Source organism: Pristiophorus japonicus, chromosome 8 (assembly GCF_044704955.1).
Source record: "Pristiophorus japonicus isolate sPriJap1 chromosome 8, sPriJap1.hap1, whole genome shotgun sequence".
In the NCBI taxonomy this organism is placed as follows: domain Eukaryota; kingdom Metazoa; phylum Chordata; class Chondrichthyes; family Pristiophoridae; genus Pristiophorus; species Pristiophorus japonicus.
The window spans coordinates 236,717,737-236,789,825 of NC_091984.1; the positions used below are offsets into that span (position 1 = coordinate 236,717,737).

Genomic DNA, 72,089 nt, shown 5'->3' on the forward strand with positions numbered 1-72,089 from the left:
GGGCGATTTATGTTGTGGCGTGGGCTGTGTATTGGGAATGTTTTAGTTGGGTTTTTTCAGGTTTTTTTTCTCCCCGAGGCCTCTCTCAGGGCGCTCCGAGACTGGCTGTCTAGCTCGGGGGATTTTCGCTTGCTCAGCCGGGCCTAGCGCCCCGAGAGAGGTGTGTGACGCCTCCCTTAGCGCCCCGCCCCACACTCAGGGCCCAGCTGACCAAGTTTGCTGACTGTGACGCAAACTGTTCCCGGGGACAAACTTTACCGCCCCGAAATGAGCAGAGACGAAAATCCCGCCCGTTAACGTGTCTAATCTGTTGAGGGAACTGTTTCGTGCTCCTACACTGATATTGTATGACTTAAACTTAAAAGTAAAGCGTGTTGTGAGAACAAGCGAATTTGTTTGCGACTCGGTACTCCACTAAATATACCGAAATATATGGAAGTGAATATTCCTACAATTCCTAGGCTCCTGAATCCATTCATCTCATCCATAACTCCGACTCGATGGTAAATATGACAAAGATTTGTTTCTCCTTGAGAGCAAACTGAAACGATAAAGATAAACCCTATCGAGTAACAACAGCAGAAGAATAAATCTGTAACAATATATGACGCCACTTCCTAGAAATATGCCTTATTAAATATTTAAGTGTAATCTAACCAGACAAACAATTGAATAATTTAATTGCTTTGTCCACAAGTAGTAATTCTATAAAAACATAAACCTTTTCAAGTACAACTTATTTGCAAGAAGCACCCCGAGAAGATCTGGATGAGATATTTCACAGTCTCAGGATAAGGGGTCGGCCATTTGAGACTGAGCTGAGGAGAAACCTCTTCACTCAGAGGGTGGTGAATCTTTGGAATTCTCCACCCAAGAGGGCTGTGCAGGCTCAGTCGTTGAGTATATTCAACATAAGAAACAGAAGAACATAAGAAATAGGAGCAGGAGTCGGCCATTCGGCCCTTCGAGCCTGCACCGCCATTCAATAAGATCATGGCTGATCTGATCATGGACTCAGCTCCACTTCCCCGCCCACTCCCCATAATCCTTTACTCCCTTATCGCTCAAAAATCTGTCTATCTCCGCCTTAAATATATTCAATGACCCAGCCTCCACAGCTCTCTGGGGCAGAGAATTCCACAGATTTACAACCCTCTGAGAGAAGAAATTCCTCCTCATCTCAGTTTTAAATGGGTGGCCCCTTATTCTGAGACTATGTCCCCTAGTTTTAGTTTCCCCTATGAGTGGAAATATCCTCTCTGCATCCACCTTGTCGAGCCCCCTCATTATCTTAGAAGTTTCAATAAGATCACCTCTCATTGTTCTGAACACCAATGTGTATAGGCCCAACCTACTCAACCTATCTTCATAAGTCAACCCCCTCATCTCCGGAATCAACCTAGTGAACCTTCTCTGAACAGCCTCCAATGCAAGTATATCCTTCCTTAAATACGGAGATCAAGACAGAGATCGCTAGATTTTTGGCTATTAAGGGAACCAAGGGATGTGGGGATTGGGCGGGAAAGTGGAGCTGAGTCCATGATCAGATCAGCCATGATCTCATTGGATGGCGGAGCAGGTTCGAGGGCCCTAATGGATGACTCCTGCTCCTATTTCTTATGTTCTTATGTTCTACATGCTCACACCAGTAGTTTGCAGATTAGATTTCAAGCAACTTGAGTCACTGCCCCTCCCCCACCCCATATCCCTAACCTCACATATTATATATTAAACACAAAAAACACCACGACTTTTCAAGAATTGTAATGACAGGATACGTGTTTTTTCTTTAGGAATCATTGCGTTGGAGACTGATCAAGGTTAGCTTTGGTGTTTTTTTGGCATCTTGCTGTGAGCACCTCATCAGAAAATCTGAAACAGAAACGGAATATTCTGCAAACACTCAGCAGGTTGAACAATATCTGTGGAGAGAGTGGATACATTAACATCAAAGCTCCCCCTAATTTTCTGGGGGGAGCGCGATCGCTCTGACTGGCCGAAATGACTGACCTGCGCGAAATCCCAACATAACGCATCACCAACAGGAGTAATAGCGAGTGGGCTCCCTCACTGTGTGGTGAATCTTTGGAATTCTCCCCCCAGAGAGCTGTGGAGGCTGGGTCGTTGAGTATCAAGGCTGAGATAGACAGATTCTTGAACTACAGGGAAGTCAAGGGTTATGAAACATAGAAACATAGAAAATAGGTGCAGGAGTAGGCCATTCGGCCCTTCGAGCCTGCACCACCATTCAATATGATCATGGCTGATCATTCACCTCAGTACCCCATTCCTGCTTTCTCTCCATACCCCTTGATCCCTTTAGCTGTAAGGGCCATATCTAACTCCCTTTTGAATATATCGAATGAACTGGCTTCAACAATTCTCTGCAGTCGGGAATTCCACAGGTTAACAACTCGCTGAGTGAAGAAGTTTCTCCTCATCTCTGTCCTAAATGGCTTACCCCTTATCCTTAGACTGTGACCCCTGGTTCTGGACTTCCCCAACATTGGGAACATTCTTCCTGCCTCTAACCTGTCCAGTCCCGTCAGAATTTTATATGTTTCTATGAGATCCTCTCTCATCCTTCTAAAGAATGAGGAGTGGAGGGAGCCTGGAAAGTGGAGCTGAGGCCAAGATCAGGTCAGCCATGATCTTATTGATTGGCGGAGCAGGCTCGAGGGGCCAAATGGCCGACTCCTGCTCCTATTTCTTATGTTTTTATTTCATTAGGTTACGTTCAAACTCTGAGTAATATCAGAACATAACATCATTAAAGAATCTGAGACAATGAAAGGCTGGGGTCAAATTGTGGTCAGTAACCAGTCACTTTGAATGCATTCATTGGCGTGTGTTAGAAATGATGTACTAATGCTTCCCTAAGTGGAGGAAGCGCATCCGGGAGGGCGCTGAGCACCTCGAGTCTCGTCGCCGAGAGCATGCAGAAACCAAGCGCAGGCAGCGGAAGGAGCGTGCGGCAAACCAGACTCCCCACCCACCCTTTCCCTCAACCACTGTCTGTCCCACCTGTGACAGAGACTGTAATTCCTGTATTGGACTGTTCAGTCACCTGAGAACTCACTTTTAGAGTGGAAGCAAGTCTTCCTCGATTTCGAGGGACTGCCTATGATGATGAATAATGCTGCATCTTACACACACGATAATCTTCAATCGTCCTTTCACAGCTCTAGTGTTGCACGGATAAGCAGAGCAATAATTGTTCATTGTGAATGCGTTTGATGCCTTTTAAATCGCGACTGAAATGAAAGGCAAGCAGACCCCTTATCTGGTAAGTCAGCGAGTAGAATATTTTAGGCTCGACTCGGAAATAAATGCAGCAAATTCTGGAGGGAGCTGTCAGTCAGCATGAATTAATGTTCGGGTGTAGACTTGCCATTGGAGGGAATCAGGGAGTTTAATGTCGGAAAATGTGAGGTCATCCACCTTGGAAAAAAAAACAATAAAAGGGAATATTATTTGAATGGGGAGAAATTACAACATGCTGAGGTGCAGAGGGACCTGGGGGTCCTTGTGCATGAATCCCAAAAAGTTAGTTTGCAGTGCAGCAGGTAATCAGGAAGGCGAATGGAATGTTGGCCTTCATTGCGAGAGGGATGGAGTACAAAAGCAGGGAGGTCCTGCTGCAACTGTACAGGGTATTGGTGAGGCCGCACCTGGAGTACTGCGTGCAATTTTGGTCACCTTACTTAAGGAAGGATATACTAGCCTTGGAGGGGGTACAGAGACGATTCACTAGGCTGATTCCGGAGATGAGGGGGTTACCTTATGATGATCGATTGAGTAGACTGGGTCTTTACTCGTGGAGTTCAGAAGGATGAGGGGTGATCTTATAGAAACATTTAAAATAATGAAAGGGATAGACAAGATAGAGGCAGAGAGGTTGTTTCCACTGGTTGGGGAGACTAGAACTAGGGGGCACAGCCTCAAAATACGGGGGAGCCAATTTAAAACCGAGTTGAGAAGGAATTTCTTCTCCCAGAGGGTTGTGACTCTGTGGAATTCTCTGCCCAAGGAAGCAGTTGAGGCTAGCTCATTGAATGTATTCAAGTCACAGATAGATAGATTTTTAACCAATAAGGGAATTAAGGGTTACGGGGAGCGGGCGGGTAAGTGGAGCTGAGTCCACGGCAGATCAGCCATGATCTTGTTGAATGGCGGAGCAGGCTCAAGGGGCTAGATGGCCTACTCCTGTTCCTAATTCTTATGTTCTTATGTGCCTGACACGTTAACCAACGTTCCCACTAAGCTGTGTGGCTGCCCAGCTGTCTGGGGGCCCGCCCAGCCCGGTACCAGCTCATCAAATCGGTGATTTCCCGCTTGTGCGAAATATTGAATGGGACGTACAGCCAGTCAAAGCGATCACGCACCCCGCCAAAAAATTTAGGGGGAACTTTGACGTTAACGTATCCACTCTCTCCACAGATATTGTTCGACCTGCTGAGTGTTTCCAACATATTCCGTTTCTGTTTCGGATTTTCTGATGAGGCGATCACAGACCACCCTGCCAGAAGGCCGAATGAGTGGCTGCCTCCTCCCTCCCTCCTTGTCCTCCTCATTCATCCTCCTTGACTTCCTCGTCCTCCTCCTCCCCCTCCTCCCCCTCCTGACATGGTCCCACAATCCCTGGTGGCCGGCCAGCGCTGGGCCCTCAGGATGGGCCAAGTTGTGCAGTATGCCGCAGACCACCAGGGAATGGGACACTCGCGGTGAGTACTGGAGGATTCCTCCCAAGCGGTCAAGTCTGTGGAGCCATTGCTTCAGCCCCCCGATGGTCTGCTCGATGGTGATCCTGCTGGCGGCGTGGCTCTCATTGTAGGAGTGCTGGGCAGGAGTGTCAGGGTTGCTGGGTGGAGTCATGAGCCCTTGTCTCCGAGCAGCCAGCTGCGTACTTGATGGCTGAAGGGGTGCTGGCACACCGGCCTGGCACAGGATGAAGGCATCGTGGCTGCTGCCAGGATAGCGAGCATTGACGGTGAGGATTCGCTGTGTGTGGTCGCACACCAACTGCACATTCAGTCAGTGGTAGTCTTTGCGGCTCGGAAGGTCTCAGGATTGTTATGAGGTGCAAAACCATGTGGGTGCAGTCAATGGTGCCTTGCACCATGGGTAATCCTGCTCTCTGTGTCTTCTGTTGCCTGGGCTCCAAGCTCTGGAACTCCCTGCCTAAACCTCTCCGCCTCTCTATCTATAAGAAACATAAGAAACATAAGAAATAGGAACAAGAGTCGGCCATTTGGCCCTTCGAGCCTGCTCCGCCATTCAATAAGATCATGGCTGATCCAATCATGGACTCAGCTCCACTTCCCTGCCCACTCCCCATAACCCCTCATCCCCTTATTGTTTAAGAAACTGTTTATTTCTGTCTTAAATTTATTCAATGTCCCAGCTTCCACAGCTCTCTGAGGCAGTGAATTCCACAGATTTACAACCCTCTCATCTTAGTCTCCTGGAGGTCGACTGACAGTACAGCCCCCATTAATGTAACCAAGTGCAGCAGTTTAACTTTTTAAAGAATAAATGTAGTTACTTTTTAGTTGCTGCAAAACTCCTGATACTAAATAACCCTGAAATCATGGAATGAGACTGCAGCACAATATGAAACTGCCCAGGGAGCATTGAAACTCCGCCAACCCACAGCTGTGACTCCTGACTGATGGTCCTTTTAAATAACGCCGCTGCAGCCGGCTTCCTGTTGCTGCACGCCAGCTCCCCCTGTCACCCTTTACTCCAGGCGCTAAGGGAGGTAGGCGACAGTCAATTTTATAGGTCGGGCAGCCAGTGAGCGTTACACATTCACTAACGTCACAATCCACCTGGCGTTGAGGATCCCGGCGATATCTATTATCGGCAGCGCAGTAGGGGGGTGGGGGGTATTTGGAGAATGATGTGCCTCGCCCCAGCGATAACGCTCTAGTGCCCCTTTAGCGCCATCTGCTGGCACTAATGGGAGGCGCTAAGGTACTGAATTTTCCCCCTGTGTGTGTAGAAGTGCTTTCTAATTTCACTTCTTAAAGGTCCAGCTCCAATTTTTAGACTGCGCCCCACAATCCTAGACTCCCCAACCAGCATAAATAGAGTCACTCTCTCTACACTATCCGTTCCCCTTAATATCTTGAAAAGTTTGATCAGATCAGCCCTGAACCGTCTAAATTCTAGGGAACAAAACCCTAATTTGTATAATCTCTCCTTGTAACTTAGAATCAGAGAATGGTTACAGCACAGAAGGAGGCCACTGAAGTCCGGGTATCATTCTGGTAAACCTACGCTCCACTCCCTCCAAGGCCAATATATAAAAATTTGACAGATGGAGTATAATGTTGGAAAGTGTGAGGTCATGCACTTTGGCAGAAAAAAAATTAAAGAGCAAGTTATTATTTACATGGAGAAAGATTGCAAAGTGCTGCAGTACAGCGGGACCTGGGGGTACTTGTGCATGAAACACAAAAGGATAGTATGCAGGTACAGCAAGTGATCAGGAAGGCCAATGGTATCTTGGCCTTTATTGCAAAGGGGATGGAGTATAAAGGCAGGGAAGTCTTGCTAAAGTTATATAGGGTATTGATGAGGCCACACCTGGAATACTGCGTGCAGTTTTGGTTTCCATATTTACGAAAGGATATACTTGCTTTGGAGGCAGTTCAGAGAAGGTTCACTCGGTTGATTCTGGGAATGAGGGGGTTGACTTATGAGGAAAGGTTGAGTAGGTTGGGCCTCTACTAATTGGAATTCAGAAGAATGAGAGGTGATCTTATCGAAACGTATAAGATTATGAGGAGGCTTGACAAGTTGGATGCAGAGAGGATGTTTCCATTGATGGGGGAGACTAGAACTAGAGGGCATGATCTTAGAATAAAGGGCTGTCCATTTAAAACTGAGATGAGGAGAAATTTATTTCTCAGAGGGTTGTAAATCTGTGGAATTCGCTGCCTCAGAGAGCTGTGGAAGCTGGGACATTGAATAAATTTAAGACAGGAATAGACAGTTTCTTAAATGATAAGGGGCTAAGGAGTTATGAGGAGCGGGCGGGGAAGTGGAGCTGAGTCCATGATCGGATCAGCCATGATCTTATTGAATGGTGGAGCAGGCTCGAGGGGCCGTATGGCCTACTCCTGCTCCTATTTCTTGTTCTTATGTCCTTCCCAAGGTGTCGGGCCCAGAACTGCTCACAGTGCTCCAGGTGTGGTCTAAACAGGGTTTGTACAGCTGTAGCATAACTTCTACCCCTTGTAGTCTGGTCCTCTAGATATAAAGGCCAGCATTCTGTTACCTCTTTTGATTACTCTGCTGAAAGGAAAGAACAATCTAAACACTAATGAGATTCCATTGATGAATAAAGCCATAAGGGAACAATTGAGGGTAAGGAAAAAGGCAGACATTAAATATATAGACTGCAGGGGAGTGCATGATAAGGGACCAACGTCAGTGTTCTCGATCAGGCCAACATCCCCAGCATCGAAGCACTGACCACACTCGACCAGCTCCATTGGGCGAGCCACATTGTCCACATGTCGGACACGAGACTCCCAAAGCAAGCGGTCTACTCAGAACTCCGACACGGCAAGCGAGCCCCAGGTGGGCAGAGGAAATGTTTCAAGGACACCCTCAAAGCCTCCCTGATAAAGTGCAACATCCCCACCGACACCTGGGAGTCCCTGGCCAAAGACCACCCTAAATGGAGAAAGAGCATCCGGGAGGGCACTGAGCACCTCGAGTCTCGTTGCCGAGAGCATGCAGAAACCAAGCGCAGGCAGCGGAAGGAGCGTGCGGCAAACCAGTCCCACCCTTCCCTTCCCTCAACCACTGTCTGTCCCACCTGTGACAGAGACTGTAATTCCCGTATTGGACTGTTCAGTCACCTGAGAACTCACTTTTAGAGTGGAAGCAAGTCTTCCTCGATTCCGAGGGACTGTCTATGATGATGATGATGCATGATAAGTGAGAATACGAAAAGATTAGGATAGAAGTTAAGAAAAATAATTATGAAGACAAAGAGGAACTCGGAAATTAAATGATCGAGGAACATAAATCAAAATAGTAAAATATTTTACAGGCAGATCAATAAGAAAGGAAGGTTGGGATGGGAATAGGGCCATTAAGGGACAGTCAGGATAATAGCACAGGTAATGATAGAGAGATGGTCGAAATATTAAATCATTATTTTGCTTCTGTATTTACCAGGAAGATAGAACAGGTGGACATGACATTGGATGATGAGATTAGTAAAAGAAAGAAAACAAAGACATGCATTTATATAGCGCCTTTCACGATCACCAGACCTCCCAAAGCGCTTTACAGCAATTAAGTACTTTTTGGAGTGTAGTCACTGTTGTAATGTGGGAAACGCGGCAGCCAACTTGTGCACAGCAAGCTCCCACAAACAGCAATGTGATAATGACCCAGATAATCTGTTTCTTTTGTTATGTTGGTTGAGGGATAAATATTGGCCCCAGGACACCGGGGATAACTCCCCTGCTCTTCTTCGACATAGTGCCATGGGATCTTTTACATCCACCTGAGAGGGCAGACGGGGCCTCGGTTTAACATCTCATCCAAAAAATGGTACCTCCGACAGTGCAGCACTCCCTCAGTACTGCCCCTCCGACAGTGTGGTGCTCCCTCAGTACTGCCCCTCCGACAGTGCGGCGCTCCCTCAGTACTGCCCCTCCAACAGTGCGGCGCTCCCTCAGTACTGCCCCTCCGACAGTGCGGCGCTCCCTCAGTACTGCCCCTCCAACAGCGCAGCGCTCCCTCAGTATTAGTATTAGTATTAGGCAGTCCCTCCTATCGAGGATCACTTGCTTCCACACCAAAAAGGGATGAGTTCACCGGTGTTTCAACGAGGGACCTGACATTCCAGGGTGGCCGTTGCACACCAGCCACCACACGGGCTTGACAGAGCTAGGTCTTGCTCCAGAGGCATGGGTTAACCAAAACAACTGGGTACTACCCCTCCGACAGCGCAGTGCTCCCTCAGTACGTGCACCTCCTTTCGGATTGTAGTTTATATTGCCAATCCTCGTTCGTCCTACCAAAATGTATCACTTCACACTTTACTGCGTTAAATTTCATCTGCCCTGTGTCCACCCATCCCACCAGCCTGTCTATGTTCTCTTGAAGCCTATCACTAGCCTCCTCGCTGCTCACTATATTTCCAAGTTTTGTGTCATCTGCAAATGTTGAAATTGTGCCCTGTTTCCCAAGTCCAAGACATTAATATATATCAAGAAAAGCAGTATTCCTTTCAAGACATTGATGAAAGCATGCTTTGATGTCCACAACCAGCTGCCCAAGATGCCCTATGGCACTCCGTGACCAGGAGAGTCAATGTTAATGGCCAAGTATGGACTAATTCTTATTATAAGGTGTACACAGTACCTCTTTTCAATACTTGGTAAACCTCTATATTTTCTCTATTAGGGTGACAACAACAATAATTTGCATTTATTCAGTGCCTTTAATGTCGAAAAATATCCAATGGGACTTCATAGAGGCGTAATCAAACACAAATGGATGTCAAGCCAGAGAAAAAGATATTAGGAGAGGTGACCAGTAGCTTGGTCAAAGTGGTGGGTTTTAAGGAAGTTCTTTCTTATGTATGTAAACATTGTAACTATGTAAGACTTGCCACCAGAGGGCGCAACTGTTGGAGGCACACCTCGTGCAAAGGAGTATAAAAGGTTGTCTGCCATGCTGCTTAGGCACTCTGGAGTTGTATTAAAGAGACTAAGGTCACATCAGTTTTAGCTCACGGTACGCAGTCTTGTGGAGTTCTTCCATACTTAACATTCTTAAAGGAGGTGAGGGGTGGTGGAGAGGCCGAGGGGTTCTGGGCGGGGATTTCCAGAGCTCAGGGCCTAGGCAGCTGAAGGCACGGCTGCCAATGGGAGAGGGGGAAATGCACAGTGTGTTAGAGTTGGTGGGATGGAGCTTTTCTGCGTTAAATTTTATCTGCCACGTGTCCGTCCATCCCACCAACCTGTCTATGTCCTCTTGAAGTCTATCAATGTCCTCCTCACTGTTCACTGCACTTCCAAGTTTCGTGTCATCTGCAAATGTTGAAATTGTGCCCCATACACCCACATCCAAGTCATTAAGATATATCCAGAAAAGCCGTGGTCCCAGTACCGAGCCCTGGGGAACACCACAGTATACCTTCCTCCAGTCCCAGAAACAACCCTTCACCACTACCCTCTGTTTCCTGTCACTGAGCCAATTCCATATCCAAGCTGCCACTGTCCCTTCTGTTCCACGGGCTTCAACTTTGCCGGTAAGCCGATTATGTGGCACTTTGTCGAACGCCTTTTGGAAATCCATGTACACCACGTCAACCGCATTGCCCTCATCAACCCTCTCTGTTACCTCATCAAAAAACTTGATCAAGTTTTAATATTTGCAAAACCCATTGCATATTGCTTCTTTTTGAATTAGATATTTTGTTCTATTTTTCCTGTACCTTTGCTCTCTGATTTGATGAAACTCCATCCAACAGAAGAAATGAACGGAATTAAGGATTCCATCCCAGCTCCCATGCCTGAGAAACACCATGGGGCCGAGATTACCCCTAATTATAGCCCAGTTAGTGCCTCCGGGGGGGGCGTTAATGGGGCGCAATGGTATTTTTACCCATGGGGGGGGGGGGAGGTGCCACCGCTTGCCGGGAAATTGCCCCGGAGGTTTGGAGAGCGCTGTCCCGGCAGCAGTACGCACCGACCCCTCACCGCCATGTGCCGAAACTTTGACCTCTGCGGGGGAAGTTGCCCCGTGGGTCTTGAAGCGGGCGGACATGCGCTGCCGGGGCACCACTTAAAGCCCCTTTGACGCTCCGGCTGCCATCTTTATTTGCTGGCCGACTCTTGTGTCGGCCCGACAATGGCGGTCCTCGCGTCGACTGAGCCGCCATGGTGCAGCCCGGAACTCCGTTTTGGGTTTGGTCGACCGCCTCCCTGATGGCCCAATGGTGGCCACCGAAAGGCCTGCATTGCGCGCAGTGGCCCTCCCCTGAACTGGATGGGATGGTGCGGTGTATCGCGTCAGCGCAACGCGGACCGTTCGCGTAGCGCCGGCCTCCTCTGCCCGGCGCGGGACTCGGCCCCGGGAGCGCCCCTCGATGGAAGCCAGATGGCAGAGACAGCGCTCTGCTTTCACTGAGAGGCGCACAGCCCAATTCCGTGTTGGGTAGCGGCCCCGGAAAGTTACAGCCCCCGATCAAGACGAAGGGCAGTGTTGAGGCTCAAAGATGTCTAAAGGAGGTGTGGGTGACAGAGATTTCAAGCTTTTACAGGTCAATGGATGCTGCAGACTATCCTCCAGGTTAGAAGTAATCGATCTCAACAACTCCAGGCAGACTCGTAGGCAAACAGCACCAAGTATTTGCTCGGAAATTGCCGGGACAATAGAGACGGGTTCAATGATGCTCACTGTTGTTAGTGCGTAAATCGTGCGGCCATCAACCGGCGAGGAAGAGGTACCCCACGAGTCGCTGGTCGATTAGCATCGCGAAGATGGCAGATCCCCGTGAGTGTCACAAAATGACTACATTTGCACATTAATTAGCGATTAAACCTACCGCAAAGGGAAGCATGGAAAATCTGGCAACGAGAAGGCTCCCGTAGCCCGAGAATGTGGCAGAGAAAGGCGAGGAGACCCCAGGGTTACGGACCACCCCACTGGCCGTGTATCGATAGGGGATCCCCACCTCCACCCAGCACCATCCCCACCCAGCCCCCTCCCCCCCAACCCTCACCCACCCCACCCCCAGCACCAGGCCCCTTGCCCCCACAAACCCCATACCCCTCACTCACAGCATCACCCCCACCCCCCTGTACCCCACCCCTAGCCCACACCCAGTACCATCTCCAGCCCCGCACCCCCAGCCAACAGCCCCCAGCACCACCCCCCAGTTCCCCCAGCACCAGCCCAAACTCCCTCCCCACCCCAGCACCAGTCCCCACCCCCCCCCCCAACTCAGCCCACACCCTCACCCTCACCCACCCAGCCCACACTCGCTACCGCCCCCAGCTCCAGTGCATTGAATGTTTTTTTTGCCACACTTCAGATGCCATGTTTTGAGACGTTAAAGCAAATATAACAACAGTCACTTCAGGTTGGCTCTCCTGACCTTTGGGAGCTGTTAATCGGCACAGAATTAATTGACCTCAGGATGTCGGCAATCACTGAATCTGGAGTTCCTGGCCTTAAAGGAACAGGCCACTCAATCTGCACATCCAGTCCAGTTGCAGAATAATACTTTGCACCTTTCATGTCGCCCGCCTCGATACAAAATCGTGCACATTTCGACATACAATGTGCAATGCCACTTGCCGTTTAAACTAATATTCTGCAAATGTAAATGATCAAAATGATTTTTTTGTTCCATTGAGTATCATCCTCTGAAGTGTTTTGGATAAATTAAATAAATTGCACAATGAGTATGTGTTGCTCTGTGTAGATTCAGGCAAATGAAGCTGTTTGCAAATAAGGATGGGAGTTAAGACTGAACTGTAATTCTATTTTAAATTACTCTATTTCATCCTGCGAATGGGTTCGACAATTTGAATTGAATGGGCTGAGTCCATAATTCGAAATAAAAAGAACGTTTATAATAAAACAATTCTGCAAATAATAATTCAGTTTACTTTCAAATGAATCTCCGAAATTCTCTTGGAAAGGTTAAATGGCAATTTATTTGCCAGTTTTTGAAGCAATTTATTATAGCTCAGTATAAAGGCATCAGCAGATAATATCAGCGAGGTTACACTTGGCTGTGAACCTCAGTTGAATAACTATTCAGCTTCCATTTAGCTCTCTGTGCTGATAAAATGGTGATTTTATGCTGCGTTTCAGAAAACAATATCCACAAATAAATAACTCAATCATTCTGCATTTAATAAATTGGCTTTGGAATAGTCAAATGCTAGCAATCTTTAAGAAAAAATATGATCATCAGCATAAATGGCATTCTTTCATCAAGATCCGGTCTAACGGTTCATGTTCTGTTCTCTGGATGTTGACAATAAGTGGGGTCTGAGCCTAGGAACCGGAATTGGGGCTCCGTTGAGGGTTTATCTGGTGTGACAGTTCGGGGTTGAGCAACCATATTTTCTCCCCAATCGGACCCAAATAAGCTGCTCAAATTTGTGTTTTTCCGCACTATTGATCGCCTGAATGCTTGCCCATACTGGGTTGTCCACCAAGGGTCTAGGTCTGCAGGGTTACGGACCTAGGGCTGGTAATTGGGTTTAAACTGGGTGACCTTTTGTTGGACGGAGCAGATAGGTACTGCAGGGAATAGAATACGGCCAGGGTGATCTCCTGAACTAGTTTCAATTGCCTGGATGGGTCGGAGAGGAATTTTCCCTGATTTTTTTCTTCCTAAATTGGCCTGGGCTGTTATCTGGTTTTTGCTTCTTCCAGGAGATCACATGGCTCCGGTTGGGGTGGAGTGTAGAATGTTTCAGTGTAAGGGGTGTCGCAGTTGTGTGGGGAGGACTGGTTGGGCTGGGTGCTGTTTACTTGTCCGCCATTGTTCATTGTTCATAGGTTTATATGTAGCCTTTAGGGCTGCTGACCGAGGGCCGCGTGGCTCTTTGTCGGCCGGCGCGGACGCGATGGGCTGAAATGGCCCCCTTCCGCGCTGTAAATTTCTATGTTTCTATAGTTTCTATGATGGTCAAGTGTCAGCTGTGGCTCAGTGGGCAACACTCTCGCTTCTGAGTCAGAAGGTCGTGGGTTCAAGTCCCACTCCAGAGACTTGAGCACAAAAATCTAGGCTGATACTTCCAGTGCAGTGCTGAGGGAGCGCCGCACTGTCGGAGGGGCAGTACTGAGGGAGTGCCGCACTATCAGAGGGGCAGTACTGAGGAAGCGCTGCACTGGTGGAGGTGCCATCTTTTGGATGAGACGTTAAACCGAGACCCATCTGCTCTCTCAGGTGGGTGTAAAAGATCCCACGGCACTATTTCGAAGAAGAGCAGGGGGAGTTATCCCCGGTGTCCTGGGGCTCAATATTTATCACTCAATCAACATCACTAAAATAATTTTTCTGGCCATTATCACATTGATGTTTGTGGGAGCTTGCTGTGCGCAAATTGGCTGCCGCGTTTCCTACATTACAACAGTGACTACACTCCAAAAGTACTTCATTGGCTGTAAAGCACTTTGAGACGTCCAGTGGTCGTAAAAGGCGCTATATAAATGCAAGTCTTTCTTTCTATAGACGGAAGAGAGCTGGCCTAAAGGTGGGATGGGCAGTTGCTCTGCACAGACCCCTGACAACGACTCAACTCATTGATACCAGAAAATGCTGAAAACACTCAGCAGGTCAGGCAGCATCTGATGCAGGGAGAGAAAGAGAGTTTGACCTTTCATCAGAACTATTTTTGACTCAATTCATTATCAACCTCTGGTCATTCAGGAGACATCTGCCAATTTGGTTGTGACAAATGTCTTTGATCTCCGCGTGCTTTTGCAGGGAGGCTTTTTAAGAATTAAGGCACGTACCCAAAATGAATCAGTCAGGCAGCTGCTCTACTCTGCACGGGGAAAGTATGCGATTTCACTTTATTTAAAGGGCCCGCCAAAGTGCGCGAGTGTACACGTGTTCTTTATGTTGGCAATGGAACACGAGCAGCTGGATAATTCATTCCACCAAGCGACTCCCAGCATGCTACGCCTTTTGTTTTGCCCACTGTGAAACAAAGCTGCTTACGGACGAATCAACAACTTGCATTTATGTTGGGGTAAAAAGAAGACTTCTCTTCTTCATGGTAGACACCCTGATATAAGTATCGACACCCGCCCGTATCCCCGCCTGTATAGCGACCACGGAATCACTCAGACTAAACCTCAGTTCAACCAGTTTTTAGTCAAGCATGCTAGGGAAGTGTTCACGGATGAACCTTCTAAGAACAAAGGTTTTACATCTACAGTTATACAGTTTCCGAGGTGTGTGACCCTCCTACAGAATCACCGATTGGCCGACTGCTATCAGTGAAGTTGCATCAGACTGGCTCGGAGTAGTTCCCCCACCTGTCCATCTCCCGTCACATGTCATCCTCCCGGAATGTGTTGTTCAGTGGTGTGAACTTTGCCTCAGTTCCGCATAACATGTGAATTAACCTTGCTTCACAGGGTTTGTTATCTTGTTCCCAAACATCCCTTGAGATGTTGCTACAATAGACTGTTGACTCCGTCCTGTCCTTGGTGGATGTGTTGTTCAGTACTGACTCAGTCTGTATTAAGCTTAACACAACGGATGGTTCATTAACCATCAAACTTTGCTGCGTAGCAAGCTTTGCTGCTTCCCCTTCTTAACCCATTGTAAGCGAGTATATAAACGTGCTTTACATACATAAGCAAGTTTTACATCCAATCGGTCAATTTACATAGGTCCTGAAGTTCCGTTCGAGCTCTTGCCGCGGGCAAACGACAGAAAGAGAGAAAAAAGATGTACACTTACCTGTTGCTGCTGCACCCGTTGGAACTTCCGAGCCTGAGGCCTCCTGTGACTTCGCGTCACAGCGCGTGCACGTACGCAGGCCGGAATCTGGAGACAGCAGCCAATCAGATGAAGTATAGATTCTCATTCATAGTAATAGGAGTTCCGTAAGTCCGAACTCCTATTACTATGAATGATAAACCCACCCCCCCCCACAAACACAATAAAAAATAGAAAATAAACTACATATTTAACATTCATTTAAATTAAAGTTGTTAGAAAGAAAAATATTTTCCCGACTTTTTAAAAAGTTTTTTTAATTAAGCCTTAAAATAAACTTACTGTAGTGGGGAGGGTTTTTAACAATAAAATGTGTTTTTATAATTTTATTTTAAAATGTTTCTGTGTATTTTTAAACACTTGCGCCTGTAACAGTACGCTATACGCCGGCTTTTTCAGGCGCAAGATTTTTGAGGACATTTGCTGGGCAAGATATTGGTAAATATCGGAAATCTCGCCCTGCCAGTGTCCTCGCTCCCGATATGCGCGAGATCTGTTGAGCCAGAAACTTGACAGATCGGAAAAGCCGCTTTTCAACGCATGCACATTGCGCGCCCAATCCCGGTTTTTCCAATGCCTTCCCGGGTCCGCGGAAACTTCGTACGGCCCTGGGACATTGGAATTTCAGGGCCAATATATTACAATCCCTACCGTAAGGTAGAGGAACTCCCGATTCCTCAGAACCTCCTAATACTGATAAGCCCTACAATCCGGACCATGTGTCAGATCCATTCACTGCCTTCAATATTCACTTTAGTGACCATCTGCCTGTCTCCACAGAATTTTATCCCCTTACAATTTATATAGCACCTTTAACGTAGTAAAATGTCCCAGTGCGCTTCACAGGAGCGTAATCAGACAAAATTTGAAACCGAGCCACACAAGGAGGTATCAGGACAGGCGACTAAAAGCCAAGTGAAAGAGGTAAGTTTTAAGGAGCATCTTAAAGGAGGAGAGGTAGATAATGCCTGTTCATCAGGGAATATATGAGCACTGTGCTTTCTCCAAACTGCAACAATCCAGGTAACAGAAACCACTTTGTCCTAAATAAGATGGCTTCAACATTCACTCCCTCCACCACCGGCGCACCGTGGCTGCAGTGTGTACCATCTACAAGATGCACTGCAGCAACTCGCCAAGGCTTCTTCGGCAGCACCTCCCAAACCCGCGACCTCTACCACCTAGAAGGACAAGGGCAGCAGGCGCATGGGAACACCACCACCTCCACGTTCCCCTCCCAGTCACACACCATCCTGACTTGGAAATATATCGGCCGTTCCTTCATCGTCGCTGGGTCACAATCCTGGAACTCCCTCCCTAACAGCACTGTGGGAGCACCTTCACCACACGGACTGCAGCGGTTCAAGAAGGCGGCTCACCACCACCTTCTCAAGGGACGATTAGGGATGGGCAATAAATGCCGGCCTTGCCAGCGACGCCCACATCCCAGGAATAGAAAAAAAAGATGGAGGTCCGAGACACGCTAAAAGCCCCAAACTTAACCACCCTTAGGGATGAGTTGTACTTATCCCAAGAATTAAAAGAGCCAATGTATGAAATCTGTGTTGTGTTGATGAAGAAGTTGAGAAGGTTGGAATTAAGTTACTACGGTAACGTTTCAGAGTTGGGCTTTTGTCAGAACAGTTGTACGCAGAGTGACTAAACTTATTTGGCTATAAAGCACTTTGCAAAGTCCTGTGGGCGTGAAAGGCGCTATATAAATGTAACTTTCTTCCTTTCTCTCTATCTTTCTCTCTTTTTCTTTCTATCAGTAATCCACACCCGCACGCCAACCCTGCAGTCTCCCCTTGGTATTATCGTCCCTGACAGCATTGCCTTTTTACATCATTTCTCGTTGCACTCAGAACAGTTACTGAGATCGACCTTGATCTCTCAGCAACCACGAGCCAGCCTCGAACGGTCTACGCAGAACCGACACCACTTCCGGGGAAGCTATTTTTGACGCATTGCTTACAATCCTAAAGAGGCTGCTGTCATACACTGCCATTAGAATAATCAATAAGTAGGAAATGTAGCTTTGGAAAAAAAGAGTATCGGTGTCTCCGATATTGGATCTAATAATCGGAAGCACACCCACTTCCTATTGAATAATCAATCCATCCTCCTTCGAGTCGGTAATTCATCAGACAACTGTCCACGAAACCCCTAAGTAGCTGCATCTGTCATAGGTGAATCATAGTTGTATATCGAATGACTAATTATTCACCTTGGAAGGTACCGGGTGCATTTGAAGGCGATAGCATCGCGTCCCAGTGTGCTCTGCCCATGATCAGCTAAGTGATCTTAAAGTGAATAATAATGGCTTGGATTTATATTTCATTTTGCAAACTGCCATCAAGGTACCCAGAATAATCGATGGCTTCATTCATCTTAATAATGGTCTTATAGGCGGAAGGGCCAGGGAGTTTTGTTTTCTGCTGGTTAGACGCTGTGGCCTGATCAGAATGCTTTATGAACTACATGCTCCATTCCTCTGAGCAGAATTAAGTTAATCGATGGGACAATAGTTAACTGAAGGGAAGGGGTTTAATCGTTGTCACCGATGAACTAACACTGAATTTCTGTCACTAACAATGACCGTTACTTTAAGGAGGTACAGTTCAATTGTGCTGCATTCCCCCGTTTAATTATAATTGCGACCCGATGAATACATAGCTGATTTTGCAAAGAATGTTATGCCTGCATTCGGATTTTTGCACTATGGAGATAAAAATAGCCAATTTGTAACGGTGACGATTAATTTATGCATTCAATTTAGAAGCGAAGATTTCTGCTTTGCATCAACCGGTGGGTGAAATCAGTATATGCTCAGCAATCCTTAAAAGGTCTTAATTGAACTGGTGGAGGATTGTGATGTGGATAGAAACAGGAGGAGGCCATTCAGCCCCTCGAATGTGCTGCCATGGAATGGTGGATCTTTGCCTTTGCACCATATCCCTTGATACCTTTACCTAAAAAAAAATCAGTCGAGCTCAGTCTTGAAGGCTCCAGTTGACCCACAGCCCTGTGGGGGACAGAGTTCCACATTCCCACTATTCTCCGTGTCACAAGGTGCTTCCTAATTTCACTCCTAAACGGTCGAGCTCTAATTTTAAGCTGTTGCCCACTTGTTCTGGATTTCCCCCGCCAGAGAAAATAATTTCTCCGCATCTCTCCCACCAACTCCTTTATACAGCTTAACCACCTCGATCATGGATCACCCTTCAGTCCCTTTACCTAGGGGAATACAACTCGAGTTTATGTAACCTGTCCTCATCATTTAACCCTTTAAACCCCGGCTATCAGTCTGGTGAATCTGCGCCGCTCCCTCTCCAAGGCCAACCTATCGCTCCTGAGGGGCGGGGGGCCAGAACGCAGTTACTTCAGATGGGGGGTGTAACCGAGGCTCTGTACAGCCCAAGATTCACTTCCATACCCCGAAAGCGATTGGGGCAGGTGAAAGAATGACGTAAAGAACAAGCAAGTGTGCGGGGGGGTTTGGTACCGGGGGGAGGGGGGATTGATACCCAGGGGAGGTGGGGGGAGGTATAGATTGGTATCGGGCGGGGGGAGGGGGGTATTGTTCCCCGGGGGGAGGAGGGGTGGTGTGTGTGTGGTTTGGGATAGAGGGGGTGTGGTTTGAGATAGAGGGGGAGTGGTTTGGGATAGAGGGGAGTGGTTTGGGATAGAGGAGAGTGGTTTGGGATAGAGGGGGTGTGGTTTGAGATAGAGGGGAGTGGTTTGGGATAGAGGGGGTGTGGTTTGAGATAGAGGGGAGTGGTTTGGGATAGAGGGGATGTGGTTTGAGATAGAGGGGAGTGGTTTGGGATAGAGGGGATGTGGTTTGAGATAGAGGGGAGTGGTTTGGGATAGAGGGGGTGCGGTTTGGGATAGAGGGGGAGTGGTTTGAGATAGAGGGGAGTGGTTTGCGATAGAGGGGGTGCGGTTTGGGATAGAGGGGGTGTGGTTTAAGATAGAGGGGAGTGGTTTGGGATAGAGGGGGTGCGGTTTGGGATAGAGGGGGTTCAGTTTGGAATAGAGAGGAGTGGTTTTGGATAGAGGGGGTGTGGTTTGAGATAGAGGGGGTGTGGTTTAAGATAGAGGGAAGTGGTTTGGGATAGAGGGGGTGCGGTTTGGGATAGAGGGGGTTCAGTTTGGGATAGAGGGGGTGCGGTTTGGGATAGAGGGGGTTCAGTTTGGGATAGAGGGGGTGAGGTTTGGAATAGAGAGGGTGTGGTTTGGGATAGAGGGGGTGCGATTTGAGATAGAGGGGGTGCGGTTTGGGATAGAGGGGGTGCAGTTTGGGATAGAGGGGAGTGGTTTGGGATAGAGGGGGTGTGGTTTGAGATAGAGGGGGTGCGGTTTGGGATAAAGGGGAGTGGTTTGGGATAGAGGGGGTGTGTATTGAGCTAGAGTGGGTGTGGTTAGGGATAGAGGGGAGTGGTTTGGGATAGAGGGGGTGCGGTTAGGGATAGAGGGGGTGTGGTTAGGGATAGGTCGACAGGATTTAGAATAGAGAGATGTAGTTTGAGGTTTGAAGCGTGGGAAACAGATTTATTTTAGCACCTAAAATAGGACTTGAACGAGAGTGTGACTGAAATGAATGAATATCTCTTTCTTTACAATCATAAAACATGCAGTTGTTATGAAACATAAGTTGGTGTTCGAGGAATGTAAATGGAATATGAAGACCGCGAATGACATTCTTTACTTCATTGGTTGTAAAGCGTCTTGTGACGTCCGGTGGTCGTGAAAGGCGCTATATAAATGCAAGTCTTTCTTTCATTCTTTCCCTCTTCATCGTTGCTTCACTCGCTGTGATTGGTGATAGTTTAATGGTGATCCTGTAACAGATACATGTATTTTTGCATTTGAAATTTTGAGTCATTTTTTCACTCATATTTCAAATCTGCATGTGACTATCATACATTATAGAGATAAAATTTCAATGAATGATTTTAATATGTTCTATCAATTATAGAAGTGATTTGTGAGACACCAGACTGGATTATAATATGTAAATTTAATCATCTGTTTTATGACTAATCTGTGATTTTGGTTTTCCCATTCATTTGATGCCGAGCTCTCTTTTATCACCCATTGTGGGATCTGGGAAATATGCTTTACAACATCTTTAATTATTTTTAACTTAACTTTTGAGGACCTGCAGGATACCTCCTTCGAGCCTGACTATGCAGAATCAAAGGACAACTCCGTGGGTAATAAGCAAAAAATATTCTGATATTCAAAGCAGTCTTTCTGGGAAATCTGCCATCAGTTATGCAATATATGCTGCAGAAACAAACTTATCTTCTGTTGCTTAATCCATGCTGTCACTCGAAGTGCAGTGCTGAGGGAGTGCCGCACTGTCGGAGGGGCAGTACTGAGGGAGTGCTGCACTGTCGGAGGGGTAGTTCTGAGGGAGTGCTGCACTTTCAGAGGGACAGTACTGAGGGAGTGCTGCACTGTCGGAGGGGCAGTACTGAGGGAGTGCTGCACTGTCGGAGGGGTAGTACTGAGGGAGTGCTGCACTTTCGGAGGGACTGTACTGAGGAAGTGCTGCACTGTCAGAGGGGCAGTACTGAGAGAGCGCCGCACTGTCGGAGGGGCAGTACTGAGAGAGCATCGCACTGTCGGAGGGGCAGTACTGAGGGAGCGCTGCACTGTCGGAGGGGCAGTACTGATGGAGCGCCAAACTGTCGGAGGGGCAGTACTGAGGGAGTGCTGCACTGTCGGAGGGGCAGTACTGAGGGAGCGCTGCACTGTCGGAGGTGCCACCTTTTGGATGAGACGTTAAACCGAGGCCCTGTCTGCCCTCTCAGGTGAATGTAAAAGATCCCACTGCACTTTTTCGAAGAAGAGCAGGGGGCATTATCCTCGGTGTCCTGGGGCCAATATTTATCCCTCGACCAACATCAGTAAAAAAAAAGATTATCCGGTCATTTATCACGTTGCTGTTTGTGGGAGCTTGCTGTGCGCAGATTGGCTGCCGCGTTTCCCACATTACAATAGTGACTACACTCTAGAAGTGATTCATTGGCTGTAAAGTGCTTAAGGGCATCCTGGGGTTGTAAAACGCGCTATAGAAATGCAAGTTCTTTCTTTCAGTACAAGTATGCGAGCGATGCACTATTGGTAATTTATCGATTATTTCTTGCCCATAGCTTGCAATTTTTTAATAATTGTGCTGCACCATTTTCTTGTCTCTGGATGTAAGTTTCTGATAAACCTAAGCTCAGCTGCAGTGTCCAGTCACATTCGGACAGAGTTAGGTACCTGGATAATTGCATCTCATTGTGGCTGCGGTGTGTACAATCGGCAGGATGGCCCGGTGCAATGCCGCAAGGTTACATTGACTGCACCGTCCGCTCCTGCACTGAGAAGTTCAGGAGAAGTAATGCTCCAGGCTCCGCTCCACGTCACACACCATCCTGCCTTGGACAATCCGTCGCTGGTCCTGGAACGCTCCCCCTCGCACCATTGCGGAAGTACCGTCACCCCAACAACTGCAGCCATTCACGTAGAAGGTTCAACGCCATCCCAGGGCGATCCAGGCCAGTGTCGCCCACATCCCAAGAACAATAAAGTGCAGTCTTCAATCATTCCGATACTTTCTTTTTCCCATAGCTTCATAGAACCACAGAACGGTTACAGCACGGAAGGCCATTCGGCCCATCGAGCCCATGCCGACTCTCAGCACGTCTCACCCCCCCCCCCCCCGCCCTTTCCCCGTAGCCCTTTTTTTTTCCTTCCGACACTTAACCAACTCCTTTTTGAAACATAGTAACATAGAAAATAGGTGCAGGAGTAGGCCATTCGGCCCTTCGAGCCTGCACCACCATTCAATAAGATCATGGCTGATCATGCAACTTCAGTACCCCATTCCTGCTTTCTCTCCATACCCCTTGATCCCTTTAGCCGTAAGGGCCACATCTAACTCCCTTTTGAATATAGCTAATGAACTGGCCTCAACAACTTTCTGTGGTAGAGAATTCCACAGGTTCACAATTCTCTGAGTGAAGAAGTTTCTCCTCATCTCGGTCCTCAATGGCTTACCCCTTATCCTTAGACTGTGACCCCTGGTTCTGGACTTCCCCAACATCGGGAACATTCTTCCTGCATCTAACCTATCCAATCCCGTCAGAATTGTATATGTTTCTATGAGATCCCCTCTCATTCTTCTAAATCCCAGTGAATATAAGCCTCATCGATCCAGTCTTTCTTCATATGTCAGTCCTGCCATCCCGGGAATCAGTCTGGTGAACCTTCGCTGCACTCAACCATCTGCAATAAATTCCTTCATGGCAAGTCATCACTCGGGACAAGTCCGCATTGTGAAGGGAAAGAACAGGACTGTCCACGATGGCCACTTCCACAACCCAATCTGCACCGGACTGAACGAGACGATGGCTGACACAAAGAAACAAATTGCCAAGAAAGGAGCTGAGAAAACACCACCGAAGAGCAGCAAGAAGCACAGAAAGTCGAGGAAGGAGAGTTATTCCATCTACATCATCATCATCATCACAGGCAGTCCCTCGAAATCGAGAAAGACTTGCTTCCACTCTAAAAGTGAGTTCTCAGGTGACTGAACAGTCCAATACAGGAATTACAGTCTCTGTCACAGGTGGGACAGACAGTGGTTGAAGGAAAGGGTGGGTGGGGCAGGTTTGCCGCACGCTCCTTCCGCTGTCTGCGTTTGGTTTCTGCATGCTCTTGGCGACGAGACTCGAGGTGCTCGGCGCCCTCCCGGATGCTCTTCCTCCACTTAGGGTGGTCTTTGGCCAGGGTCTCCTAGGTGTCGGTGAAAATGTTGCATTTTATCAGGGAGACTTTGAGGGTGTCCTTGAAACGTTTACTCTGCCCACCTGGGGTTCGCTTGCCGTGTAGAAGTCCCAAATAGAGCGCTTGCTTTGGGAGTCTTGTGTCAGGCATGCGAACAATGTGGCCCGCCCAACGGAGCTGGTCGAGTGTGGTCAGTGCTTCGATGCTGGGGATGTTGGCCTGGTCGAGGACGCTAACGTTGGTGCGTCTGTCCTCCCAGGGGATTTGCGGAGGCAGCACTGGTGGTACTTCTCCAGACAACTACAAAGTGATGAAGCAGGTTCACCCCGACACCAGCATCTCCTCCCAAACCATGGGCATCATGAACTCGTTTGTGAACGATATTTTCGAGCGCATCGCGGGTGAGGTTTCCCGCCGGGCCCGTTACAACAAGCGCCGCTCCATCAGCTCCCGGGAGAGCCAGACCGCCGGGCGCCTGCTGCTGCCTGGGGAGTTGGCCAAGCACACCGTGTCTGAAGGGACAAAGGTGGTGACCAAGTTCACCAGCTCCAAGTAAAACCGCACGCTGTCCTGCGAGAACAAACCCAAAGTGTATCCCTTGACAACAGTCTCCATGTGAACTGTTTCTACTCCAAGGAATGCTGGTCTGACAACACGGAGAACAGAACAAAGTGTGCAGGCTGGTCACTGAGCTCCGTACGATGGGGTTTAGATCATGCACTAGTTTAAATAAAGAAAGACTTGCATTTCTAAAGCGCCTTTCACGACCACCGGACGTCCCAAAGTGCTTTACAGCCAATTAAGTACTTTTGAAGTGTAGCCACTGCTGTATAAAACACTAGTTAGGCCACAGCTGGAGTACTGCGTGCAGGTCTGGTCACCACATTACAGGAAAGATGTGATTGCACTGGAGAGGGTACAGAGGAGATTTACGAGGATGTTGCCTGGACTGGAGAATTTTAGCTATGAGGACAGATTGGATAGGCTGGGGTTGTTTTCTTTGGAACAGAGGAGGCTGAGGGGAGACCTTATTGAGGTGTATACAATTATGAGAGGCCTGGATATAGTGGATAGGAAGGACCTATTTTCCTTAGCAGAGGGGTCAACAACCAGGGGGCATAGATTTGAAATAATTGGGGGGGGGATTTAGAGGGGATTTGAGGGGAAATTTCTTCACCCAGAGGGTGGTGGGGGTCTGGAACTCACTGCCTGAAAGGGTGGTAGAGGCAGAAACCCTCACCGCATTTAAAAAGTACCTGGATGTGCACCTGAAGTGCCGTAACCTGCAGGGCTACAGACCGAGAGCTGGAAAGTGGGATTAGGCTGGGTAGCTCTTGGTCGGCCGGCGTGGACACGATGGGCCGAAATGGCCTCCTTCTGTGCTGTAAATGTCTATGATTCTGTGATAATGGACTGTTCGCTGACCGGGCATGGGAGGTGAAGAAATGGTACACGAAGGGTGGATTGCATCAATCATTGTCCCGGGTAGGACCTTTGTACTATAAAAGGGGTGTGTTTAGGGGCAAACCTCAGCGACTTGCAAGGCAACTGCGGGCGGGTTTGATCAAGCGCATATATGGAAACCTGCTCCTCTGGAAGATCGCCGGGGTGAGTGGTGTTTGAAGGTGTTTGTTGTTTGTTATCCGCAGTGTAACAAACAGTTAAAAGAATACTGCGTAGTGAGCCTTGACCATTCTTATTCCACCCAGACGGGTTCAAGTCGGATTGTGGAATTAGAGGAAAAGAGAAAGGTGTAGGGTCACCTACCAACACTGCCAAACATAAGAACATAAGAAATAGGAGCAGGAGTCGGCCATTCGGCCCCTCGAGCCTGCTCCACCATTCAATAAGATCATGGCTGATCATCGACCTCAACTCCACTTTCCCGCCCGATCCCCATATCCCTCGATTCCCCGAGAGTCCAAATATCTATCTATCGCAGCCTTGAATATATTCAGAGACGCAGCCTCCACAGCCCTCTGGGGCAGAGAATTCCACAGATTCATCATCCTCTGAGTGAAGAAATTCCTCCTCATCTCAGTCCTTAATGGCCGACCCCTCTTATCCTGAGACTGTGACCCCTGGTTCTAGACTCTCCAGCCCGGGGGAAACAACCTCTCAGCATCTACCATGTCAATCCCCCTCAGAATCTTGTATGTTTCACTGCGATCACCTCTCATTTGTCTAAACTCCAGAGAATATCGGCCCAACCTACTCAATCAACGAGGTGGCAATCTCAATAAAAGTGCATCAACTGAATGGCAGTTTTTCCCGTGAGTTCATGAAAATAGAGCTCCTAATATTAACACGTGGACCAGGCATAGCCTCAAATCTGCATAAGCAGATTATAAGAACATAAGAAATAGGAACAGGAGTAGGCCATACGGCCCCTCGAGCCTGCTCCGCCATTTAATACGATCATGGCTGGTCTGATCATGGACTCAGCTCCACTTCCCCACCCGCTCCCCATAGCCCCTTATCCCCTTATCATTTAAGAAAGTGTCTATTTCTGTCTTAAATTTATTCAATGTCCCAGCCTCCACAGCTCTCTGAGGCAGCGAATTCCACAGATTTACAACCCTCTGCGAGAGGTTTAAATCTCAGTTTTAAATGGGCGGCCCCTTATTCTAAGTGTCATGTATCCAGACATGTTTACTGCTTGCACTATTACAAATGATGTGCCACCAGAGGGCACTACTATGGGAAACCTGTACACCAGCTGTATGGTCACGAAGGTGTGCCACCAGAGAGCACTGCAGTGGGAGACTTGTAAGTTACCTGTACAGGTATGCCAGGCCTAATATAAAAGTTAGGCTGCCATGTGTGATCCTCAGTTATATTAGAAACATAGAAACATAGAAAATAGGTGCAGGAGCAGGCCATTCAGCCCTTCTAGCCTGCACCGCCATTCAATGAGTTCATGGCTGAACATGAAACTTCAGTACCCCCTTCCTGCTTTCTCGCCATAACCCTTGATCTCCCGAGTAGTAAGGACTTCATCTAACTCCCTTTTGAATATATTTAGTGAATTGGCCTCAACTACTTTCTGTGGTAGAGAATTCCACAGGTTCACCACTCTCTGGGTGAAGAAGTTTCTCCTCATCTCGGTCCTAAATGGCTTACCCCTTATCCTCAGACTGTGACCCCTGGTTCTGGACTTCCCCAACATTGGGAACATTCTTCCTGCATCTAACCTGTCTAAACCCGTCAGAATTTTAAACGTTTCTATGAGGTCCCCTCTCATTCTTCTGAACTCCAGTGAATACAAGCCCAGTTGATCCAGTCTTTCTTGATAGGTCAGTCCCGCCATCCCGGGAATCAGTCTGGTGAATCTTCGCTGCACTCCCTCAATAGCAAGAATGTCCTTCCTCAAGTTAGGAGACCAAAACTGTACACAATACTCCAGGTATGGCCTCACAAAGGCCCTGTACAACTGAACTAAGGTCACTACAGTTCAAGTACAATACATTGTCTCGTGGAGTCATTATCAGAGCATCTAAAGATTATGCCCTCTAGTTCTAGTCTCCCCTATCAGTGGATCCACCTTGTTAAGCCCCCTCATAATCTTACACGTTTCGAAAAGATCACCTCTCAATCTTCTGAATTCCAATGAGTAGAGGCCCAACCTACTCAACCTTTCCTCATTTGTCTTGTTTCACATTGTGTGATTGATATTAGGATCCTTTATTCTATTCCGATCTTGCTTATGAAAGATGAACTTCAGCACCGTATTGGGTAACCCACCCACTGTTCCTCAATATGCGGCTAGGTTCTGACAGTGAGACTTTGATTGTTGAAGGATCTCAGCAGGCCGTCACTCCTTTGTCTCACCAACAAGGTGTGAAATCATTTTCATTTAAATCTCACTGCCACATCCATTTAACTGAACCCGCTTTAATCTGCCCCAGCCAATCTTTAGAATTGACGTTTTATGTACTTCGAAAACACTTTTGCAAATCCTTTTAATTGTAAAAATGGCACGACACCGATTGTATTTTTTTACGCTGCGAGTTGTGATCGGGAACGCGCTGCCTGAAAGGGCAGTGGGAGCAGATTCAATAGTAACTTTGCACAGGTACAGGAGGAGGCCATTCAGCCCCTCTTCGTGTTCCGTCATTTCCTTCGATCATGGTTCCATAACCCATAATACTCTCGCCTAACAAAAATCGATCAATCTCAGCTTTAAACTTTTCAATTGACCCCAGCCTCGACAGCTTTGTGTGAAGAAACACTTCCCGACATCACCCCTGAACGGCCTGGCTCTGATTTTAAGGTGATGCCCCCTTGTTCTGGACTCCCCCCACCAGAGGGAATAGTTTCTCTCGATCTATACCATCAACTCCTTTAATCATCTTCAACACCTCGATCAGATCATCCCTTAATCTTCTACACTCCAGGGAATGCAAGCCGCGGGACTGGATTTCCGGCCCCTCCGCGCCCCGTTTCTCGTCCCGGAGCGGTGGCAATGGCGGGGGTGAGGTTCTGTGCGGACGATCAGCCTCCAGCGCCCCGCGGCGATCCTCGGGTCTGGTTTAGCGGCGGGGAAGAACCGCGCCGGGTGTGTCCAACACCCCCGGTCACGACACCGGCGCGAGTTTGGCCTCCCGCCCGACCCGTCCATCCCGCAGCGCGCCCCGCACTGACCCCCTGGGAAATCAGGGCGGTCCCACCATCCCGACAGCGGAGCGGGGAGTAATGGGCTCCTGAGGTAAGTGAGATTGTCTTTTCTTTTAAATTTTTTAGCGATTTGTGTCGTGGCGTGGGCAATGTTTGGGGAATGTTTTTCTGGTTAGTTAGGCTCCCTCCCTCTCCCCCCGGCGTCTCTCGGGGGGGCTCCCGGCCCGGATCTTTAGCTCGGAGTTTCCAACCCTTGCGCCCCAAGAGGTGTACAACGCCTCCCTTATACTGCGCCCCCTGACCCAGGGCCCAGCCGCCCAAACTTACCCACTGAGGCGCAAACTGTTCCCGGGCGCTAACTTTCCCGCCTCGCCGCCATTACCGCCCCGAAAACATCAAAGCCGAAAATCCCGCCCCAAGTCTGTGCAAACCGTCTGAATAATTTAACCCTTTTAGCCCCGGTATCATTCTGCAGAATCGGCGCTGGCCTCCCTCCGGGAGCGTGGCGGGGGGAACGACTAATTGGCGAGTTTTTTAAAGAGTTAGCACAGGAACGATGGGCCGAATGGCCGCCTTCCATGCAACATGATTCTATACACCCTTACTCATATCAAGTCATGCCCTTTTTTTTTAACGAGAAGACTGAATCAACGATATATATTTCTGTACACCTATTTGTGAATCATTTTGGAACGTTTTGTTTTAAACAAAAAGAAAGAAAGACTTGGATTTATATAGCGTCTTTCACGAGCACCGAATGCTTCAAAGCGCTTTACAGCCAATGAAGTACTTCTGGAGTGTAGTCACTGTCGTAATGTGGGAAATCCGGCAGTCAATTTGCGCACAGCAAGCTCCCACGAACAGCAATGTGATAATGACCCAGATAATCTGTTTTTGTTATGTTGGTTGAGGGATAAATATTGGCCCCAGGACACCGGGGATAACTCCCCTGCTCTTCTTTGAAATAGTGCCGTGGGATCTTTTACATCCATTTGAGAGAGCAGACAGGGCCTCAGTTTAACGTCTCATCCAAAAGACGGCATCTCCGACAGTGCAGCACTCCCTAAATACTGCCCCTCCGACAGTGCAGCACTCCCTCAGCACTGCCCCTCTGACAGTGCGGTGCTCCCTCAGTACTGCCCCTCTGACAGTGCGGTGCTTTCTCAGTACTGCCCCTCCGACAGTGCAGCATTCCCTCAGTACTGCCCCTCCGACAGTGCGGTGCTTTCTCAGTACTGCCCCTCCGACAGTGCAGCACTCCCTCAGTACTGCCCCTCCGACAGTGCGGCACTCCCTCAGTACTGCCCCTCCAACAATGCGGCACTGCCTCAGTACTGCCCCTCCGACAGTGCGGCACTCCCTCAGTACTGCCCCTCCGACAGTGCGGCACTCCCTCAGTACTGCCCCTCCAACAATGCGGCACTGTCTCAGTACTGCCCCTCCGACAGTGCAGCACTCCCTCAGTACTACCCCTCCGACAGTGCGGTGCTCCCTCAGCACTGCACTGGGAGTGTCAGCCTGCATTTACTTTAAAGATGTTCTATAAATGCAAGTCCTCTTTGTTGTTTATGGACTGCTGTGTGCTAAAGAGATATTTCCATTGCATTCTGACTTGTGGCTGCGATCGATGTTCCATATTAATAGGGTCTAGGGGACCAAAGGTGGTGGCGAGGGTGTGATTGAGCAGACCAGTGGCTACAGAAATGTTCTGGTGAATAGAGGGCCAAACGCTGGACAGTTGGGATTTCTGAGGTGCAGATGTAAATGAGTCGGAAACAACTTTTTTCCAGGGGAGGACACAGAAGCGGGTAGGGTTGATGGGGGGGTGGAGAGGGGGTTGGGTGGGGGGGGCGTAGTGGGTAGGAGTGTAAGTGGGGGCGTGGGTGGAGAGCGATACGAGGAAGTGGTCAGAGATGGCCTTATCTGCAATTGACACGATGGAAGTAGCGAGGCCACAAGATATGGCAAGGTCGAGGGGGTGGCCGTGAATATGGGTTGGGGAGTTTACATGGAGGGCGAGATTAAGGAAGGACAGGAGGCAAGTGAACTCAGAGGAGGGAAAGCATGATGAATTGCGATGAAGGTTGAAATCACCAAGAATGAGAAGTCGTACGGTGCAGAGGCAGAGGGAGGAAAGCAATGAGGAAATATCGGTGATAAAAATTTTATGGTACGGGTTGGACCTCTCTGGTCCGGGACTCTCTGGTCTGGAAACATCCGTGGTTCGGCAGTAGTTGGGCCTGAGGGAGAGGAGGGTTTATAAAAAAAAAAGCACCAAGCCAGCGCATTAATTAATAAATGTGGCTGGGAGTTTTCTACATGGAGAGAGAGAGAGCGAGGCCCGAGTTTCGTAGCCTGTGAGTTTGAAATCCATTCTCAGTGAGTTTTGTAGTCTGAAGTTATCTGTGCCATCTCAGTGAGTGCTGCAATGTGTTATCTGTGCAACCTGAGTGTGCAAGGCGCTGGACAGGGGCTGCGCTCTGGGTCTGTAACTTTAAATGCTGTTTCAGAAAGTGGGCTCGGTTGCTGCTGCTGTGTGTGTGTATGTGTGAGCGTGTGTGAGCGTGTGTGAGTGTGTGTGTGTGTGTGTGTATGAGTGTGAGAGCGTGTGAGCGTGTGTGAGCGTGTGTGAGCGTGTGTGTGTGTATGTGAGTGTGTGTGTGTGTGTGTGTGTGTATGAGTGTGAGGGTGTGTGAGTGTGGGTGTGTGTGTGGGTGTGTGTGTGTGAGTGTGAGTGTGTGTTTGGGTGAGTGTGTGTGAGTGTGTGTGAGTGAGTGTGAGTGTGTGATTGTGTGTGTGTGTGTGTGTGTGAGCGTGTGTGAGCGCGTGAGAGTGTGAGAGTGTGAGTGTGAGTGTGTGAGAGTGTGTGAGAGTGTGTGTGAGTGTGTGTGAGTGTGAGTGTACGTGATTGTATGTGTGTGATTGTGTGTGTGTGATTGTGTGTGTGTGATTGTGAGTGTATGTTTGGATGAGTGTGTGTGTGTGTGTGTGTGTGTGAGAGCGTGTGTGAGCATGTGTGAGTGTGTGAGTGTGAAAGTGTGTGTGTGTGAGCATGTGTGTGTGTGAGAGAGTGTGTATGTGAGTGTGTGTGTGTGTGCGTGAGTGTGTATGTGAGTGTGTGTATGAGTGTGTGTGTGTGTGTGTGAGTGTGAGAGTATGCGTGTGAGAGTGTGCGTGTGTGTGTGTGTGTGTGCGTGAGCGTGCGTGAGCGTGCGTGAGCGTGTGTGAGTGTGTGTGAGTGTGTGTGTGTGAGTGAGTGTGTGTGAGTGTGTAGTTCTCCAATATTCTGATGGAAGATTTGCCAAGAACTGAGGAAGCTCAGTCCATATCAAAGGCAGACCGACTGAATTTATGTATAAGGTTTTCGATTAACTGTTTCTGTCACTTGACGATGTGGTGTCTGAAGCAAACTATAATCCTCAAAAACAACTTTGATGTCTGCCAATATAGTTGGCTTTGCAGCACAGCGAGGGATCAACATGATTCCAAGCAGGGTCGTACCTGCGTTGAATGTTTCAATAAAATTCTGCCATCCGTTCAGTTGTTGACAGAATCTGCGGACACTTGTCACAACTTATCATATTTGAAGAATAATCAATGAATGGCAAAACACTATCATTTTGTAGAATAATTGCACTTGAAACAATTGCACTTTTTACTTTCTTCAGTCAGGAATAGGGACTGAAATGTAAAGCTGTCCGCTCGATGTGCAGATACAATAAACTGTTGCTTATTTAAACAAGTGAGATGTGAAATGTACTTAATCTTCGTAAATAATGCAGAAGAAAAATAACCCAGGACACTGTTTCATCTAAACCATGACAGCAAGCGGCAAATCTAATGTATGCACCTGCGAGTATGCTCACAGGTTTGTGGAGCTATTGCGTTGTGAGTGGCTTAGCCAGTCACGTGATATTCACAAGACTCAATAAAACTCCAACCAGTTGGGTCTAGGTCTTCCACGATGAGGCAGGTGGTTGTGAGTGGATGAACTCGTAATGTGTAGTATGATTGCTAAACCTTTGTTAATAAACTAATTAGTTCTTAACAGCAATGTGTTGCTGTGAATTTTTAAGCAAAGAACCCATGAAGCAAATACATTACAGCAAAGGACACATAGGGCTAGACCTTCCATTATTGTGCAGATCGCCCCAAAACGGGCGTTATTTCCAGCGTTGGCGTTTATTATGGGTTTTGAGATCGCCGGATTATCGCCCATTTTCAAAACCCCTAGCTTCCACTTTATAAAATGGGCATTAACGCTAGCGGTGTGAAATGGGTGTTAGCGATATTTTTTTTTCTTGTCGTAAAATGTCGGCATCCATAGTAACGCCATGGCAATGGTCTTTAACCACGTTTCAGGAGGTCAGGGGTCATCAATACATGCGCAGAAGAGGAGAGAGAGAGCAGAGCAGAGAGGAGGAGAAAGCGTGTGTGCGTTTCTTGTCTAGTTTTTTGTGGTTTGTGGAACGGTTTTTGTGAGGAGCAATAATAAAATATAGCAGTATTTAGTTTGGTGAGACAGAAATATCGGATAAAATAAAAATAATAACATGGAAGGCATGGAGGAGGCGAGAGAGCACGATATGGTGGGGGAGGAGGTGGGTGAGGGCAGTGAGGCTGGACAGGAATTGGAGTTGGGAGGACGAAAACGAGCGAGGAGATTCTCTGACGAGGCTAATGCTGCCTTCCTGCAGGAGGTGAAGTCACGCTGGGGTCAATTGACCAGGGGTGGGCAAGGGAAGTTCACCCCGAAGGTATACCAGAGGATTTGGGCCGAGATCACTGAGGTGGTCTCGTCAGTGACGCACAATGTGTGTAAGGGCAACCAGTGCCGCAAGCGCTGGAACAACCTTGTCGGCTTCGGCAGAGTAAATATTGCATTTATTTACATTCACTTATGTATTTATATAATTGGAATTGTAAGTGTGATGAGTAAATAAATTCAGATCTGATGTATTGCAGTTAGACTGGGAATGTTTTACGCAAATCCTACGTTTGCGCTGTACGTCTTTAGGTTAATAATAATAATAATAATTATAACATCTGCTGGTTATGTGTTGTATCAGTGTCTGTGACAGTACCTAGCAATGAACTTACACAATGATCTTATACCATGATCGAGCTGTTGTTACCTTTTGCAGAAGAAGTTTTCGTAGAATAGGGCCGAGCAGTGGCGCATGTGTGGCGGCCCACCAGTGATGTGTGAGCTGACCGACATCGAGCAGCGGGCACTGGCACTAGTGGGGCTCCACTCCCGGTCGGCCACGCATGCAACAGCAGAACCTGATGTGATGCCACGTGAGTAAGGTATACACCATTCCGTGATGTAAAGTCAATAGATGCCACACCCACTCATATCCATACAATATATGATAGATGACTGATGAACATAAGAACATAAGAATTAGGAACAGGAGTAGGCCATCTAGCCCCTCGAGCTTGCTCCGCCATTCAATAAGATGATGGCTGATCTGGCCGTGGACTCGGCTCCACTTACCCGCCCGCTCCCCATAACCCTTAATTCCCTTATTGGTTAAAAAAATGAAAGTATTATGTAATTAATGATGGGCTCATGAACATCATTGTAATGCAGAATTTAGTTATGTTCATTAAATATGATGTCTGTGATTATTTTGATAGTGGTAGTGCTGTTCTCGTGCATATGCTGTGTGTAGTGTTTGAATCACCCTCTCCTCCTAGCACCCCCTTATCCTCTAATAACCTCATTTATGTTTTGTAGCTCAGCCAAGAGTGCAGTCACCCGAGGCAAGGTGCGGATCCAGCAGCAGCGTCGGCGGTGGATCATCATTGTGGTGGTGAGGAGCCCCGAATCTCGCCCGTGGAGCTGCAGGGTTCCCTCTCCACTGACGACAGTGAGGAGTTGGAGAAGCCTACAGCAATAAGCCCCATGTCAAGCACACCGCTTACATCTAGTGCTCCTGCGGCCATGCCCTCCTCCACCGTGGAGGTAGCGGGTCTGAGCACTTTGCCGCAGGGCACCCCAAGTGTCTCCATGCCAGCGCCGACCCCGCGGAGGTTGGTTCGACACAGCAGGACTGCTCCACGATTGACAGGTCTCAGCGGGGACATGGTTCATTTGTCCAGGAGGAGTGTTGGCATAGCTCAGCCGATCCTCCAGACAATAGGGGACATATATCCGTGACCATGAGTGAGTGTTTAGGGTGTTGGAGAGAGTGAGTGTTTAGGGTGTTGGAGGGAGTGAGTGTTTAGGGTGGTGGAGGGAGTGAGTGGTTAGGATGGTGGAGGGAGTGAGTGTTTAGGGTGGTGGAGGGAGTGAGTGGTTAGGATGGTGGAGGGAGTGAGTGGTTAGGATGGTGGAGGGAGTGTGTTTAGGGTGGTGGAGGGAGTGGGTGTTTAGGGTGTTGCAGGGAGTGGGTGTTTAGGGTGTTGGAGGGAGTGAGTGTTTAGGGTGGTGGAGGGAGTGAGTGGTTAGGATGGTGGAGGGAGTGGGTGTTTAGGGTGTTGCAGGGAGTGTGTTTAGGGTGGTGGAGGGAGTGAGTTTAGGGTGGTGGAGGGAGTGTGTGTTTAGGGTGTTGGAGGGAGTGTGTGTTTAGGGTGTTTGAGGGAGTGGGTGTTTAGGGTGTAGGAGGGAATGAGTTTTTAGGATGGTGGAGGGAGTGAGTGTTTAGGGTGGTGGAGGGAGTGAGTGTTTAGGGTGTAGGAGGGAATGAGTGTTTAGGGTGGTGGAGGGAGTGAGTGTTTAGGGTGGTGGAGGGAATGAATGTTTAGGGTGTAGGAGGGAGTGAGTGTTATGGAGGTGGTGGAGGGAGTGAGTGTTTAGAGTGGTGGAGGGAGTGAGTGTTATGGAGGTGGTGGAGGGAGTGAGTGTTATGGAGGTGGTGGAGGGAGTGAGTGTTATGGAGGTGGAGGGAGTGAGTGTTTAGGGTGGTGGAGGGAATGAATGTTTAGGGTGTAGGAGGGAGTGAGTGTTTAGGGTGGTGAAGGGAGTGAGTGTTATGGAGGTGGTGGAGGGAGTGAGTGTTATGGAGGTGGAGGGAGTGAGTGTTTAGGGTGGTGGAGGGAGTGAGTGTTATGGAGGTGGTGGAGGGAGTGAATGTTATGGAGGTGGAGGGAGTGAGTGTTTAGGGTGGTGGAGGGAGTGAGTGTTATGGAGGTGGTGGAGGGAGTGAGTGTTATGGAGGTGTTGGAGGGAGTGAGTGTTATGGAGGTGGAGGGAGTGAGTGTTATGGAGGTGGTGGAGGGAGTGAGTGTTATGGAGGTGGTGGAGGGAGTGAGTGTTATGGAGGTGTTGGAGGGAGTGAGTGTTATGGAGGTGGAGGGAGTGAGTGTTATGGAGGTGGTGGAGGGAGTGAGTGTTATGGAGGAGGTGGAGGGAGTGAGTGTTATGGAGGTGGAGGGTGGGGTGTATATTGAAGGCGGTGGATGGGTTACCGATCGAGCGGCTGTGAAGCAATCGAGATGTCTGGAGGTTGTGGAAGGAGCTGTGGAATTGTAAGTTATCTGCGGCTTTAGGCAGCAGCAGTGCACGGTGTGATATCATCACTTTGTTGATCAGATGGGGAGCAGTGAACATTCCAGAGCAGCAATTGGCCCTTCTCCACAAACAAAAAGAACTGAATCTCAAACTGCTCGTTAACATGCTGATGAAATGATAAAACTAAGTATTGCGAGGAACAGGCGGGGGGATAATCTGTGTGTTAAATGGAAGCCGCTTGGTTACCGCAGTTAGCGCTGTATCGTTGGTCTGCCACATGCCAAACCTTTCCCTTCTGAAAATCTGACTGAAGCAAGGATCGCAGTAAATGAGATGTTGTGAGGGAGGTTGTTTGCAGAGATTGATTGAGCTTTGGTTCCACCCAGGCGGAGAGAGCGCACAATAATGAATAAAAATGTACCATCAAAGTCAGGCCTGGAGATATTTGCAGTCAGGATATATGAACTGCACTATGTAAACATTCCCCCTCAAACATTTTAACAGTAGCTCACATGGGAAAAGAGCTGAAAATGCTATAATCATATATCTTTTATTACCCGCAAGGCTGGGATATAATGGAATCCATTACTCAGATCCGGGAAATGGATTGTGTGAGATTGCGAGGAAGATCTTGCATTTACACAGCGCTTTATCACAGGAACGTAGAAAGAAAGAAGGACTTGCATTTATATAGTGCCTCTCACGGCCACTGGACATCTCAAAGCCCCTCCGACAGTGTGGCGCTCCCTCAGTACTGCCCCTCCGACAGTGCAGCATTCCCTCAGTACTGCCCCTCCGACAGTGCGGCGCTCACTCAGTACTGCCCCTCCGACAGTGCGGCGCTCCCTCAGCACTGCCCCTCCGACAGTGCGGCGCTCCCTCAGTACTGCCCCTCCGACAGTGCTGCACTCCCTCAGTACTGCCCCTCCGACAGTGCGGCGCTCCCTCAGTACTGCCCCTCCGACAGTGCGGCACTCCCTCAGTACTGCCCCTCCGACAGTGCGGCGCTCCCTCAATACTGCCCCTCCGACAGTGCGGCGCTCCCTCAGTACTGCCCCTCCGACAGTGCGGCGCTCCCTCAGTACTGCCCCTCCGACAGTGCGGAGCTCCCTCAGTACTGCCCCTCCGACAGTGCGGCGCTCCCTCAGTACTTCCCCTCCGACAGTGCAGCACTCCCTCAGTACTGCCCCTCCGACAGTGCAGCGCTCCCTCAGTACTGCCCCTCCGACAGTGCAGCACTCCCTCAGTACTGCCCCTCCGACAGTGCGGCGCTCGCTCAGTACTGCCCCTCCGACAGTGCGGCGCTCCCTCAGCACTGCCCCTCCGACAGTGCGGCGCTCCCTCAGTACTGCCCCTCCGACAGTGCGGCACTCCCTCAGTACTGCCCCTCCAACAGTGCGGCACTCCCTCAGTACTGCCCCTCCGACAGTGCGGCGCTCCCTCAGTACTGCCCCTCCGACAGTGCGGCGCTCCCTCAGTACTGCCCCTCCGACAGTGCGGCGCTCGCTCAGTACTGCCCCTCCGACAGTGCGGCGCTCCCTCAGTACTGCCCCTCCGACAGTGCGGCGCTCCCTCAGTACTGCCCCTCCGACAGTGCGGCGCTCCCTCAGTACTGCCCCTCCGACAGTGCGGAGCTCCCTCAGTACTGCCCCTCCGACAGTGCGGAGCTCCCTCAGTACTGCCCCTCCGACAGTGCGGCGCTCCGTCAGTACTGTCCCTCCGACAGTGCGGCGCTCCCTCAGTACTGCCCCTCCGACAGTGCGGCGCTCCCTCAGTACTGCCCCTCCGACAGTGCAGCACTCCCTCAGTACTGCCCCTCCGACAGTGCGACGCTCCCTCAGTACTGCCCCTCCGACAGTGCGGCACTCCCTCAGTACTGCCCCTCCGACAGTGCGGCGCTCCCTCAGTACTGCCCCTCCGACAGTGCGGCGCTCCCTCAGTACTGCCCCTCCGACAGTGCGGCACTCCCTCAGTACTGCCCCTCCGACAGTGCGGCGCTCCCTCAGTGCTGCACTGGGATTGCCAGCCTCGATTTGTTTTGTGCTCACATGTCTGGAGTGAGAGTTGAACCCGCAAATTTCATGACTCAGAGGCGAGAGTGCTGCCCACTGAGCTCTGGCAGCTTGCGGTGTTAGAACTTCACAGTTTTTGAAGTATTTTTGGTTGCTCTCTCGGATGGACGTAAACGATCCCATGGTACTATTTCGAAGAAGAGCAGGGGAGTTCTCCCCGGTGTCCTGGGGCCAATATTTATACCTCAATCAACATAACAAAACCAGATTACCTGATCAGTGTCACGTTGCTGTGTGTGGGAGCTTGCTGTGCGCAAATTGGCTGCCGCGTTTCCCACATTACCATAGTCATTACACCCCAAAAGTACTTCATTGGCTGTAAAACGCTTTGAGACATCTGGTGGTCGTGAAAGGCGCTATAGAAATGGAATCGTCTTTTTGCATCTGTTATTGTGCATGTTTCACTGCTAATGGTTGGGCAATTGTTACAGCACAGTCAATGGACAGTTTATAGAGCTCAGCACAGCACTGTCACAATCTGTTTTATTATCATTGATGTAATTATAGTACCTGCCACACTTGACTACAGGTTGTCCTATAAACTGAATAGCCCGGAATGATTTCCCCAAATTGTACTTAATCTTACTCACACATCATATAACTGCCTCAATCCTCTCGGCTAATAGGATTCTATTTAAAAGCTACTTCCGTCCCATTCCCTCCCCAGTACATCCACCATTGGTGACAGGGATTAGAGCTATCATGCTCAGGGCGATCAACGTTCTATTAGTCTCTTTTACGTGACGTGATGAGAGCTTTAGGAGCGGAGCTGTGAGCAACAAGGATCGAACACACAGTTAAGTGATCTCAGGAGTAGACTTTATAGAAGACCCTTCAAATGAATATTGGGAAGACGGAATCCATTGTTTTCGGTCCCCGCCACAAACTCCGTTCCCTAGCCACCAACTCCATCCCTCTCCCCAACTCCTGTCTGAGGCTGAACCAGACTGTTCGCAACCTTGCTGTCATGTTTGACCCTGAAATGAGCTTCCGACCATGTTTCCTTGTCAGCACAGAGGCCGCCTATTTTCACCTCCGTAGCATCACCCATCTCCGCCCTTGCCTCAGCCCATCTGCTGCTGAAACCGTCATCCATGCCTTTGTTACCTCTAGACTTTGCTATTCTAACGCACTCCTGGCCAGCCTCCCACATTCCAAAACTCGGCTGCCCCGTGTTCTAACTCGCACCGAGTCCCGTTCACCCAGCACCCTCTTTGCTCGCTGCCCCGTGTCCTAACTCGCACCGAGTCCCGTTCACCCAGCACCCCCTGTGCTCACTGCCCCGTGTCCTAACTTGCACCCAGTCCCGCTCACCCATCACCCCCTGTGCTCGCTGCCCCGTGTCCTAACTTGCACCCAGTCCCACTCACCCATCACCCACTGTGCTCGCTGCCCCGTGTCCTAACTCACACCGAGTCCCGTTCACTCATCAATCCCTGTGCTCGCTGCCCCGTGTCCTAACTCGCACCCAGTCCCACTCACCCATCACCCCCTGTGCTCACTGCCCTGTGTCCTAACTCGCACCCAGTCCCACTCACCCATCACCCCCTGTGCTCACTGCCCTGTGTCCTAACTCGCACCCAGTCCCACTCACCCATCACCCCCTGTGCTCGCTGCCCCGTGTCCTAACTCGCACCCAGTCCCACTCACCCATCACCCCCTGTGCTCGCTGCCCCGTGTCCTAACTCGCACCCAGTCCCACTCACCTATCACCCCCTGTGCTCACTGACCCGTGTCCTAACTCGCACCCAGTCCCATTCACCCATCACCCCCTGTGCTCGCTGACCTACATTGGCTCCCGCTTTAGCAAAATTCTCATTCTCATTTTCAAATCCCTCCATGACCTCGCCCCTCCCTATCTCTGTAATCTCCTTCAGCCCCACAACCCCCCCGAGATGTCTGCGCTCCTCTAATTCTGCCCTCCTGAGCATCCCTGATTATAATCGCTCCACCATTGGTGGCCGTGCCTTCAGCTGCCTGGGCCCCAAACTTTGGAACTCGCTCGCTAAACCTCTCCGCCTCCCTTTCTTTCTTCAAGACGTTCCTTAAAACCTACCTCTTTGACCAAGCTTTTAGTCACCTGCGCTAATTTCTAGGTGGCTCGGTGTCAAATTTTTTGTTCCTAACACTCCTGTGAAGCACTTTGGGATGTTTCACTACGTTAAAGGTGCTATATAAATACAGGTTGTTGTTGTTATTGTTGCTGATCTGCAGCCTGACGTGAATTTGCTTGTATACGTTGAGCACCAACAATTGGTTGGTAAGTATTTCTCATTTTGTGTTCACTGCCGTGCTCGGCCACTGATTGAGCTTTCTGTGCAGCAAACAAGATATCCCAGAAGTTTCAGCGGAGAGCTTTAATGCGAGAAGATTTACGATTGTCGTTTTTATACATGAGCATCAGTCAGACAACTCTCTTTCCCCTTTTATGTTCTCGTTTTTCCCAGCAAGGGCAAGGACAGTGTTTTTGATTCCCCTGCATAAATTCTTCATTAGTCACATAGCACTAACAGAATGCTACATCATCCAATGATAGCTACTTTGCATTAGCTCTGCACAGTCAATGTTTTGCTTACCAGGACTGGCACGAATCCCCAGCATTAATATTGAACACCATGCATGTAGACGGGTTTGTACTGTTAAGTGTGTGTCACATAAGGATGGTGAATCCATGGTTTCTCTCAACCCAGCACCCTTAATAGCTCAATTATAGGAACAAGAGTAGGCCATTCAGCCCCTCCAACCTGTTTCACCATTTTATTTTTCGGCAGCACCTCCCAAACCCGCGACCTCTACCACCTAGAAGGACAAGGCAGCAGGCGCATGGGAACACCATCACCTCCACAATCCCCTCCCAGTCACACACTATTCTGACTGGGAAATTTATCGGCCGTTCCTTCACCGTTGCTGTGATAGAAACATAGAAACATAGAAAATAGGTGCAGGAGCAGGCTATTTGGCCCTTCGAGCCTGCACCGCCATTCAATAAGATCATGGCTGATCATTCAACCTCAGTACACCTTTCCTGCTTTCTTTCCATACCCCTTGAACCCTTTGGCAATAAGGGCCATATTTAACTCCCTCTTGAATATATCTAACGAACTGGCATCAACAACTTTCTGCGGTAGAGAATTCCACAGGTTAAAAACTCTCTGAGTAAAGAAGTTTCTCCTTATCTCTGTCCTAAATGGCTTACCCCTTATTCTTAGACTGTGACCCCTGGTTCTGGAACTCCCCAGCAACAGGAACATTCTTCCTGCCTCTAACCTGTCCAATCCCGTCAGAATTTTATATGTTTCTATGAGATCCCCTCTCATTCTTCTAAACTCCAGTGGCTACAAGCCCAGTTGATCCAGTCTCTCCTCATATGTCAGTCCTGCTATCCCGGGAATCAATCTAGTGAACCTTCACTGTACTCCCTCAATAGCAAGAACGTCCTTCCTCAGATTAGGGGACCAAAACTGAACACAATATTCCAGGTGTGGTCTCACCAAGGCCCTGTAGAACTGCAGTAAGACCTCCCTGCTCCTATACTCAAATCATCTCGCTATGAAGGCCAACATGCCATTTGCCTTCTTCACCACCTGCTGTACCTGCATGCCAAACTTCAATGACTGATGTACCATGACACCCAGGTCTCGTTGCACCTCCCCTTTTCCTAATCTGTCACCATTCAGATAATATTCTGTCTTCCTGTTTTTGCCACCAAAGTGGATAACCTCACATTTATCCACATTATACTGCATCTGCCATGCATTTGCCCCCTCACCTAACATGTCCAAGTCACCCTGCAGCCTCTTAGCATCCTCCCCACAGCTCACACTGCCACCCAACTTAGTGTCATCCGCAAATTTGGAGATATTACATTTAATTCCTTCATCTAAATCATTGATGTATATTGTAAATAGCTGGGGTCCCAGCACTGAACCCTGCGGCACCCCACTGGTCACTGCCTGCCATTCTGAAAAGGACCCGTTTATCCCGACTCTCTGCTTCCTGTCTGCCAACCAGTTCTCTATCCACATCAGTACATTACCCCCAATACCATGTGCTTTAATTTTGCACACTGATCTCTTGTGTGGGACCTTGTCAAAAGCCTTTTGAAAGTCCAAATACACCACATCCACTGGTTCTCCCTTGTCCACTCCACTAGTTACATCCTCAAAAAATTCTCGAAGATTTGTCAAGCATGATTTCCCTTTCATAAATCCATGCTGACTTGGACCGATCTTGTCACTGCTTTCCAAATACGCTGCTTTTTCATCTTTAATAATTGATTCCAACATTTTCCGCACTACTGATGTCAGGCTAACCGGTCTATAATTACCCATTTTCTCTCTCCCTCCTTTTTTAAAAAGTGGGGTTACATTAGCTACCCTCCAGTCCATAGGAACTGATCCAGAGTCGATAGAATGTTGGAAAATGATCACCAATCCATCCACTATTTCTAGGGCCACTTCCTTCAGTACTCTGGGATGCAGCCTATCAGACCCTGGAGATTTATCGGCCTTCAATCCCATCAATTTCCCTAACACAATTTCCTACCTCATAAGGATTTCCTTCAGTTCCTCCTTTTCGCTACACCCTCGAACCCTTAGTATTTCCGGAAGAAGAAGGACCAGCTGAGCGATCGAGACTGAGCATGGTCGCGAGTGTCCCAAGCTGGTAACCAGAGCGACAGGCGAGCTGTGTGGGGTGTAAAGGGCTCAGAGTTTTCTTGGAAGTGAAACTTTTTCGGGCTATTCTGGGGAGGGAACTTCATGCGATGGGGCAATTCGCTGGCGGGGGGAGTTTGACTCCACCATAGCAACAAGGAAATTACTGCATGTCAGCAGTCCTCAGTGTTGTACTGTATGTTGTTTTAACCTGGATCTTCGATCATTCACACTTCATTGAATCTGTCCGGATTTCATTTCCTTTAATGAAAATCGGGTGGGTTCCATAACGGGTGGGTGACCTCCTCTATCAGCTTTAGCACCCAGAGCAGTGGTGATACCCGCCCTCCTATATGGTTCAGAGACATGGACTATGTACAGCAGACACCTCAAAGCACTGGAGAAGTACCACCAATGCTGCCTCCGCAAAATCCTGCAAATCCATTGGGACGCACCAATGTCAGTGTTCTCGATCAGGCCAACATCCCCAGCATCGAAGCACTGACCACACTCGACCGGCTCCGTTGGGCGGGCCACATTGTCCGCATGCCCGACATGAGACTCCCGAAACAAGCACTCTACTCCGAGCTCTGTCATGGCAAGTGAGACCCAGGTGGGCAGAGAAAACGCTTCAAGGATACCCTCAAAGCCTCCTTGAAAAAATGTTACATCCCCACCGACACCTGGGAATCCCTGGCCTAAGACCGCTCAAAGTGGAGGAGAAGCATCCGGGAAGGCGCCAAACACCTCGAGTCTCGTCGCCGGGAGCACGCAGGAGCCCAGCGCAAACAGCGGAAGGAGCGCACGGCAACCCAAGCCCCCCCACCCACCCGTCCCTCCAACCACCGTCTGCCCCACCCGTGACAGAGAGACTGTAGGTCCCGCATTGGTCTCATTAGTCACCTGAGAACTCATCTTAGTGTGGAAGCAAGTCATCCTCGACTCCGGGCGACTGCCTAAGAAGGAGAAGTTGAAGCTGAATATTAACCTCTCGGGTGTCAAGCCATGTGATAAACATGTGACTTTGTACCCGCTACTCCTACAAAGCCTGGGTGTCATGGTACATCAGTCATTGAAAGTTGGCATGCAGGTAAGGCAGGAGGTGAAGAAGACAAATGGTATGTTGGCCTTCATAGCTAGGCGATTTGAGTATAGGAGCAGGGAGGTCTTACTGCAGTTGTACAGGGCCTTGGTGAGGCCTCACCTGGAATATTGTGTTCAGTTTTGGTCTCCTAATCTGAGGAAGGGCGTTCTTGCTATTGAGGGAGTGCAGCGAAGGTTCACCAGACTGATTCCCGGGATGGCGGGACTGACATATGAGGAGAGACTGGATCGCTGGGCCTTTATTCACTGGCGTTTAGAAGAATGAGAAGGGATCTCATAGAAGCATATAAAATTCTGACGAGATTGGACAGGTTAGATGCAGGAAGAATGTTCCTGATGTCGGGGAAGTCCAGAACCAGGGAACACAGTCTAAGGATAAGGGGTAAGCCATTTAGGACCGAGAGGAGGAGAAACTTCTTCACTCAGAGAGTTGTTAACCTGTGGAATTCTCTAGCGCAGAGAGTTGTTGATGCCAGTTCATTGGATATATTCAAGAGGGAGTTAGATATGACCCTTACGGCTAAAGGGATCAAGGGGTATGGAGAGAAAGCAGGAAAGGGGTACTGAGGTGAATGATCAGCCATGATCTTATTGAATAGTGGTGCAGGCTCGAAGGGCCGAATGGCCTATTCCTGCACCTATTTTCTATGTTTCTATATTTCTATGAATCATCAGCAGTATTCATGTACCAAACAAAATTACAGAGACTGTGTAACATTGGAGCGCTAGAATATAAAGGGCAGCTGCACAAACCCTGGTTAGACCACAACTGGAGCACTGTGAGCAGCACTACCCCCTAGGAAGGATATATTGGCCTTGAAAGAAGGCAGCGCAGATTCCCCAGAATGTTACCCAGGCTCCAAGGATTAGATTATGAGGAGAGATTACATAAACTGGGCTTGTATTCCCTGTTGTAATGTATGCACCTGTGTGTATGCTCACAGGTTTGTCGAGCTGTTGCGGGGTCGTTCAGCCCGACTGCCTGCCTCTCTTCTGCGGTTACATCCGGGCCAGGGTGTCCCTGGAGATGGAGCACGCGGTGTCCACCGGTACGCTCGCGGCCTTCCGCGAGAGGTGGCCGCCGGAGGGACTGGAGTGCATCGTCACCCCCGGCAACCAAATTTTAACTTGACCCATGTCAAAAGTTTTATTTGTTTAAGTTTGTCGGTTTTAATGCCCCCACCCACTTTTAGCCAGGGGGTGCTTGTATAATTTGTATTTCAGGGCCCTCAAAAAAATTGTTTAAAAAAACAAGGGGGCAATTGAAAAGTTTTTGGAATGTCCTCCCCCACGCCCCCCCTTTAATCAGGGGCCACTTGATTAAAGTATTACAACAAAATAGTTGTAGAGCTGTTGCAGTCACTTTGGCTTAGCCAGTCACATGATGTTCACAAGACTCAATAAAACCCCAGCCAGTTGGGTCTAGGTCATCCATGATGAGGCAGGTGGTTGTGAGCCTGGTGGATGAACCGGTAATGTGTAATGTGATTGTTAAACCTTTGTTAATAAACCAACTAGTTCTTAACTCCCGCCTCTCCTGGGCCCCGATCACGTCCCTCTACAAACTCTCGCCGCTCTTTCACCCCGACCTGCCTCTTATGAATTCTTAAGCAAGAAACCCTTGAATATGGAAGGTTAAAGGGTGATTTGATTGCATTTTTTTAGGATTTGGAAAGGAATGGATAGGGTGGATAGAGAAAAAATGTATTTGCTGGTGGGGAGTCGAGGACAAGGGGGCATGACCTTAAAATCAGAGCCAGGCCGTTCAGGAGAGAAGTCAGGAAACACTTCTTCACATAAAGGGTGGTAGCAGTGTGGAACTACCTCCCACAAAAACCAGCAGATGCGAACTCAGTAAATCATTTTAGATCTGAGATCAATAGATTTTTGCTAGCCAGGTGGATGGAGGTAAGGTACAGAACAGCCACGATCTCATTGAATGGTGGGACAAGGCTCGAGGGGCTGAATGGCCTCCTCCTGTTCCCATGTTTCTTTCTGTTTACAGACACCTTAGAACACAGTGAGACTCACTGTCTAACAGCCTACACAGTTTAAACTCGTGGAAATACAACTCAGGACACGGAGATCTCGTTTCCCCTCACAGGGCAACCTTTACTTAAAATTCAACAGACGAGTACGTGTAACCATCAAATAGCATCAATGCACAACAGTTCTTATATATATATAATCCCATAAGAAGTGCTGTCTGAAGCTTTATTTACTTTACACTCAAACAATTTTAAGCAAAACTCACACGTGACTTATACTGGCAGTGGTCAAGCGGCCAGTAATTAGTCCGTGGCTCTGGTTAGTGACTGACCAAGTTGCCTTCTTGACCAAAGCCACATATTGTCTTTTCACAGTGCAATTATACCTAGGAGTTTGGCAACCGGCCCATTGCGTGTCTGTCCCAAACTATACCAATGGTGGAATAATTGGTCTTCAGTTCCTTCTTATCAAAAGTCTGCACTTGTTTTTTTTTCCCATTCTTTAATTAACAATGTGCTATGTTTCAATTCAGTGTAACTTCCATGAGAAATAGTTGTTTCTGCAGTCTTATCAATCCGTGGGCTCCAAGGACGGTTATTGTACTTTGTCCGAATATTTTCACAGCTGCAACAGTTCTTAAAGTTCAACAAAGAGTTTTCTTGGCCTCGCAAGGTATAAGAATTTGGTCTATTTTTAAGTTTGGCTATTTTAAAGCATAGTAACAGAAAAAATAAAGCAGAAAATAGTGTATTCTTACAGCAAGCAACTATCATCATCAACATAGGCGGTCCCCCGTATCGAGGATGACTTGCTTCCACTCCAAAAAGGGATGAGTTCACAGGGGTTTCCATGAAGGACCTAATATTCCAGATCTTGAACTACATCCTGAAGGGTGGAAGATGCCTGTGCGTGGATTTTTTTAACGTTGCACACCAGCCACCACACGGGGCTTGACAGAGCTAGGCCTTTATCCAGTGGCAAGGGTTAACCAGGACGACTGGAGACCTGCTCTGCTGCACGGACCCAGTGCGCACACATATCGCAGTGTGGGCTGGGCCGTGCTGCCCCTGGGCCCTCGCCTCTTCTGCGCCTCGATCTCACGCCTCCCCTGGGCCCCGATCATGTCGCTCTAAGAACTCTCGTCGCTCCTTCACCCCGACCTGCCTCTGGTGCTCCTCACAGGTCGCGGTCACGCCAAAGGAAGGACATACTTGCCTTGGAGGGAGTGCAACGAAGGTTTACCAAACTGATTCCTGGGATGAGAGGGCTCTCCTATGAGGAGAGAGGAGGAAGGAGGAGGGGCAGGATGGGAGAGTGCCGGGGTGGGGGAAGAGAGGGGGGAAGGGGAGGGGGAGGGAGGGAAGAGAGGGGAGGTGTTATACTCACTTCTCTCTCATGACCTTCGACGATCCCCTGTCTGGGAACATCATGGCGATGGCTTTGAAGATCTTGCCTCCTGCTTAGCCGCTGCTCTGCAGGGAAGCAACTACAACAGGGTCTTAGACCCATCAAAGTGGCATAAAGGCTGACATAGTGAATGGTACAGCCCGTGGGCCGAGAGGAACTGAAACCTGTGATTGGGATTTAATGCAGCAATACAAATTGTCACTCATTCCCTGGTTAGGCCACCTTCTCAGGGTGCAGCAGTGTGGTGGTTATGGTGATGGACAAGGAGCCCTGACCCTCCAGTCAGGAGTTCAAATCCCACCATGGCCGGAAGTGAGTTTGGATTCAGTAAAGCTAGCAGCTGAAAATGACCACGTAGCTGTGGGGGTTGTTAGAGCCACCCAACTGGTGGACCATTGTCCTTCCGGGCAGGGAACCAGCCAGTCCCACCTGCTCTGGCTGACGATTGGCTCCAGTCCCACCCTCTGTGTTTGACTCTTCATGGCCCAGCAGACCACTCAATTGTAGAAACAATCGCTAGGAAACATAAGAATTAGGAGCAGGAGTGGGTCATACGGCCCCTCGAGCCTGCTCTGCCATTCAATAAGATCCTGGCTGATCTTTGACCCTCAGCTCCATTTTCCCACCTGATCCCCATATCCCTTGATTCCACTAGAGCTGGCTCTCAGTTAAGCAACGCCCCAATTTCTAAATTCTCATCCTTGTTTACAAATCCCTCCATGGCCCTCGCCCCTCCCTATCTCTGTAATCTCCTCCAGTCCCACAACCCCCCCGAGATGTCTGCGCTCCTCTAATTCTGCCCTCCTGAGCATCCCTGGTTATAATCGCTCAACCATCGGTGGCCGTGCCTTCTGTTGCCTGGGCCCCAAGCTCTGGAACTCCCTCCCTAAACCTCTCCGCCTCTCTCGCCTCCTTCAAGACGCTCCTTAAAACCTACCTCTTCAACCAAGCTTTTGGTCATCTGCCCAAATATCTCCTTATGTGGCTCAGTGTCAAGTTTTTTTGTCATAATAATCCTGTGAAGCACCTTTTACTATGTTAAAAGCAATATATAAGTACAAGTTTTTGTTGTTGTTATAGAGTCCAAAAATCTATCAATCCCTGTCTTGAATATACTCAACGACTGAACCTCCACAGCCCTCTAGGGCAGAGAATTCCAGAGATTCACCACCCTCTGAGTGAAGAAATTGCTCCTCATCTCAGTCCTAAATGGCCGACCCCTTATCCTGAGACTGTGACCCCTGGTTCTAGACTCCCCAGCCCGGGGGAAACATCCTCCCTGCATCTACCCTCTCAGAATCTCACACGTTTCAATGAGATCATCTCTCATTCTTCTAAACTACAGAGAGTATAAGAAAGAAAGACTTGCATTTATATAGCGCCTTTCATGACCACCAGACGTCTCAAAGCGTGTAGTCATTGTTGTAATGTGGGAAACGCGGCAGCCAATCTATGCACAGCAAGCTATGTGATAATGACCCAGATAATGTTTTGTTATGTTGATTGAGGGGCAAATATTGTCCAGGACTGTTATGTATGTATGCCAATGATGTAATGATGTGCTGTAACACTAGACCTGTATATACCTTACCTGTAACCAGAGGGTGCTGCTGCTGGAGACCTAAGGGTCACCTGTACACTGCAGGTAACCCAGTATAAAAGGGAGCTTACCTCTTGGTGTCCTCACTCTAGGAGCTGCAATAAAGGACTACAGTCTGTACAGTTCAAGTGCTATACCCTTGCCTCATGGAGTCATTAACAGAGTGCCTACATACACAATAAGGACACCGGGGATAACTTCCTGCTCTCCTTCAAAATAGTGACATGGGATCTTTTACATCCACTGAGAGAGCAGATGACATCTACTGACAGTGCAGCACTCCCTCAGTATTGTACTGGGAGTGTCAGCTCAACTTATGTGCTGAAAGTCTCTGGAGTGCGACTTGAACCCACAACCTTCTGACTCCGAGGGCAAGTGTGCTAGCCACTGAGCCACAGCTGACACTAGCTATAGGCCAAATCTACTAAATCACTCCTCATAGCACAGTCCGCTCATCCCAACAATCAATCTAGTGAACCTTCGTTGCACTGTCTCTAAGCAAGCTCCCACACACAGCAATGTGACAATGACCAGATCATCTGTTTGCATTATGTTGATTGAGGGATAAATATTGGCCCCACGCTCTTCTTCCAAATAGTGACATGGAATCTTTTACGTCCACCTGAGAGAGCAGACAGGGCCTCGGTTTAACGTTTCATCTGAAAGGCGGCACCTCCGACAGTGTGACGCTCCCTCAGTACTGCCCCGCCGACAGTGCGGCACTCCCTCAGTACTGCCCCCCTCCGAGAGTGCGGCGCTCCCTCAGCACTGCCCCTCCGACAGTGCGGCACTCTCTCAGTACTGCCCCCCTCCGGCAGTGCAGCACTCCCTCAGTACTGCCCCTCCGACAGTGTGGCGCTTCCTCAGTACTGCCCCTCCGACAGTGCGGCGCTCCCTCAGCACTGCCCCTCCGACAGAGCGGCGCTCCCTCAGCACTGCCCCTCCAACAGTGCAGCACTCCCTCAGTACTGCCCCCCTCCGAGAGTGCGGCGCTCCCTCAGCACTGCCCCTCCGACAGTGCGGCGCTCCCTCAGCACTGCCCCTCCGACAGTGCGGCGCTCCCTCAGCACTGCCCCTCCGACAGTGCGGCGCTCCCTCAGCACTGCCCCTCCGACAGTGCGGCACTCTCTCAGCACTGCACTGGGAGTGTCAGCCTGGATTTTTGTGGCAGGTGCTATAGAAATGCAAGTTCTGTTAGCTCAGGTGCTGTGACAGACAGTGGTTGAAGTTGGAAGTTTGTCCTGAAACATGACCGATCCTCTCAGCCAGCTGATGTAAGTGGCCCCTTTCATCCACAATTAAGCAGATCGTGGCTTTCACCAGCTGTGCGACTAAATTGTATGCACAGTTTTCAAACTTTTGAATGTACTGGCTGCGATAGGGACGCCGAAGCCCTGGAACTCGAGCGTGCTAACGAAGCAGATTCTCCTGTTGCTCGGGAGATAATTAGCTCTGTGGGGAATCAGTGATGTAAATCACGAGTCTTTCATCTGCCGGTGGAAGGCAGGGTGTCCTTGAAGATGTATTTTGGTGTAAAATGAGTTTGATTCTCATTCTGTGCAAACATCGCACCAGCTGGCAACTCGGGCCGATGAAAGTATCGCCTCCAGACAAAACTAGAGGATCTGAAAACACACCTTTAGTCGACTTGAGATGGTCGTGCACGAATAACATTGCGCTCTGCTGCAGTTCCCCCTTTCCCTCTCGGTCGGGGTTGATACTAACCCTCGAGCTCCGCTCCAGGAGTGAGACGGGGTCCTGAATCCACAACTGCAACACCACGCATTCTGTCAGACTATTGATTGTCACATTTTCTCTGCACACTCCTTGCTCTTCGGTGTAACATCATCATCATCGCAGGCAGTCCCTCGGAATCGAGGAAGACTTGCTTCCACTCCAAAAGTGAGTTCTCAGGTGACTGTACAGTCCAATACGGGAATTACAGTCTCTGCCACAGGTGGGACAGACAGTGGTTGGAGGAAAGGGTGGGTGGGGAGTCTGGTTTGCCGCACGCTCCTTCCGCTGCCTGCGCTTGGTTTCTGCATGCTCTCGGCGACGAGACTCGAGGTGCTCAGCGCCCTCCCGGATGCTCTTCCTCTGCAATAGTGTGAATGTCAGCTCCACTTGACATCCAACAATAGCAACAAATTGCATTTATACGGTAAAAACCAAAGCAAAATACCGCAGATTGCTGGAATCTGAAATAAAAACAGACAACACTGGAAATCTCAGCGGGCCAGGCAGTATCTGTGGAGAGAGAAACAGAGTTAATGTTTCGGGTCAGTGACCCTTGCTCAGAACTGCCGAATGTTCGAAAAGAACACTAAAAGGGGGAGGGGAAGAAAGAACAAAAGGGAAGGCCTGTGATTGGGTGAAAGGCAGGAGAGATTAGAGAGACAAAAGGGGTGATAGGCCGACTTGAAATGGTAATGGCAGAAGTTAGAGAAAGTTGGGTCTGGACAGGGTGTGAATGGCGGGATAATCACCAGCTGCCACTAGAGACAAAGAGAAAAAAAAACTAAGATATGTTATATTTATACGGTGCTATTAATGTAGTAAAACATCCCAAGCAGCTTCACACAAGTGCTATCAGACAAAATTTGACTCTAAACCACATAATGAGATATTAGGACAGGTGACCTAAAGCTTGTTCAAAGGCATAGGTTTTAAGGAGATTCTTAAAAGAGGAGGAGAGAGACGGTGAGGGTTAGGGAAGGAATTCCAGAGCTTAGGGCCCGGGCAGCTGAAGGCACGGCCACCAATGGTGAGCGATGGGAATCGGGGAAGTACAAGAGGCCAGAATTGGAGGAGCGCAGAGGTCTCGGGGGGTTGTGGGGCTGGAGGGGGTGACAAGATAGGGCGGAGCGAGGGCCATGGAGGAAGTTGAAGACAAGAATGAGAATTTAAAAATCACTCACAACAAAGACAAAGAGGGAAAGTGTGGAAAATTGTGAGTGACCTTTCTCCAAACAGTGGCATGGATTGCAATCTCGCAATGTGGTAGAGAAGACCAAATGCAAAATGGATCTAAACTTGGACATCAGTCGTGTACACGGGTTTGTACTCAGTCAACTATGTGTCCCAAAAGGATGGTGAATCCATAAGAACATAAGAAATAGGAACAGAAGTAGGCCATCTAGCCCCCCGAGCCTGCTCCGCCATTCAACAAGATCATGGCTGATCTGGCCGTGGACTCAGCTCCACTTACCCGCCCACACCCCATAACCCTTAATTCCCTTATTGGTTAAAAATCTATCTATCTGTGACTTGAATACATTCAATGAGCTAGCCTCAACTGCTTCCTTGGGCAGAGAATTCCACAGATTCACAACCCTCTGGGAGAAGAAATTCCTTCTCAACTCGGTTTTAAATTGGCTCCCCCGTATTTTGAGGCTGTGCCCCCTAGTTCTAGTCTCCCCGACTAGTGGAAACAATCCGTGGTATATCTCAACCCAGCTCTCTTAATAGTTGAATTATAGGAACAAGAGTAGGCCATTCAGCCCCTCCAACCTGTTCCACCATTCTATTTATTTGACAGTGTCTCCCAAACCCGCGACCTCTACCCCCTAGAAGGACAAGGGCAGCAGGTGCATGGGAACACCACCACCTCCACGTTCCCCTCCCAGTCACACACCATCCTGACTTGGAAATATATCGGCCGTTCCTTCATCGTCGCTGGGTCAGAATCCTGGAACTCCCTCCCTAACAGCACTGTAGGAGCATCTTCACCACACGGACTGCAGTGGTTCAAGAAGGCGGCTCACCACCACCTTCTGAAGGGGCAATTAGGGATGGGCAATAAATGCCGGCCTTGGCAGCGACGGCCATTCAAAACATTTGTAGCACTTATCCAGTGGTCTTTGTGTGTGTGTGTGAATTACTGAAGGGTTTATATTTTGAGCTTGAGCTGCCTGTGTGAAGCCTTGGCTACGGGCCGCACAGATTAGTGAATCACAGCGGGGGCTGTGGATGAACAATTTCACCTGCAATTTCCCAATCGACTGACAAGGCTCCCTGCTAGCATCCGACGCTCAGAAAACCGGCACGTTCAAAGTCTCCATCACTGCACGGGAAGAACTCTTCAGAAATCGCGTTCTAATCTTCGAACAGTTACACCCTGTCCATCAATAAACACACAATGCAGGGCGCCTGGCAACGCAGAAACAGAGGCAGGTTTGACGCTCGTGGACGAACGCTCACCTGAGTATCAACACTTCAGGATCTTGCTGGGAGGGATCGGGAGCCTTGGTTACAATCTCCCCCCCCCGCCCCCCGCCACCACCAGGCCTCGGTGCGAGTGTGTGCCGCACATCATAATTGCAGGATTAGGCTCAGCTACAGTCAGTTTGTCTGCTCATTCGCTGACACCGTGCTTTCTCACGCACTGCTGGCCTCCGACACTGCAGCTTCACAACTCGGTGTCTCGAGTGCGGCGGTAGCTGTTGAACCGGCCATGAATAAAGTGGGTGTGATTTGCTGCAAGGGAGGCTCTTGTCAATGTCCCGTGATGTTGCCCGACGGTGAATTTAAGGCCGGTGCTAACCCGTAGGTGAAGGTAATTTGCAGGCGCTTGTAAATCAATGGGCGTTAATTACAAGCCGAAAGAATGCCTGTAAATTTCAGGCACAGGGTGAGAACGAGCCAGGCTGAAATGCTTTGGTTCTCTTCATTATATTTGTTTCAGGAACCCGGGGGGGGGGGGTGGGGGGGGAAATTCGGTTGCTTAGCGCCACCATTAGCACCAGAGAGGGGGCGGTAAGCACCTCCCGCCCGCGTGCCGCGCCGTGACAGCCTACCGCCAAACGTCACCGGCGGTTTCGGGGCAGCGCTGTCATTTAGCGCCGCGCTCTCTAGCCCCGCCCACTGCGTGATGTCACTGAGCGCGCAACGCCCTCTTTGCGATGCGTTGAGCGCTCTCGCCTGCTGTCGCGCCCGGCGCCGCTCCCGGCGGCGGTAAGCGGGCGGTGCACAGAGGATCCCGCGGCGATCGCCCAGGGAATGAAGACAGTCAAACTGTTAACAATTTACTGCCCTCTCTGACCTGGGGAGGGCTGGCTGGGACCCGGCCGACTCTTTTTTTTTGCAGCTTTCGCGTGGTCGACCTCACCTCCTCTTTGGGCACTGGGATACCGGCATCCTAACGGCTCAACTTGAGCAGCGCTCCCACCCACGATGGGTCTTTAGCGCTGTGAGAGAAGGGTGCAACGCTTCCCTTAATGCTCCGCTCCCCTCTTGGGACGTTACTGAATATCCCACTTTGAAGCGGTAGACATCGCTCGGTGCTAAAGGTACCATATTGAATCTCGAATCCAGTTCTTTGAGTTATGATCAATTCAACTGAATTAAGTGGAATTTTTTTTCTGTGTATTGATCTGTGTTTGACATCCAGAGCGCTTTCTAAGTGCCAGTGGGTCCCCTTGTGACGCTCACGGTCAGTAGGCTGTGTTGCTTTGTAACAAGGGGCGTGTTGCAATAAAGCACAAGGTGCCCTTCGGCATTCTTGAACTGAATGGTGGAGTCAGACTGAGATCACGGCCGAGGAATTGGGGAGCACCCGCTAACACAGGCGCAGAAGTCCCGCCCCTCACCATAAATTGGGGTCACCGCCCCCCGAAAGGAAGTGGCGTGTTTAATCGAGCGCTCCACTTCCTGCCTGGGGCGGGGCGCACGGCTTGACAGCGCCACACACTGGGACCGCCCAGGGCTGCCGCGTACGAGGGGCTCGACCCTGAATTAAAGGGAAGGGCCCACGCTGCTGACTCTGTGTTGGAGGAACCCACCTACTTGCACCCCACCCCACCCCCCCCCCCACACCCCGGGGAGCGGGGGTACCGGGCGATTCGCAGGGCACCGGGCCGAGCGATCGCGGCACCGATACCCGCGGCCAAAGCGGCACCGGAGCGGGAAAGAAAACCGGAGAATTTTTTCTGCCGCACCCGGCCACCTCCCCCTTTAAATCTCACCCTGCTAGCGGCCGGCCGCCCGCTGCACGTCATCGCCCGGAGCATCTTCAGGGGCCATTCCCAAGTTAGGGGATGTTGGCCTGAGCGAGAACACTGACGTTGGTGCGTCTGTCCTCCCAGGGGATTTGTAGGATCTTGCGGAGGCAGCGTTGGTGGTACTTCTCCAGCGTTTGGAGGTCTCTACTGTACATGGTCCACGCCTCTGAGCCACACAGGAGGGCGGGTATCACTGCTGCCCTGTAGACCTGTAGGACACCCTTAAAGCCTCCCTGGTAAAGTGTGACAGCACCACTGACACCTGGGAGGCCCTGGCCGAAGACCGCCCGAGGTGGAGGAAGTGCATCCGGGAGGGCGTTGGGCTCTTCGAATCTCAACGGCGAGAGAGTGAAGAGGCCAGGCGCAGACAGCGGAAGGAGCGTGCAGCATACGAGTCCCACCCACCCCTTCCCCCGACGAATGTCTGTCCCACCTGTGACAGGGTCTGTGGCTCTCATATTGGACTGTTCAGCCACCAAAGAACTCACTTTGGAAGTGGAAGCAAGTCTTCCTCGATTCCAAGGGACTGCCGATGATGATGATGGATGATGATGTAGACCATGAGCTTGCTGCCGGATGTGAGTGGTTGTTCTTCGAACACTCTCTTCCTCAGGCGACCGAAGGCTGTGCTGGCGCACTGGAGGTGGTGTTGGACATTGTCGTCGATGTCTGTCCTTGCTGATAGTAGGCTCCCGAGTGGTGAAGCTAATGCAGTGGCATTGGGGCTCTCGCCTGAAGAGGGCCCACCGCCTGCTTCCTTGCCAACTCGCTGGCGGTGTGGCTCAGCTGGAAAATGCTCTCCTCCTTCCTTTTGGTGAAAGTTTTGAACCCGTCAACCCTGCTCTCCACCCCCTGCAGGCCGAGGGGGCTCTGCGGGGAGCTGAGCGTCAGGAAGAAGTTGCCCTCCACCAGGCCGGTGAGAGGCCCCTCTGGCCCCGGCTGTTGTTCCCCCTCCAGCCAGCCCTCGATGCCGTGTTCGCTGTACACGGTCAGGACCTTGTCCTCCCGCACCGAGATCTCGCCCACATTCTCGCTCTGGAAATCGTACAGAGCCCGAGCCTGGAACACCATCGTCCCGCCCTCTGCACCCGGCTCAGCTCCACTCCCGGACCCTGCGGTAACCCACCCCCCCCCCCGTAAACCCTCCCTCACACCGGCCCCAACACCCCCTCACACCGACTCCCCCAGACCCCGAACTCCCTCTGCACCCGGCTCAGCTCCACTCCCGGACCCCGCGGTAACCCACCCCCCCCACCTCGTAAACCCTCCCTCACACCGGCCCCAACTCCCCCTCACACCGACTCCCCCAGACCCCGAACTCCCTCTGCACCCGGCTCAGCTCCGCTCCCGGACCCCGCGGTAACCCACCCCCCCCCCCCGTAAACCCTCCCTCACACCGGCCGCAACTCCCCCTCACACCGACTCCCCCAGACCCCGAACTCCCTCTGCACCCGGCTCAGCTCCACTCCCGGACCCCGCGGTAACCCACCCCCCCCACCTCGTAAACCCTCCCTCACACCGGCCCCAACTCCCCCTCACACCGACTCCCCCAGACCCCGAACTCCCTCTGCACCCGGCTCAGCTCCGCTCCCGGACCCCGCGGTAACCCACCCCCCCCACCACGTAAACCCTCCCTCACACTGTTCTCGTCTCCCCCTCACACCGGCTCCCCCAGACCCCGAACTCCCTCTGTACCCCCCCGGACCCCCCTCACTCGAGGGCCGGCTGCACTGTTCCCTGTCGGTCTGTGATTTTTTTTGTAATCTATGTTTTCATTGGGGCCCACATCCTCTAGTTACGCACCTGTCCCGAGGTATGGAAAATGGTCCTCGTTGTCTAAGTCCGAGCTGTAGATTTTGATGCCCAGCATCGAAGCACTGACCACACTCGACCAGCTCCATTGGACGGGCCACATTGTCCGCATGCCTGACACGAGACCCCCCAAAGCAAGCGCTCTACTCTGAACTCTTACACGGCAAGCGAGCCCCAGGTGGGCAGAGGAAACGTTACAAGGACACCCTCAAAGCCTCCCTGATAAAGTGCAACATCCCCACCGACACTTGGGAGTCTCTGGCCAAAGACCGCCCTAAGTGGAGGAAGTGCATCTGGGAGGGCGCTGAGCTCCTCGAGTCTCGTCGCCGAGAGCATGCAGAAAAGAAGCGCAGACAACGGAAGGAGCGTGCGGCAAACCAGTCCCACCCACCCTTTCCCTCAACCACTGTCTGTCCCACCTGTGACAGAGACTGTAATTCCCGTATTGGACTGTTCAGTCACCTGAAAACTCACTTTTAGAGTGGAAGCAAGTCTTCCTCGATTCCGAGGGACTGCCTATGATGATGATGACCAAACTTGGGGACTGGGGAGCTAACGGGGTGATGCGCACGGTGATGACATCACGATCTCTGGGCGCAGGAGATTGGAGCGCACATCCGTAGCACCGCCGCTAAACTCCCACCCAATTTAGCGGGAGGTGTTAGCACCGCCTCGCCTGGTCGCAAATTCGTTAGCACCCCGTTAGCGCCCCCTAATGGAAGGCAAAATGCACCCAATTTCTCCCCCTATATTTCTTTCTGGGTGTTTAAAAAGTTTGTTGCAGGGAAGGTCGCCCCATGTCCTGGCCAACATTTTATCCCTCAACCCACACCTAGCAACAGGAGGAGGCCATTCAGCCCCTCCAGCCCGTTCTGCCATTCAATTCGATCATGGCTGATCTGTACCTTAACTCCATCTGCCCGCCTTGGTTCCGTATCGCTTAACACCCTTACCCAACACAAATCTACAAATCTCAGTTTTGAAGTTTTCAATTGACCCCCCCCACCCCCCACTCCCAGCCTCAAAAGAGTTTCTGGGGGAGAGAGTTCCAGATTCCCACTGCCCTTTGTGTGAAGAAGTGCTTCCTGACATCACCCCGAATGGCTTGGCTCTGATTTTAAGGTTCTGCCCCTTTGTTCTAGACTCCCCCCACCAGAGGAAATAAGTTCTCTCGCTCTACTCTATCCAATCCGTTAAACAGCTCGATCAGCTCGACCTAGTGAAACTGGGCCGTGGCAATTGTGCAAAAAGGGCTGTAAACAATTTGGAAAAGATAATCGAACGTGGTGTAAAATGGGCAGCCGGTTCACTACGAGCCTGTTTTGTGCCAATCTCGCCAATCAGTTTCACCCCCAGTAGATGATCATGCTCGTGCTGTTCATGGGATCTTGCTGTGCGCAAAGCAGCAACTGCATTTCCCTCCAGAACCACGGTAACCACGGTAACTGCACCATTAAGCACAATAGCGAAATAATGCGGATGCTGGAATTCGAAACAAACACATAAAATGGTGGAAACGCCCTGGCAAAGGGTCACAGACCTGAAGCGATAACTCTGTTCCTCTCTCCACGGACACTGCCTGATCTGTTGAGTGGTCCCAGCATTTCCTGTTTTCTGTTGCGCCATTAAAAGAAAGACTTGCATTTCTATAGCGCCTTTCCGGACCATCAGATGTCTCAAAGCGCTTATGAAGTACTTTTGGAGTGTACTCACTGTTGTAATGTGGGAAACGCAGCAGCCAATTTGTGCACAGCAAGCTCCCACACACAAAGCAATGTGATAATGACCAGATAATCTGTTTTAGTGATGTTGATTGAGGGGTAAATATTGGCCCCGGGACACCGGGGATAACTCGCCCGCTCTTCTTCAAAATAGTGTCATGGAATCGCTTACATCCACCTGAGAGAGCAGACGGGGCCTCGGTCTAACGTCTCATCCGAAAGACGGCACCTCTGACAGTGCAGCACTCCCTCAGTACTGCCCCTCCGACAGTGCAGCACTCCCTCAGTACTGCCCCTCCGACAGTGCAGCACTCCCTCAGTACTGCCGTCTGACAGTGCAGCACTCCCTCAGTACTGCCCCTCCGACAGTGCAGCACTCCCTCAGTACTGCCCCTCCGACAGTGCGGCACTCCCTCAGTACTGCCCCTCCGGCAGTGCGGCACTCCCTCAGTACTGCCCCTCCGACAGTGCGGCACTCCCTCAGTACTGCCCCTCCGACAGTGCGGCACTCCCTCAGTACTGCCCCTCCAACAGTGCGGCACTCCCTCAGTACTGCCCCTCCGACAGTGCGGCGCTCCCTCAGTACTGCCCCTCCGACGGTGCAGCACTCCCTCAGTACTGCCCCTCCGACAGTGCGGCACTCCCTCAGTACTGCCCCTCCGACAGTGCGGCACTCCCTCAGTACTGCCCCTCCAACAGTGCAGCACTCCCTCAGTACTGCCCCTCCGACAGTGCGGCACTCCCTCAGTACTGCCACTCCGACAGTGCAGCACTCCCTCAGTACCGCCCCTCCGACAGTGCGGCGCTCCCTCAGTACTGCCCGTCCGACAGTGTGGCGTTCCTCAGTCCTGCCCCTTCGACAGTGCGGCACTCCCTCAGTCCTGCCCCTCCGACAGTGCGGCGCTCCCTCAGTATTACACTGGGAGGGTCAGTCTGGATAATGGGCTGAAGGATTTGCGCTCCCCACCTTGTGACTGAGAGGCGCGATGCTACCCACTGAGCCAAGACCCACTCCGTAATCTCTGTTGTGTCTCATAACAGTGTCTGGAGTTTTGCCAACTTTATGTTGGCGTCAGAGGCAGAACACCCCTTTCCTTTAAGGAATCGGGATTAGATTTCAGTCACTTCCTCAATCCCAGCGCCTGCATTTCCTGGAGCTCCAGAAATAGCTCTCCCAATTCCCTGCAGGATACGCTCAGCCACAAAAGGCCGGCTCTGATCGAGGAGGCTGATGCCAACTGAAGGTTTGCTGCAATATTGGGACCAGGTGCCAACTCTCAATGACAGGTGAAAGATGTTCTCTGAGCGAAAATAAAATCAGCGCACTGAGAAACTCTAGGTTAAAGCCCCACAAAAGCCGCATCCTGGGAATAAACGCCACTGACATCATAGCAGCTTTCAGTAAGAATAATTAAATATTGCAACATCTTCAATGCACAATTATCTTTCCAGGTGCTTTACAGGGGCTGGGGCGAGAAGTTAGAGTCTGTCGCGTTTCCGCCAGTAATATCCGCACAATCTGGGCGGAATCGACCGACCCAGCACAACAGATGGGGGGGATTGTTAACGCTGGTGAAGTTACGCCCCAAAAGATAGTTACCTTCGTGTTTTATGCATTATTGTGCGCAACTTCAAGATTCAATTTGCCCGGATAATGCCCTGCCCACAACTCCGGCCACGCCTTCAAAAACGGCCCCGCCCACAAACCCAGCCCCGCCCACAACACCAGCCACGCCCACAAAATCGGCCCGCCCACAACATTGGTCCCGCCCACAAAACCGACCACACCACAAAACTGGCCCCGCCCACATCACAAACCACACCCACAAAACCTGTCACGCCCACAGAACCGGCCCACATTGCACCATCGGAGGTGACGTCTTTCGGATGAGACATTAAACCGAGACACCGTCTGCCCGCTGAAGTGGACGTAAAAGTTCCCATGGCACTATTTCGAAAAAGAACAAAGCAGTTATCCCCGGTGTCCTGGCCAATATTTAATTATTTATCCCTCAATCAACATAATAAGAACAGATGATCTGGTCATTATCACATTGCTGTTTGTGGGAGCTTGCTGTGCGCTAATTGGCTGTTGCGTTTCCCACAATACAACAGTGACTACACTCCAAAAGCACTTCATTGGCTGTAAAGCGCTTTGAGACGTCCGGTGGTCGTGAAAGGTGCTATCTAAATACAAGTCTTTCTTTCTTCTTATGAATATAACTGCTCCAAGTTACCACACGTAAACAAGGAATACTTGTTAATGGAAAGACATAAAAATAAGCTATCCCGTTGTGTTACACTGCCCGACTGCGGTGGTTGATGGAAGATGTAACCTGTGGGGATGATGCAAATTAATTTTAGTGAAAACTTGAACTGTGACCCCAACCAACGTAATTTTGGACACAATCCCCCACTGCCCCCAAAGCGGAAACACTAGCCCGTGGTCTTTCAGGAGGCTGCAGAAGGTGGAGAGAGGGGGCGAGGTGGAGGGGTTCAGGGTTTAGGGAGAGTTCCAGAGTGTGGGGGTGTGGGGAATACAAGGATCTGCCATTGAAGGTGGAGCAGTCGAGGGGCGAACACTCAGTACACCAAAGCCCGAACACCAGAGGAGGGGTAGCGTGACTGTTACACTGCCCGATTGCGGTGGTTGATGGAAGATGTAACGTGTGGGATGATGCAAATTAATTTTAGCGAATTTTAGCGAAAATTTGAACTGTGACCCTAACCAACGCAATTTTGATTGGTATGTTGCCTCCCTGGTGCAAGGGTCAAGGATGTCTCGGAGCGGGTGCAGGACATTCTGAAAGGAGAGGGTGAACAGCCAGTTGTCGTGGTGCACATTGGTACCAACGATATAGGTAAAAAAAGGGATGAGGTCCTACGAGACGAATTTAAGGAGCTAGTAGCTAAATTAAAAAGTAGGACTTCAAAAGTAGTAATCTCGGGATTGCTACCAGTGCCACGTGCTAGTCAGAGTAGGAATCGCAGGATAGTGCAGATGAATACGTGGCTTGAGCAGTGGTGCAGCAGGGAGGGATTCAAATTCCTGGGGCATTGGAACGGTTCTGGGGGAGGTGGGACCAGTACAAACCGGACGGTCTGCACCTTGGCAGGACCGGAACCAATGTCCTAGGGGGAGTGTTTGCTAGTGCTGTTGGGGAGGAGTTAAACTAATATGGCAGGGGGATGGGAACCAATGCAGGGAGACAGAGGGAAACAAAAAGGAGACAAAAGCAAAAGACAGAAATGAGATGAGAAAAAGTGGAGGGCAGAGAAACCCAAGGCAAAAAACAAAAAGGGCCACTGAATATATAGGGGCTGCAGGAGGGGTCAAAACTAAAAATCATGGTTTAAAAACTAGTATTAAAACACTCTACCTAAACGCACACAACATTCGAAATAAAGTAAATGAATTGACGGCACAAATCATTACAAATGGGTATGATTTGGTGGCCATTACAGAAACGTGGTTGCAGGGTGGCCAAGACTGGGAATTAAACATACAGGGGTATCTGACGATTCGGAAAGATAGACAAGAGGGGAAAGGAGGTGGGGTAGCTCTGTTAATAAAGGATGATATCAGGGCAGCTGTGAGAGATGATACTGGCTCTAATGAACAAAATGTTGAATCATTGTGGGTGGAGATTAGAGATAGTAAGGGGAAAACTGGTGGGCATAGTTTATAGGCCCCCAAATAATAACTTCACGGTGGGGCGGGCAATAATCAAGGGAATAATGGAGGCATGTGAAAAAGGAATGGCAGTAATCATGGGGGATTTTAACCTACATATCGATTGGTCAAATCAAATCGCACGTTGTAGCCTGGAGGAGGAATTCATAGAATGCATACAGGATTGTTTCTTAGAACAGTATGTTACAGAACCTACAAGGGAGCAAGCTATCTTAGATCTGGTCCTGTGTAAGGAGACAGGAATAATAAACGATCTCCGAGTAAAAGATCCTCTCGGAATGAGTGATCACAGTATGGTTGAATTTGTAATACAGATTGAGGGTGAGGAAGTAGTGTCTCAAACGAGCGTACTATGCTTAAACAAAGGGGACTACAGTGGGATGAGGGCAGAGTTGGCTAAAGTAGACTGGAAACACAGACTAAACGGTGGCACAATTGAGGAACAGTGGAGGACTTTTAAGGAGCTCTTTCATAGTGCTCAACAAAAATATATTCCAGTGAAAAAGAAGGGCGGTAAGAGAAGGGATAACCAGCAGTGGATTAGCAAGGAAATAAAGGAGAGTATCAAATTAAAAACCAATGCATATAAGGTGGCAAGGTTAGTGGGAAACTAGAAGATTGGGAAAATTTTAAACAACAGCAAAGAATGACTAAGAAAGCAATAAAGAAAGGAAAGATAGATTACGACGGTAAACTTGTGCAAAACATAAAAACAGATAGTAAAAGCTTTTACAGATATATAAAACGGAAAAGAGTGACTGAAGTAAATGTTGGACCCTTAGAAGATGAGAAGGGGGATTTAATAATGGGAAATGTGGAAATGGCTGAGACCTTAAATAATTATTTGCTTCGGTCTTCACAGTGGAAGACACAAAAACCATGCCAAAAATTGCTGGTCACAGGAATGTGGGAAGGGAGGACCTTGAGACAATCACTATCACTAGGGGGGTAGTGCTGGACAGGCTAATGGGACTCAAGGTAGACAAGTCCCCTGGTCCTGATGAAATGCATCCCAGGGTATTAAAAAAGATGGCGGAAGTTGTAGCAGATGCATTGGTTATTATCTCCCAAAATTCTCTGGACTCTGGGGAGGTACCAGCGGATTGGAAAGCAGCTAATGTAACGCCTCTGTTTAAAAAAGGGGGCGGACAAAAGGCAGGTAATTATAGGCCGGTTAGTTTAATATCTGTAGTGGGGAAAATGCTTGAAACTATCATTAAGGAAGAAATAGCAGGACATCGAGATAGGAATAGTGCAATCAAGCAGACGCAACATGGATTCATGAAGGGGAAATCATGTTTAACTAATTTACTGGAATTCTTTGAGGATATAACGAGCATGGTGGATAGAGGTGTACCGATGGATGTGGTGTATTTAGATTTCCAAAAGGTGCCACACAAAAGGTTACTGCAGAAGATAAAGGTACGCGGAGTCAGAGGAAATGTATTAGCATGGATAGAGAATTGGCTGGCGAACAGAAAGCAGAGAGTCGGGATAAATGGATCCTTTTCGGGTTGGAAATCGGTGGTTAGTGGTGTGCCACAGGGATCGGTGCTGGGACCACAGCTGTTTACAATATACATAGATAACCTGGAAGAGGGGACAGAGTGTAGTGTAACAAAATTTGCAGATGACACAAAGATTAGTGGGAAAGCGGGTTGTGTAGAGGACACCGAGAGGCTGCAAAGAGATTGAGATAGGTTAAGCGAATGGGCTAAGGTTTGGCAGATGGAATACAATGTCGGAAAATGTGAGGTCATCCACCTTGGGAAAAAAAACAGTAAAAGGGAATATTATTTGAATGGGGAGAAATTACAACATGCTGCGGTGCAGAGGGACCTGGGGATCCTTGTTCATGAATCCCAAAAAGTTAGTTTGCAGGTGCAGCAGGTAATCAGGAAGGCGAATGGAATGTTGGCCTTCATTGCGAGAGGGATGGAGTACAAAAGCAGGGAGGTCCTGCTGCAACTGTATAGGGTATTGGTGAGGCCACACCTGGAGTACTGCGTGCAGTTTTGATCACCTTAACGAAGGATATACTAGCTTTGGAGGGGGTACAGAGACGATTCACCAGGCTGATTCCGGAGATGAGGGGGTTACCTTATGATGATAGATTGAGTAGACTGGGTCTTTACTCGTTGGAGTTCAGAAGGATGAGGGGTGATCTTTTAGAAACATTTAAAATAATGAAAGGGATAGACAAGATAGAGGCAGAGAGGTTGTTTCCACTGGTCGGGGAGACTAGAACTTGGGGGCACAGCCACAAAATACGGGGGAGCCAATTTAAAACCGAGTTGAGAAGGAATTTCTTCTCCCAGAGGGTTGTGAATCTGTGGAATTCTCTGCCCAAGGAAGCAGTTGAGGCTAGCTCATTGAATGTATTCAAATCACAGATAGATAGATTTTTAACCAATAAGGGAATTAAGGGTTACGGGGAGCGGGCGGGTAAGTGGAGCTGAGTCCACGGCCAGATCAGCCACGATCTTGTTGAATGGCGGAGCAGGCTCGAGGGGCTAGATGGCCTACTCCTGTTCCTAATTCTTATGTTCTTATGTTCTTATGACTGACGCAAGACCAAGAAAAGACTTGTAAATAAGGAGGATTGTGAAGTCAGTGCACGGTGGGCGGGGGGGATCACGAAGCGACCAATGTTGGTCAGAATGAGGAAGTTATCGAGGGAGAGTTTACAAGTGATAGCTGGAGCAATGTCAAAGATCTCACTCGATCACTGGGACAATTCTGGACAGACTTGTGATTTAAAAGTTCCAACTGACAGGAAACACTTGAACCTGAAGGGAAATTGAAGTCAATCGCTGCTAAATAAAATCACTCCACCTTTCTCGACAGGAAATATCAATTTATCGACAACAGTTCAGTTACTCGTTGGCCCAGAATCTGCGGTTGGAGGCTTCCCGCGGGCTGATGCCTCCGTCCGCAAACATTCCTACGGAAGTACCTGGTGGTTGGAGACTCCTGGGGCTCTACGCGAAGTCCTGCGGGTGGGATCACATGGGCCGGCTCAACCTATCCAAATGGGGATTTTCCCAGTCATACTTCTGTGAGTTCCGTTTCTACGGAGCTACTGTAAGTATGAATGGGAATTCCCCCAAAACACACAGGCACATTCAATAAATTAAATATATATTTTACACATTTAAAATGAATTAAAATGCAATTTAATTCAAAATTTTATACAAAAACAATTTTCTTGTGATTTTTTTTTTTTACATGTTTTAGCCAGGGCTATAAAAAACTTACCTTAATGGACAGGGTGTTTAATATATAAATGAGTGATAACATCTTATTTTTCTATTTTTTAAAACTCTTACGCTGGTAAAAGCAGGTCATTTGCTCCTGTTCCCACATTACAACAGTGACTACACTCCAAAAGCACTTCATTGGCTGTAAAGCGCTTTGAGACGTCTGGTGCTCGTGATAAGACGCTATATAAATGCAAGTCTTTCTTTCTTTCTTTTTACCAGGCGTAAGAGTTTGAAGGACATTCACTGGGCAGGAGTTGTGCAAACAGCACAAATCTCCTCCCGCGGAGTCCCTTCTTCGGGCGTGTTGGATCGGTCAAGTGGATAGTTGACAGATTGCAAGTTCGGGATTTAGGCACATGCGCTTCGCGTACCTAAACCTGGAACTTGCGGGGACCCCACGGGTGTGTGCTCACTTTGTACACGCCCACAGGGGGCTGTTAATTCAGGCCCAGTAACCGAGAGAATCATTAGCTACAAATCACTGTTAGTAGTCGAGAGCAACTTGCTCGCTAGACAGTCCTCCGCCTACTGTTTCACCGCCTGTTTATTGTGTAGAAATCGTGGTCTCTGTTAGAGTAGTGGGCAGGGTGAGCCAGGTACAAAGACATTTGTGCTCATCACCAATACCCTTCGGTATAAATGTTTGAAATATGAAATAAAATCAGAAACTGTCGAAAATTCACAGCAGGTCTGTAAAGAGAAAACGCAAATCACGCTTCACCAATGCACATGCTGAACTTTAACTTGTCCTTTCTGCTCATAGATATTGACTGACTTGCTGTGTATTTCCAGAACGTTCTGTTCTGATTTATTTCTTGTGGGGTTTTATTTCTGTGTCGGTTTTACAGGCAACGACAACTGTACTTTCTCTGTCAGAGTGTAACGTACAGCAAGCGATAATCCTGATTCTCCAGCTAGCTTCAACACTACACCAAGAAATATGATTAAAGATCAGAGCTTCAGAATCCAAATCCTTTAATAAATGCAGTGTAAAACTGTTGGCAAAGAATAAAGACGGATCCAGAATTCTTGTAATACAACAGGAACAATCGAATAAAAACAGCAATAAAGAGAAGTTACTTATCTTTTACCGTATATCAAAGATAAAATACAATAATTCCAGAATGATTGGAGAAGAAGTTACTTACATAACTGTACTTCTAGGAAGGTTCACAAATAAAGAAGATCCATTTCTGATTAACAAAAGTTAAAGATAATTCTAGCTAAAATGGATGCTGCTCCATGCTACTTCTCTGTTTCTCTTTCTCTTTCTGCCTGTCTGTGTCCGATCGGGAAAGGCCACCCAGTGGTGGGAAAATGGTAAGACAGCATACGATGGCGATAAGCTGTCAAACAGCTCCAACCATTACAACAACACGTCCCCAGGGTAGTGAATGTGTGTCCGAGTTTGTGTCTGGGTTTGTGTGTGAGTGTGTGTGTGTGAGTGTGTCTGTGTATGAGTGAGTGTCTGTGTGTATGTGTGTGTGTGTGAGTGTGTGTGTATGAGTGTATGTGTGTGTGTGTGAGTGTATGTGTGTGTGTGTGAGTGTGTGTGTGTGTGTGAGTGTGTGTGTGAGTATGTGTGTGAGTGTGAGAGTATCTGTGTGAGTGTGTATGTGTGAGTGAGCGTGTGTGTGAGTGTGCGTGTGTGTGAGTGTATGTGAGTGTGTGTGAGTGAGTGTGTGTGTGTGTGTGTGAGTGTGTGTGGGTGAGTGTGTGTGTGTGTGTGTGTGTGTGTGTGTGTGTGAGTGAGTGTGTATGTGTGAGTGTGTGTGCGTGTGTGTTTGTGTGTGTATTTGTGGGTTTGTGTCTGTGTGTGTGTGTGTATCAGTGGATTTGTGTCTCAGTGTGTGTGTGTATCTGTGGGTTTGTGTCTGGGTGTGAGTGTGTGTGTGTGTGTATCTGTGGCTTTGTGTCTGTGTGTGTGTGTGAGTGTGTGTGTGTGAGTTTGTGTGTGTGTGTGTATCTGTGGGTCTGTGTCTGGGTGTGTGTGTGTGTATTTGTGGCTTTGTGTCTGGGTGTGTGTGTATGTGTGTGAGTGTGTGTGTGTGAGTGTGTGTGAGTGTGTGTGTATCTGTGGGTTTGTGTCTGGGGGTGAGTGTGTGTGTGTTTATCTGTGGGTTTGTATCTGGGGGTGTGTGTGTGTGTGTGTGTATCTGTGGGTTTGTGTCTGGGTGTGTGTGTGCTTATATTTGGGAATCTGTGATCACATTAAGAAGCTGTTATTTACTGTTGGAGTGGTTTTCTGGGACAGGAATTGCTCACCAGGGTAACATTTGTTTCTATGAATGGTGCCAAATTACAATTCTCAGCGGGGGAGCCCCAAAACACAGCAACAGCTTCAATCCAAAATCTCTAACGCTAGAAACACCACAATGGTGTTTTATTCCTTTGTTGCATTTATTCATTTATGTTACAGCAATCCAAAAAAAAATGATCAATCCCCTGATACCCAGCAAGACAACCAATTCACATCATTTTGGCAGCACGCAGGTCCTATATGAATAAATGTCACATAAGAACATAAGAATTAGGAGCAGGAGGAGGCCATTCGGCCCCTCGAGCCTGCTCTGCCATTCATTGAGATCATGTCTGATCATCGACCTCAACTCCACTTTCCCGCCCGATCCCCATATCCCTTGATTCCCCGAGAGTCCAAAAATCTATCGATCTCAGCCTTGAATATATTCAGAGACTCAGCCTCCACAGCCCTCTGGGGCAGAGAATTCCAAAGATTCACCACCCTCTGAGTGAAGAAATTCCTCCTCATCTCAGTCCTCAATGGCCGACCCCTTATCCTGAGACTGTGACCCCTGGTTCTAGACTCCCCAGCCCAGGGGAAACACCCTCCCTGCATCTACCCTGTCAATCCCCCTCAGAATCTGCTATGTTTCAATGAGATCACCTCTCAGCTGTCAGCTGTGGCTCAGTGGGCAGCACTCTCACTTCTGAGTCAGAAGGTTATGGGTTCAAGTTCCACTCCACGGACATGAGCACAAATATCTAGGCTGACACTCCCAGTGCAGTGCTTAGGGAGCGCGCACTGTCGGAGGGACAGTACTGAGGGAGTGCTGCACTGTCGGAGGGGCAGTACTGAGGGAGCGTTGCACTGTCGGAGGGGCAGTACTGAGGGAGTGCTGCACTGTCGGAGGGGCAGTACTGAGGGAGCGCTGCACTGTCGGAGGGGCAGTACTGAGGGAGCGCTGCACTGTCGGAGGGACAGTACTGAGGGAGCACCGCACTGTCAGAGGGGCAGTACTGAGGGAGTGCTGCACTGTCGGAGGGGCAGTACTGAGGAAGCACTGCATTGTCGGAGGGGCAGTACTAAGGGAGCGCCGCACTGTCAGAGGGACAGTACTGAGGGAGCACCGCACTGTCAGAGGGGCAGTACTGAGGGAGTGCTGCACTGTCGGAGGGGCAGTACTGAGGGAGTGCTGCACTGTCGGAGGGGCAGTACTGAGGGAGCGTCGCTCTGTCGGAGGTGCAGTACTGAAGGAGTGCTGCACTGTTGGAGGTGCAGTACTGAGGGAGTGCTGCACTGTCGGAGGGGGCAGTACTGAGGGAGCGCTGCACTGTCGGAGGGGCAGTACTGAGGGAGTGCCGCTCTGTCGGAGGGGCAGTACTGAGGGAGCGCCGCACTGTTGGAGGGGGCAGTACTGAGGGAGCGCCGCACTGTCGGAGGGACAGTACTGAGGGAGTGCTGCAGTGTCGGAGGTGTCGTCTTTCAGATGGTACATGCTTGACAAATGTTCTGGAATTTTTTGAGGATGTAACTAGTAAGAGTGGACAAGGGAGAACCAGTGGCTGTGGTGTATTTGGACTTTCAAAAGGCTTTTGACAAGGTCCCACACAAAAGATTAGTGTGCAAAATTAAGGTACATGGGATTGGGGGTAATGTATTGACGAGGATAGAGAACTGGTTGGCAGACAGGAAGCAAAGAGTGGGAATAAACGGGTCCTTTACAGAATGGCAGGCAGTGACTAGTGGGGTACCGCAAGATTTAGTGCTGGAACTCCAGCTATTTACAATATACATTAATGATTTAGACGAAGGAATTGAATGTAATATCTTTAAGTTTGCAGATGACACTAAGCTGGGTGGCAGTGTGAGCTGTGAGGAGGATGCAAAGAGGTTGCAGGGTGACTTGGACAGGTTAGGTGAGTGGGCAAATGCATGGCAGATGCAGTATAATGTGGATAAATGTGAGGTTATTCACTTTGGTGGCAAAAACATGGAGGCAGAATATTATCTGAATGGTGACAGATTAGGAAAAGGGGAGATGCAACGAGACCTGGGTGTCATGGGACATCAGTCATTGAAGGTTGGCATGCAGGTACAGCAGGCAGTGAAGAAGGCAAATGGCATGTTGGCCTTCATAGCTAGGGGATTTGAGTATAGGAGCAGGGAGGTCTTACTGCAGTTGTACAGGACCTTGATGAGACCACACTTTGAGTATTGTGTGCAGTTTTGGTCTCCAAATCTGAGGAAGGACATTCTTGCTATTGAGGGAGTGCAGCGAAGGTTCACCAGACTGATTCCCGGGATGGCAGGACTGACATATGAAGAAAGACTGGATTGACTAGGCTTATGTTCACTGGAATTTAGAAGAATGAGAGGGGATCTCATAGAAGCATATAAAATTCTGATGGGATTGGACAGGTTAGATGCAGGAAGAATGTTCCCGATGTTGGGGAAGTCCAGAACCAGGGGTCACAGTCTAAGGATAAGGGGTAAGCCATTTAGGACCGAGATGAAGAGAAACTTTTTCACCCAGAGAATTGTTAACCTGTGAAATTCACTACCACAGAGAGTTGTTGACGCCAGTTCATTAGATATATTCAAAAGGGAGTTAGATGTGGTCCTTATGGTCAAAGGGATCAAGGGGTATGGAGAGAAAGCAGGAATGAGGTACTGAAGTTGCATGTTCAGCCATGATCATATTGAATGGTGGTGCAGGCTCGAAGGACCGAATGGCCTACTCCTGCACCTATTTTCTATGTTTCTATGTTTCTACTGTCATGACCTCTGGACTTCCCAAATATACGTCACAGACAATGAAGTACTTTTGAAGCACGATCACTGTTGTAATGTAGGAAGCACAGCAAATATGTGCACAGCAAGCTCCCAGTAAACATCAATGTGATAAATGATCAGTTAATCTTTTTTTTTCAAATGGTGTTTGGCTGTACACCAATGAAATCTCCTCTGCTGTCATTCCAAATAGTGCCATGGGATCTTTTACATATTCATTCATAGAGCCCACCAACTGAAATGGGATAAAAATTCCGGAATGGTTTTGCAGTTTCAAAAGATCAATTTCCCTGAAGCTCCATTCTCGCAAAGTAAGTCACTGGATGTGTAATGTATGTACATAAGGTCTGCCCACCACCAGGGGCCACTACCATCGGAGGTCCTAGGGTCATAGGAACACTCGTGCTGGGCCCGGTATATAACCTGAACTTCACCTTTGTATCTTCACTTCTGGAAGCCATTAAAGACTGATCAGGTTACACCTGGTCACTGGCTCACAGTACGGAGTTCATTGTATCATTTCATACACCACAACTGGCGACGAGGCAAATACGAACCCATGCAAAAGTATGGCGAGCACAGGACGATCGAGTACTGTTGGAATTCTCGAGAGATTCAATGAGGGAGAGGATTGGGGAGATTTCACGGATCGTCTTGACCAGTATTTCGTGGCAAACGACCTAAACAAAGACGAGGATGCAGAGAAGCGCGGGGCAGTTCTTCTCACCGTCTGTGGCCCCACGACCTCTGCACTCATCAAGAATCTGCCCTCACCCACTCTTCCTACAGAAAAGGATTACAAAGAACTGTGTGCTCTAGTTCGAGAACACCTTAAACCCACGGAAGGAATCCTCATATCCAGATATCGCTTCTATACACACGTTCGTCCAGAAGGCCGGGACGTAGCGGCATTTGTTACCGACCTGAGACATCCTGCAGGGCCTTGCAAATTTGGGCCTGCGTTGGAAGACATGCTGCGTGACCTTTGCGTGATCGGGGTCAACCACGAGGCGATCTTAAGTAAACTGCTGGCTGCGGAAACGCCGGACCTCAGCAAGGTCATCACCATCGCCCAGGCTTGCAGGTCCACGCAGAAAAGCACCAAGCAGATATCGCGACAAAACAGGAACTCCACGGCAAGTACTGTGTACAAAATTATATCGATGGCCGGCAGAGCTGCACATGGCAGGGCCTACTTGACTGTGTCTGCAAGACCAGGAGCCGCTCAAAGTTCGCCATTGAGGGTCTACTCGACTGTGTCTGTGAGAACGGGAGCCGCTCAAAGTTCGCCATCGAGGGCCTACTCGACTGTGTCTGCAAGACCAGGAGCCGCTCAAAGTTCGCCATTGAGGGCCTACTCGACTGTGTCTGCAAGACCAGGAGCCGCTCAAAGTTCGCCATTGAGGGCCTACTCAACTGTGTCTGCAAGACCAGGAGCCGCTCAAAGTTCACCATCGAGGGTCTACGCGACTGTGTCTGCAAGAACAGGAGCTGCTCAAAGTTCACCATCGAGGGTCTACTCGACTGCGTCTGTGAGACCAGGAGCCGCTCAAAGTTCGCCATCGAGGGTCTACTCGACTGTGTCTGTGAGAACGGGAGCTGCTCAAAGTTCGCCATCGAGGGTCTACTCGACTGTGTCTGTGAGAACGGGAGCTGCTCAAAGTTCGCCATCGAGGGTCTACTCGACTGTGTCTGTGAGACCAGGAGCTGCTCAAAGTTCACCATCGAGGGTCTACTTGACTGTGTCTGTGAGAACGGGAGCTGCTCAAAGTTCACCATCGAGGGCCTACTCGACTGTGTCTGTGAGAACGGGAGCTGCTCAAAGTTCACCATCGAGGGCCTACTCGACTGTGTCTGTGAGAACGGGAGCTGCTCAAAGTTCGCCATCGAGGGTCTACTCGACTGTGTCTGTGAGAATAGGAGCTGCTCAAAGCCCGCCAGTGCCGCTTCAGGCAGTATGTATGCCGAGGGTGTGCGAAGACGGGGCATCTTCAGCGGACGTGTCCACAGCGGAGCAAGCGAGCTGCGACACACCACATGGATGATGATCAATTCAGCGTGGATCTGGCGATGCAGCCCAAGGCATTTTGAGAGCTCCGAGGAAGAAGTGTATAGAGTACGTGTGCTCCTACAAAGAGCCAACCGATAATGATGGAAGTAAAATTAAACGGCATGCCGGTATCCATGGACTTAGACACAGGTGTGTGTCAATCGATAATGAGCCAGAGGACTTTCGAAAAGCTGTGGGAGACCAAGGCAGAGAGACCCAAGCTGAGTCCGATAAATGCGAAGTTGCGTACCTACACCAAAGAGCTCATACCAGTGATCGGTAGTGCAGCAGTAAGAGTGTCGTACGAGGGAACGGT

General features: G+C 49.5%; 1 protein-coding gene across 1 annotated transcript; it reads left to right on the forward strand.

Annotated features, from left to right (window-relative positions):
• The first annotated feature begins 22,815 nt into the window (after positions 1–22,815).
• LOC139269262 (histone H2B 1.2-like) lies at positions 22,816–23,855 on the forward strand. Its single transcript, XM_070888350.1, has 2 exons — positions 22,816–23,044; positions 23,596–23,855. Exons 1-2 carry the CDS (start codon positions 22,816–22,818, stop codon positions 23,853–23,855), a joined length of 489 nt encoding a protein of 162 aa, XP_070744451.1.
• The last annotated feature ends 48,234 nt before the right edge of the window (positions 23,856–72,089 follow it).

Coding starts and splice junctions, on each gene's coding strand:
- LOC139269262 (XM_070888350.1), top strand. CDS start 22,816: ATGGCAAGTCATCACTCGGGACAAGTCCGCATTGTGAAGGGAAAGAAC. Junction 23,045..23,595: donor CATCATCATCATCATCACAG/GCAGTCCCTCGA, acceptor GTACTTCTCCAG/ACAACTACAAAGTGATGAAG.